The 72089-nt window shown below is 39.7% G+C and overlaps 1 long non-coding RNA gene across 1 annotated transcript; it reads left to right on the top strand.

Annotated features, from left to right (window-relative positions):
• The first annotated feature begins 20037 nt into the window (after positions 1-20037).
• LOC122458135 lies at positions 20038-47538 on the top strand. Its single transcript, XR_006278016.1, has 3 exons — positions 20038-20324; positions 23056-23142; positions 44991-47538. It is a non-coding gene; the product is annotated as an uncharacterized LOC122458135 (long non-coding RNA).
• The last annotated feature ends 24551 nt before the right edge of the window (positions 47539-72089 follow it).

Genomic DNA, 72089 nt, shown 5'->3' with positions numbered 1-72089 from the left:
CAAACTAGGGACCAAATGGCTAGGCAGGAGTTCTGCAGAAAAGGACCTAGGCGTTACAGTGGATGAGAAGCTGGATATGAGCCAACAGTGTGCCATTGTTGCCAAGAAGGCCAATGGCATTTTGGGATGTATAAGTAGGGGCATTGCCAGCAGATCGAGGGACGTGATCGTTCCTCTCTATTCGACATGGTGAGGCCTCATCTGGAGTACTGTGTCCAGTTTTGGGTCCCACACTACAAGAAGGATGTGGAAAAATTGGAAATCATCCAGCGAAGGGCAACAAAAATGATTAGGGGACTGGAACATGACTTATGAGGAGAGCCTGAGGGAACTGGGATTGTTTAGTCTGCGGAAGAGAGGAATGAGGGGGGATTTGATAGCTGCTTTCAACTACCTGAAAGGGGATTCCAAAGAGGATGGATCTAGACTGTTCTCAGTGGTAGCAGATGACAGAACGAGGAGTAATGGTCTCAAGTTGCAGTGGGGGAGGTTTAGGTTGGATATTAGGAAAAACTTTTTTACTAGGAGGATGGTGAAACACTGGAATGCGTTTCCAAGGAAGGTGGTGGAATCTCCTTCCTTAGAAATTTTTAAGGTCAGGCTTGACAAAGCCCTTGCTGGGATGATTTAATTGGGGATTGGTCCTGCTTTGAGCAGGAGGTTGGACTAGATGACCTCCTGAGGTCCCTTTCAACCCTGATATTCTATGATTCTATGAATAAGAAGCATGGGAATCTGCATTCTTGGGCTGCAAGCTTAACTTCTCCATGCCTTCCAATGCCACATTTGATAAGAAATACTTTCAATATTAACATTGAGCTCCTGTATCATGCATGAAGGTTAATAGCCAAGAATATCCTTAGAGAGAAGGTGCACTGCATTTAATAAATGAAGACCGAATGGGATATGAAAGGAAAGTAAAATTCACCCTCAATCCACTAGAGGGTAGCTCTCTTCAGATAAAGACTGATACACTTCAGACCAGTCTGAGCAACTCTCTGCTTTTTTGCCTGCACTTTACTTGGCCTGACAAAACAATATTAACATTCATTTCTCACTCACTCACTCACTCACTCACACCCATTGAGCTTCAGTTTCTAATTTAATAAGCCACAACAAAAACATCAAAATTCTGTAGTAACTCTGCGATGGCAGCATGGAAAATTAGCATCCAAGGACAATATATATCTCAAATGACATTAGCCATCGAAACCTTTTTTAAAAAATAGACAACTGGTCACTAAAGCAAAGGATTTACTATGTAATATGAATTAAGAGGTTCTAAGTTTAAATTCCCTGTACGTTATTTAGCAGTATTTGTGGAGCACAGACATTGCTGTGGAATGGATCGTTCATGAGCATTACAAGGAAAGCACATACATTATATATAATGCTTATAGAAATCTACACTGCCTTCAACATGCCAGCTGTTTCTGTTTGTGACACTGAGTTATTCATGAAATCCAGGAAGACATTTTGTAGTAAAACATGCTACTGCTCGCTTTTTAAACCACTGGTGTTTCCTGTCCATCTAGTTAAATAATTAGGGAAGCAATGTGAAATTAAACATTATGTGCCAACTCACTTTCCCCCTTCATTGAACTTGCTGGTAAGAGGAGGCAGGAACTGGAGAAAAATATGGCTTACAGGGGTTGCTTAGGTGTTGCTATCATAAGCACAGAAGGTGAAGAGAATGTTTCCTGTCTGTAATTGTGTTCACTGTTCAGTGTAGCAAACCTTTCTCCTTGTTGCAATAGAGTAAATGGGGTGTTTAATTTGGGATTCAGTGTAGTCTGGAATCAAGGTGTAGCAGTTTTATAACAGACATACAATTTTATTGGAGGCTGACGGTTTAAATTCCACCTTACATACATCCATATATATGGAACTTCAACTCGGCAGATGTACAGCATCTGTGTGTGTTTGTGTGTGTTTAGTGTGCTCTCTGATTTCTGAGTTTGAGGAGGTGGACGAATTATGCTGTAAATACATTTGTTTCCGAATATTTCTAATACAAGTGCACTTAGAAGCATTCTAAAATGCAAAACTAAAATAAAATAAAAAATTGCTCATCAGGCACTGTTTCTCAGTTCCTCCTTAGATTTTAGAGAACACATTTAAGATCTCTGTTTCTAGTTTATGACCGACAAAAGAAGCATTTATGTTTTGGCAAATATTTTCTTTGTTTAGCCTTTCCCAGCAAATGGCACCAAAACCCTAAAGAAAGGTATTTGGATCGTGTAATCGCTTCTTTTCTGTTTAGCTTCGGACAGTCTTTTTTCTGTGCAATGATTTTCTGGCAAGACCACAATTTAATGTGTATGTTTGGAAATCAAATTATTTAGAATTATGACCACATCATCAAAATAAGCCATTTTGAAATGCACTGCCAGCTCACAAAACAGATTGTATGGGGAAGAAATAGATAATGCTTGGCTTGAGTGCATAAAAGTCAGTAAAATCTAAACACTGAGAATTGTTTCATTTTGTTTTCCTCAAAATATAAATCCATCTCTGATGATGATATTTAAAACTGTTCATAGGGTGGACCCCCTTAGTGTGTGAATTCTTATTGATTTTTATCAACACCACATTCTGCGAATTAACCACCAGGTGGTGCCCTTCGTTTATGGACATCCGTCCATTCCCTCTTTCCCAAAGATACAGTGAGATTAATATTATTGGAGCAGGAATCTTGTTTCAGACAGGGGATTTAACACCCACAGATAAAAAAAAGGAAAGCTTCTGCCTACACTGGTACAATAAACCTGGCTTTAAGAGCCTTGTTACCACTAGATTTAATAGCCTACATATTTTTTCCTCTGTTTACGATCCTTGCACACCAAAGACAGAAAACAATATGGTTGTATGGGCCATAAATATGTTGCTGCAGATCTATTTTATATAGGGCAAACTGCACACTGACTCTCAACTGTTAGCATATTTCTGTTTCATTGGTGGTTGCTTGTGTGCTGTGAACCTCTGCCTTCTCAAGTATAGTATAGTAACTGTGTACCTGGGGAAAAAGAAATAATGTTTGGGCAGAGAAATGAAGATGCTAATTCTGCTGTGGGTAATCAAATGCAATTTGCATTTCAGTTACCATTTTTCTAGTTCTCCTTCTATTGCACTACTTGAAATCTAGCTAGTGATAGCCCACCGTCACAGTTTATTATGACTCCTGTTTAGCCACAAGGTATTTACACTGATGCATGTAATCAGCTGTTCATCTGTATATTTTTTAAAAAAAATTTGGCTGAATAACTTGCTTGTAAAGGAAAGACACTGACAATCTAAAAATTAACTCCTGTATTAACACATGCACATAGCTGCAGAATGAGCTAACCCACAGTATCTTGCCAATGACCTCAACCTTGATCTGGAGGGACCATTTATTCACAAGCAAAACATTTATTCTTAATGCAAGCTGGTCCTGGGGCTGCTGACTATGTAAAATTTGGAGCTCTGTGAATAACATGAATATACACACCCACAAAGTTACTATGATTATTCTTCTTACTGTTTGGGGTTGTATGTAATGTACACAATTATCTGATCATTCCTGAGGAACTGTTAATATAAAGTCAGGGTTCGCTGGCTTTGTACATTTCACAAAGAAAATGTGGATTTGGAATGTGGGGAGATGCAGGGCTCAGGAAGTACCCTGATATATACATGAAACCCAATATGTCCATTAGAAACCTTCTTTATTTTTGCCAGTGCAATTAAATATTCCATGATATTACAATGAACATGTTACATGTTCTTGTTCATTAAACTCCTAGTAACCACCATTTTGCTGTCTGCCCACAACAGCAATAAAATGGTGGTACGGAAGAGAGCTAACACATCTAGCTCAGTATAAGAGTTCCTCTGCTCACACTAACCTCAATTACAGCTAGAACCCTGCAAACATTATGTAGTTGTTGTTACTAAATAACAAGAGTTTTTAGATTAGGAAAAAGACAAGGAAATGAGAAAAATTAGATGTGCATCAGCAAAACACACTGGGTAAAAATTAACCTTGAAATTGAGAGAAACAATGTATCTATTCACTTGAAAGCAGCCCTCCTGTGAAATACTTTAATAACTACAACAAAGTGTATCCTACTTTTAGAGTATGCGGCTTTAAGATGATGCAAACCTCCAGCACAGTATGTGACTTTGTGAAGCTGCAGAAGCTAGGAAAGTATTTTAAAAAATAAAACCATATTGTAAAAATAATTATATCCAAGTCCAAGCAGAAATTAGATTCATCCCTGCAAATGATGCACCAAAAAGGAGATTTTTTAATATTCTGATTTGACAGTTTTGGAGCGTAGCGAGTCTCATTTTTACAGGGTTCTGCTTACTGGACACCCGTTTGGGGATGTAATGAAGGGTTGACCAATTACATGTGTGGAAAGGGAATTTTAGTGATTAAGAAAACTGCATGCTTCAAGAGTGAGTAAGAGAGAATGTAATTTCTCCCTTTCAAGACAGAGCTGTGGAAAATGTATGTGAATGAAACACATTGCTAGAGCCCATATGTAATATATAACACAGTCCACCAGGGGCTGAACTGAAACCAAGACTACTGTGCCTTAGGACCATTAGTTGGTCTTAAACCAGGTGTCATAAAGGCAAATACCAGTGTTTCACTTGTTAGGTTATGCCAGCCAACTCCTTACCTTGTTGAAGTTTTTGCCTTTAAAACAAAACTTAGATCATAACACTAGGCTCAAACCATCACAGAGGAACTAAGAGAAGCAGTGCACTGTATCATTTTGGTCTCTGACCTAATAATGCTTTCCAGTTAAACTTAAGTGCTCGCTGTCATTTCAATTCAAAGCTAAGGAAGGATCCTTAAGCTTAATTTTTCCCTGTAGGGTTGTTTTTTACTTTTTTATGGTTAATTTATTTGGTATTAAACAGCAAATCCAAATCCAACCAAGATCAGCTGCTAAATTATATTTCTGTGCATTCTTGACCCAATCCAAAATTATCAGGGGAAAATAAGTTCTCTTTACAATACTGAAGGCTGTTTTGTGTCTTGACATACACTAATTTTCATTGGATCATATAACGTAAACAACAACAGTTTGCTAGCCTAATAAATCCAGGATTCTGGTCAAGAAATAAATGTGGTGTTGGTAACCCTTTAGCCAGATAATAGGAAGGAGATTATGTGACTATTTTGTCCAAAAATTAGGTTTCTTGTTTTTAATTGGTGTCATATCCTGTAGAGAGCCTGTAAGATTTAAATCACAGTCCACCATATTAGACAGAGAAGGAAGCGTTATAGTAAATCTTTTCATCCAGTGGTTGTTGGTTTTTATCTGTTGCCCTAATTTCTGTTAAAATACTTCCCAAGAAAGATAACAGGAAACAGTAAACATGGCAACACCACAAAATAATTTTCTGATGCACTATTTCTGTCAGTGTTCAAAGAATAAGTTGTACAGGCTGGAAAGGAAACTGCTGTATCATTAAAACCCATGCAGGCTAAAACAGCCACCCTTTCACCCTTTTGTAAAATGACCCCCCTTTCCACCATATCTCATAAATCTTTCAAACTAGGCTAGAGCCATGTATTGATGCTGCTTCTTGCATTAATGGCTTGAAACTGTTGTGCATCACCGTGCTGCGTTCAAAGGGAATCAAGAGTATTTAAAAACAACTTCTGGTGTAGAATGCAATTATAACTGACAACCAGATGTCTGCCCTGTCTGGCACAACAAGCCTAGCAGAGATTGCAAATGGTCTTGAGACCACTGGATCTAAACAGTGCGTCTAAAGTGACTGATATACAGATAAACAACAATACCACAAATCACCAACACAAACTGAGGAGTTGCTAGTACTGATAAAGATTTTAGAAGTCAGGAAGCAGCTGACCCCTCCGCCCTCGCTCCTCTTACTTTTTACTGTGCCAAACCAAAGCATTTTAGTGAAAAAGGTCCTAGCACATAAAGTATGTTTATATATCCACTGCCAAAGTTCATCTCAGGAGGAAGGCCCCATGGGTAAGTGTTTAGATTACAAAGTCTAAATGGACTCTAGTGAGAAGTATTCGATACTCTGGTTAATTTACAAAGGTCTGGATAATTTGTGTCAATCTCTGTACTGCATTTAGGTTCCTTTCCAAATTAAGTATTATCTACTGGAAGCATTTACAGTGCTTTTACATCATAAAATTAAAAGCAAACCCTCATCCAGCTGCAATCTGATTTGATCACTAGGAAAACCTACTTGTAGGTGGTACAGGTTTGATATGAAAGTGCACTTCCAATAGGAGTCCAAACCATTGGTTAGAAATGTCCTTTTCTTTACTTAGCACCTACTTTAAATATCTTCTGTGTACAAAACACTCACAATGCGCAGAATCAATATGTGCCTACACATACATTAATACACAGAGAGCCATGAGAAGTTCCAACCAGACCACAATTTGTGGGAGGGCAGAGCAGGAGAACTTTTCTATCTTCATATTCTTTTTCTACATATTTCTGTGGATTATTCTTTGTGGGCCTGTAATAGGCAGCAGGTTTGAAACAAATATAAGGAAGTACTTCTTCACAAAACAGTCAAAGTTTGGAACTTGTTGCCATGGGATGTTGTGAAGGCCAAAAGTATAACTGGGTTCAAAAAAGAATTAAATAAGTTCATGTAAGATAGGTATTTCAATGACTGTTAGTAAGGCCCTACCAAATTCATGGTCCATTTTGGTAAATTTCATGGTCATTGCATTTTAAAAATCTTGAATTTCATATTCTTACAAATCATGAATACGTATTTAAAATTATAAACATATAAAGCCCTTAAGTCAACATTTCTCAAATTGGGGATCATGACCCAAAAGTGGTCTCAAGATTACTGGGGTGCGGTCTCGGTATTGATACCCTCATGTCTGCTCTACCTTCAGAGCTGGGCAGCCGGAGAGCAGTGGCTGCTAGCCAGAAGCCCAACCCTGATGGCAGCACCCCAGAAGTGAAGGTGGCGTGGTGTGGTATTGCCACCACCTCCTGTCGGTGGTGATGCAGAAGGGTGGCAATACCACACCATGCCACCTTCACTTCTGTGCTGATGCTGGTGGCGGTGCTGCCTTCAGAGCTGGGCTCCCAGCCAGCGGCCACTGCTCTCCAGCTGCCCAGCTCTGAAGGCAGGGCAGAAGTGAGGGTGGCAATACCACAACCTCCCTACAATAGCGAGATTTCGTGGGGGAAAACAGATTTCACAGTAAGTGATGCGTTTTTCACGGTTGTGAATTTGGTAGGGACCTAGCTATTAGCAAAGATGGTCAGGGATGCAACCCCATGCTCCAGGTGTTCCTAATCCTCCAACTGTCAGAAACTGACACTGGACGACAGGAGATGAATCACTCAAAATTGCTGTATTCTGTTAATTCCCCCTGAAGCATCTGTTTGCTGGCCACTGGCTTTTGGGCTAGATGGACCATTGGTCTGATCCAGCATGGCCATTCTTAAATTCTTAATCCAAAGCCCATTAAAGTAAATGAAAAGACACCTTCCACTGATTTCCATGGACACTAGATCAGTCCATAAATGTCTCCAATGACATTTTTGCAAGAGTGTGCTATCAAACTGACATACTTTTAAAGTACCAATATATTAGACAGTAGACGAAAATTTGAACACTCCTATTTTGAAATGGGGGATCATGAAAGGAGTGTAAAGTAAACTAAAAATAAGCTACTATGTCTTCACAAGACCCTATGAATGGGTTTTTATTTTAATCTATTTTAAAGACACTCTTCTTCTTGAGATATTGCTGTTGTCTTTTTTTAATTATTTTATTTGTAAAACATTTCTCTACTTTGAAATCTCTTATTTTTGTAGGAGATGGCTGAGTTACAAATGTGAACTCCAAAGGATCTGAGAAGATCCCTCCCTTATATCCCAGAGAGGAAATACATTGCATCACTTTACCACAAGTCTTCACTGTATTGCAAAAGTATATAATTAGAATGAAAGCTAAGGGACTCTATAATACAAAGATGTCATCAGTGATGGAAAAACTGCAATTTTGAAAGGGGCCCTGTTCCAAATATGAAGCTTGAAAGATTTAGTGTCTTGAAACATCTTTTGGGTTGGTGCAATGTCACTGTAATAAAAAGTGACAGGTTTCAGAGTAGCAGCTGTGTTAGTCTGTATTTGCAAAAAGAAAAGGAGTACTTGTGGCACCTTAGCGACTCACACATTTATTTGAACATAAGCTTTCGTGAGCTACAGCTCACTTCATTGGATGCATTCAGTGGAAAATACAGTGGGGAGATTTATATACACAGAGAACATGAAACAATGGGTGTTACCATACACACTGTAAGGAGAGTGATCAGGTAAGGTGAGCTATTACAAAAGCATATGCTCAAATAAATTTGTTAGTCTCTAAGGTGCCACAAGTACTCCTTTTCTTTTTACTGTAATAAAAAGAATGTCACCTAAATCACAGCCACATGATGTGCAAACTTGTCCTGTTGGACAAATTGCTCAAGGTGTTATTCAGAGGAGAACTGATATAGCTAGTCTAAGAACCAGCCCAAACTTTTGCTCACTCTTTGAAGCAAACTTTTTAAAATGAGTTGAAAATGAGTGGTTAAGGACCCTTCCCATGAAGGAGGACCCAAGATGGTCTCTCTTCTCTCTGCTTATTTTTCTTGACCCTCAAGTTTGGCCTCCACTCCTGAGAGCCTTCCTGCAAACCCCTAGCAAGCCCAATCAGTCTGTCCTTTGTCTTTTGGGGTTCTAGGGCAGTACCCAGTCCCTCTCAGAATCTCTCCTCTGGGCCCACACTGCTGCTAACTCATCTGCTATGGGATACAACATGAACAAAATGGATTGCTTAGCCCCCATAGCATGGAGAACTTGGATTAAGCAGCAGTGGGTAATAGTAGAAAGACTAACAAAGCCTCAACCTAAGAGAGGGGAATGAAATCATGGCCTTGAATGTTTTCTCCTCAGAAACTGCTGGGAGGGTGGGGGGAGAGAGAATTGCAAGCCATGCCTCTCTAAGAGAAGGTGACATGTACAGACCACTGGTTTCCCTCAACAAGAAAAGGAGCTGCCAGGAGGTTGGGTATGAAAGGAGAAAAGAGAAGAGAATAGCTGGAAAGTAAAGGTTTCAGCCTTCTTCTCAATGACAGAGGTAGGGTGACCAGACAGCAAGTGTGAAAAATCAGGACAGGGGGTTGGGGGTAATAGGAGCCTATATAAGAAGACCCAAAAATCGGGACTGTCTCTATAAAATCAGGACAACTGATCACCCTGGATAGAGACCTCTGGGCAGTCCCACCGAGGGAGAGAAGTGAGCCTAGTGAGGATTGCACTCGATGGCCAGCATCGAAATCTGGATAATAATTCAGCTAAGCTTTAAGTAAGCATCCAGAAGCTTCTTTGAACCAAACTAACCTATAAAGTTGTGCTGGGTTTTGCTCCTCACTACCTATTATTCCTTCATCAAGTTTAACTTTATGCTGGGACTTCTGTTTGTCACCAGAACCCTAAAAACTTCCTTTTGATCTCATGCATTTTTTATTTACCTATTAGCTTTAAAAATTATTATTATAATTACTATGCAGAATTATGCATAGGTACATTTCTTTCTGAGACCTTTTTTGTTGACATTACAGAATTTTAAATAAAATCTGTTGTCAGTATAACGTCATACTGATAATGTTATATCAATCATAACTGGCCTGTTTAGGATGGTAATCATTAAGAAAGGGATAGATAATAAGACAGAAAATATCATATTGCCTCTATATAAATCCATGGTATGCCCACATCTTGAATACAGAGTGCAGATGTGGTCACCCCATCTCAAAAAGATATATTGGAACTGGAAAATGTTCAGAAAAGGGCAACAAAAATTATTAGGGGTATAGAACAGCTTTCATATGAGGAGAGATTTATAAAATTGGGACTTTTCAGCTTGAAAAAGGGACAAATAAGGGAGGATATGATAGAAGTCTATCAAATCATGACTGGTGTGGAGAAAGTAAATAAGGAAGTTTTATTTACTCCTCATAACACAGGAACTAGGAGTCACCAAATGTAATTAATAGGCAGCAGGTTTAAAACAAACAAAAGGAAGTATTCGTTCGCACAACGCATAGTCAACCTGTGGAACTCTTTGCCAGAGGATGTTGTGAAGGCCAAGACTATAACAGGTACAAAAAAAGAACTAGATAAATTAATGGAGGATAGGTCCATCAATGGTGTATGTCTGAGGCCAAGTCTGTTGACAGGTAGTTTGGTCTGACAGAATGTGGCATGTTGTGGCCCACTCCAGCGTACAACATTCAGCCCCTAAGCAAGCTGGATAAGAGAGATGCATTCACAAAGCATGACTTCAGCTTTAAATTGCTCACATTCCCCATAAATAGACCAAAGACCACCTTTACCAATAAATGGGGACACAGGAAAGATGGGCTGTCCAGACATTTCACTAATGAACTAGGTTTAGAAATCATGGTACTCTAGCCATAACACTAGATTTGTGGCAAAAATAACTGTATTCAATTTGCTATAGTGCATCACACATTGAATCTGAGACAATGTGATGCTGTTGCAAAAAAAGCTAATATCATTTTGGGGTTTATGAACAGGAATGTCATATGTAAGACACAGGAAGTCATTGTTCTGCTCTACTTGACATTGGTGAGACCTCAGCCAGAGTAAACTCATAAACTTTAAGGTCACAGGGGACCATCAGCTTATCAAGTCTGGCCTTCTGCACATTGCAGGTCACAGAACCTCACCCATCCGCTCCTGAAAGAGACCCCTAACCTCTGGCTGAGTTACTGAAGTCCTCAAATCATGGTTTAAAGATGTCAAGGTACAGAGAATTCACCATATACACTAGTTTAAACCTACAAGTGACTCGTGCCTCATGTTACAAAGGAAGATGAAACCTCCCCAGGGTCTCTGCCAATCTGACCCAGGGGGGAAATTCCTTCTCAACCCCAAATATGGCAATCAGTTAGACCCTGAGCATGTGAGCAAGACCCACCAGGCAAATACCTGGGAAAGAATTCTCTGTAGTAACTCAGAGCCCTCCTTTTCTAGTGTCCAGTCTCCAGCCATTGGGGATTTTTGCTACAGGCAGTCGCCGATGAGCCAAACGCCACTGTAGGTAGTCCCATCATACCATCCCCTCCATAAACTTATCAAGTTCAGTCTTGAAGCCAGTTAGATTTTTTGCCCCCACTGCTCCCCTTGGAAGGTTGTTCCAGAGCTTCACTCCTCTGATGGTTAGAAACCTTCACCTAATTTTGAGCCTAAATTTGTTGATGGACAGTTTATATCCATTTGTGTCCAGTTTTGGGTGCTACACTTTAAGAAAGATGTGGACAAAAGGTTTAGATTTATGAGGAAAACTTAAAAATGGGCATGTTTAGTCTTGAGATAAGATTGAGGGGAGACCTGATAAAAGTCTTTGAATATGCTAAAGTCAGTGATAAAGAGAATGGTGATCAATTGTTCTCTATGTCCAGTGGAGACATGACAGGAAGTAGAATCAGCTTAATCTGCAGCAATGGAGATTTAGTTTAGTTATTAGGAAAAATGTTCTAACTATAAGGATAATTAAGTACTGGAACTGGCTTCCAAAGGAGGTTGTTTAAGAACAGGTTAGACCAGTGGTTCCCAAACTTGTTCCGCTGCTTGTGCAGGGAAAGCCCCTGGAGGGCCAGGCTGGTTTGTTTACCTGCCGTGTCCACAGGTTCGGCCGATCGTGGCTCCCATTGGCCGTGGTTCGCTGCTCCAGGCCAATGGGAGCTGCTGGAAGCAGCAGCCAGTACGCCCCTCAACCCGCGCCGCTTCCAGCAGCTCCCGTTGGCCTGGAGCAGCGAACCACGGCCACTGGGAGCCACGATCGGCCGAGCCTGCGGTGACACCAGGTAAACAAACCAGCCTGGCCCACCAGGGGCTTTCCCTGCACAAGTGGTGAAACAAGTTTGGGAACCACTGGGTTAGACAAACAACTGTCAGGGCTGGTCTAGTATGTTTGGTCTGGTGTTAGTGTGTGGGGATGGAGTAGATGACCTCTCGAGATCTCTTTCAGACCTACATTTTTATGATTCTGTATGGAAGCTTGGAAGCTGCTCTGTGTTGGCCTATACTTTACCAGCTGCATATTTAACACCACCTTCAGTGAGTTTTGTCTGCCTGGGGTTCAGTTGTTTGAGAAGGAAAAAGGTTCGGGGGTGGGGGGGGAATAGAACAGGGATCTGTTCGTTTCTAAACAACTGCAATTACAGCTAGCCTGGTAGTAAACATCCAGAGGAGTGAGATGCAAAGGGACCTTTGCTTCTGTATGAGATTCTTTCAGGGGGAAACCAGAGAAAGGAATAAACTCTTTACATAAAGGAAAGGGGAAATTAAAATTTAAAAAATGAAGAAAGTTAAGAATAGGTGGAAGAAAGAAAAGGAAAGACAATAAATAGAAAAAAGAAGGAGAGGCAATATGGTGTCATGGAAATAGTGATCCTGCAAAGCAGCGTTTGATTCCTTGCATCAGTCCCCCCCACTGTGACGTTATTGACTTGAACTGGGATCATATAGATCATTGTTGCAACCAAGGTCCTGTAATGGCACCAAATCTTATATAAAGGGGGTCAAATGAGGTGTCTAAGACAAGGTTATGGTTTGCTTGTTATGATTATGCTATCTGTATATGTGTATCATTTTTATAGTTGAAGCTATGAATATTGGCTCTATACTGTCTGTATTTCAAACTTATGCTATGCTTCTGGGTGACACCCCAGACAAGTTGGTGTCAGCTCTGCCTAGCCTGCTTGATGGCCCATTAAGGACCATCAGCCATACAATTGACCCATTGAGAGAAGGCAGACACGCCTTGGGACTCAGCAAGGTATGCAGGAACATGCCTATGGACAGAACTCTGAGGTTTTTCCAGGCCATGTGATGGACAGCTTGTCTTTGGAACAAAGAAAGAAAGACCACATGGCAAGAGAATATAAAAAGCTGCTGCAGCTCCTCCATCTGGTCTTCAATCCTGCTTCATACCTCTGGAGGAACTTGGCTACACTGAAGCTTTGAAGCAAGGACTGAAAGACTCATCCCAGCTGTGGATGTTCTCCAGAGACTTGATTTGAACCTGCAGTTTATTCTATCACTGCTGCAAGCCTGAACCAAGAACTTTGCCATTACTCTATGTAATTGATTCCATTTAACCAATTCTAACTCTCATCTATATTTCTTTCCTTTTATGAATAAACCTTTAAATTTTAGATTCTAAAGGATTGGCAACAGCGTGATTTGTGGGTAAGATCTGATTTGTATATTGACCTGGGTCTGGGGCTTGGTCCTTTGGGATTGAGAGAACCTTTTTTCTTTTACTGGGGTATTGGTTTTCAAAATCATTTGTCCCCATAACAAGTGGCACTGGTGGTGATACTGGGAACTGGAGTGTCTAAGGGAATTGCTTGTGTGTATTGTGGTTAGCCAGTGGAGTAAAACCAAAGTCTTCTCTGTTTGGCTGGTTTGGTTTGCCTTGGTGTGCATAGAAACCCCAGCCTTGCACTGGAACTGCCCTGCTTTAAGCAATTTGTCCTGAATTGGCACTCTCAGTTGGGTCCCGCCAGAACCAGCCTCGTTACACCCACCCTCTTTTATCTTGAGCTGATAGGTTAGTGAAAGCGAGAGCCCAGAATCAGGCGGAGACTAAACCCCAGGCAGACAAAATGCATTTGCAGGCCGATGGAAAGAATTAAAGTGAAGGTCAGAGAATTCAGAGCCAGTGATTGCAGCAAAGGCCCTAGTGATCCCAGGCGCAGTTTGGGGATTTTGCTGGCTGGGAGCTGAGCTCTAGAATTTAGGGCTGATCATGAGGTGGGATTTGATTGGCACAAAGAATAACCTTTTCTATGGCTGGAGAGACCAAACTGCCCCTCTTGGGCAGCGTGGAACAAGTTCCACAGGAGCCTTTTCTCACGGCAACATCTGCTCCGGGGGAGGCAGGTTTGCTCTGCCTGGGACAGCTCACAGGGACTAAAGGAATCTGGGCCCCCCCAGGAGTGTCCTATGGCCTGGGCAAGGTGAGTGCAGAAGTTAGTCATGGGGGCAGGTTCAGCAAAGCCCCAAGGAATCGCCCAGCTAGACAAGCCAGCTTCCCACTCCTTGGAGAAGGATTTTGATCAGTTAACATTTCAGTGGCCAAAGGTTCAAAGATCTGTTGACAAATGGTTTTTCCTGCATTACCCTCACCCAGGGAGTGGCACCTGCCCTGGTCACTAATGGTTTTTATTAAGCAGAAGATCAAAACTTTTCCCCCTAGGGGCAGTTGTATCTTCCTCTTGTCCAGCCTCCCCTTCCCCCTAGATCTGGCTTTTCACCTCCTTCCTCCCTGCCACCAAGGAATCTAAGCTGAGCCCCAGTTACGTGCTAAGCATTTATTCTGCCACCAGGAGCTCTAGTCAAACCCTTCTCCTCATTCACAGACTCTCAGCCCACGAAACCCTGGACTGCACTTCCTTCCGAGGACATGCCAAGTGAGACGTAATGACATTGACTTGGTGTGCAGCAGAATGTAGTAAGAAGAACATGGAATGGATTTTATTAACACTATTGAGCTGCTTGTGAATGATTTTGTGACTATGCAAATTGGCAATTTCTTTCTCTGAATATCACTATAATTGGCAGTGAAAGTTGCTACTTGCTAGATTTACCATTGGTCGCTTTGACACTTATTTCCGCATTAGGGAAACCAACAAATCGCTAAATCTAGTGACAAAATTGCTAAATTTGGCAACACTGGTAATGATAGCTCACTATAGAAGATGGCACCCCTTGCATCACATCGGGAGAAGGGATGGTCTAGTGGTTAGGGGACTAGCCTGGGATCTGGGTTCAATTTCCTAATCCACCATATACTTCTTGTGTGACCTTTGACAAGTCCCACCTTGTCTCTCTAATATCCTGGGGCTGACATGGCTACAACTACACTGCATACTTAGCCAAATCGCTTAATCTCTATGGGCCAGATTATTATAGGTATTTAGGTGTCTAAAGAAGCAGAGAGACTCCTAGTGGGATTTGCAAAAGCCACTCAGTGCCTAAGTGCCAATGGAATCTGGCACTCAGTGCCCCAGTTTTTCCTCTGAAAATGAGAATAATAGGACTTATCTGTCTCACAGGGCTTGTGCGTTAAAGATTGGGAGGTGCTTACATATTATGGTAATGGGGGTCATGTTAATTACCTTAAATAGCATTGTCCCTTTGTGATCGCTTTCTCTTCAGCCAATGGACACTTTGCCTTAATAATACAGTGAATTCCTGCACTGATCCTTTCCTTTGTTCTCCCAGGAGCTGTCATAAATGAAAGGACTTCACAACAGGTCTGATATTGCCCTTCATCTGTATTTATTAGCCATGTGCATTGACTTTTCACACAGGACTCTGTGAGCATGGGGGTTAGTGTGTGTGGGGGGGGGACGGTGGGGGGGATAAAGTATTATGGCAGTCCTGAATTCCTACCTGATCAGCTGTCTGAACAACACCATTTGGTAGAACTTCTCAATATAAGGTAGAATAAAGTTCTCCAATTACCCTTATTTTGCTAAAAGAAAAGGAGTACTTGTGGCCCCTTAGCGACTAACAAATTTATTAGAGCATAAGCTTTCGTGAGTTACAGCTCACTTCATCGGATGCATTTGCATCCGATGAAGTGAGCTGTAACTCACAAAAACTTATGCTCTAATAAATTTGTTAATCGCTAAGGTGCCACAAGTACTCCTTTTCTTTTTGCGAATACAGACTAACACGGCTGCTACTCTGAAACCTTATTTTGCTGTAATTGTTTTCATTTTCTATGGCAAAGGATTGCCTCTCTGGACCCCTCTAATAATACTGAGTAGTATGCTTCCAAGGTGGTCTTATTAGATCTGTTCCTCCCTTTATCTACTACTACTGTTACCATAAAAAAAAGTAGCCTCCACAAGGTAGCAAGAAAAGACCGTAAATGAACAATACCTTTTTGTTGAAAACAAGTAATGGGCTATGTATAGTACCAATATAGGAAAGAAAAATGGGACCAGGCTTTGAAGTAATTAACAAGAGAAACTGATATGAGAACTACCACTTGTCTTAAGTATATACAGAAATACGCAACTCAAGCTATGTTGAATTATAATTGATAACCATGTGCCTAAGCACAGAAATAAATCCCAACTCCTCTTTTGAGAATTAGAGATGCTCTCCCTTTCTGCCCTCTGCATTCAAACCCATAGCCTGAGCTGCTGTCAACTATCTCAGAGGGATAACTGAGTCTTCAAACTAGGTTCACCCATCGGATGAGCCTGGGGTTTGCTTCCATCCTCCCCTCCAAACTGGGGGTACAGAAGAAAATCCAAGGAACTAGGGAAGTACTATGTTAGATAGATGCTCCACTGATTAAACAGTCTATAGCTAGTTTTCCACTCCGTTTTTCTTATCTCACTTTCCTCTTAGGAAAACCTTTATATGATACATCCTGTAAGGGTTCTTTAGCAACTGGCATGCAGCTAGCACAATGTTCATTGGCATATGCGCATTAAATTACACAGCTAGAACTTTCACTACTTTGTTATAACATTTTTAGTGCATATTATTATCATTTGCATGAATTTTTGCCCTAGTGTATCTGTCTCCAGCATATCTATGTACTTGGTGTTGTGGGTTTATCATCGTTCCCACATTCTGCATTTTCAAAGAGCCAGTTGTGATTTAGCCACACAATTCACATTTCAATCAATAGGAGTTTTGTGGCTAAATCCCAAGCAATTCTTGTAAACTGTGTTATCTTCTTTAATCAGAGGTTTGTGGATTGATTTTCTTTGTTTATGGTTTTTGCAGTTGTTTAAAAAAGAAGCAGACATGGTGTAATGTGTGTGTGTGTGTGTATAAACATGTATACACACACACTCAATTATTATTTAGTCCATTACATCAGTCCATAGCATAATACAGTACAGAATAATGTAGGCTGATATTATGACACCTTGATAATGCTAAAGAAATGCATATTAACAATTGTAACTAATAATTGCAAGTCAATGGCAAACCTCTCCACATCTTCAGTGGTACCAAAAATTGGCCCATTACAGTTATTAATATGTATCACTCTATGACCACCATAATGTCAATTGTCCCCATGATGTACTATGGGCGTAGAGTTTGCAGTTTTATCCTGAGTTCAGTGGGACCAGGATTTCCTGCTCTATTAAAAAAACAACAACTGTAGAGTCAAAAATGTGGGAATATATTCACATATAGTGGCCAAGAATATACACCAGCCTAACACTTGCAAAATGTAAAGGAACAAATATTGTCTTCTGCAGCACGTTCTCCACTCACTCAGTGCAGGGCACTACCACTGACATCATTGGGGGTTTCATGTGCAGAATATCCTGCTGAACTGACCTTACCAGCATTGACACTGATAGTGGTGGTGAAAGACCATTCATTAGACTGGTATTTGTCCTAGCAGTGTACAAAGCTTTCTGGAGGTTCAACGGTCATGCTGCTGTCTGGGAGTTTTTCTGCTGAAGCTACCCCTTTCCAGCTATAGCAATGAAATCAGCACTTCAGAGTCCTGCTCACCCATTTTACCCTCACCTGAGCACCACTCCAGCCACACAGTCACTGTATTGCTTACCCTCAATTTCTTCACTTTCTCTGGCAGTAGGACTCCACACTTGCTTCCTCAGTCCTCTTTGGGGGTTTCAGAAGAAAATCCAAGGCACTAAGGAAGTGTTAAATTAGTTAGATGCTTCATTGGTTAAACAATTTGTAGCTAGTTTTCATATTTACACTCAATGAGTCTCTCTCTCTCTCTCAATGAGTGAAAACTCTTCTCTTGCGAGATTAACTATTTCCAGTCCATCATGCCTTTCTGCACATCATTTCATTCTACAGATTTCCAATTTGATGGTTATTAAAGGTTTAAAAAGTTGAATTTGACCTTGGACCTGTAAACAAATGATTTACAGTTGATGATATTGTTCTGGGATAACTGAACTTCTGTCTTCAAGCAAATCTATATTAAAGGATTTGCTTTACTTACACTGGGCCAGATTCTGATGCTCTTCCTAACACTGAGTAGTACCGTAACTCCTTCAGAAGCCCCATTAATTTCAAAGGCACTGCCCCAGGAGTTAGGTGCCACTCAATATGAACAAAGGTATCAGAAAGTGTCCCACTGTTACTGGGGCAGGAAAGTCCTTTGTTCTTAAGATTGTTCTGATTTGGAAGATAAACAGTTTGATCAATTTCCCACTCCTTATGTCTTTTGCAGAGTACACGTAAATTCTTACAATATGCTTTAAACCCAAATTAACTACTGCATTCTTCTTTTAAAACATCCCTTTTGGCAGAATCATGGGCACCCTTGCAGTATCACACAAGTGTATGTGTTAGAGGCAAAACATGCACTGTACATTTGAATATGGAAATATATTTTAGTTCTAGGTTTCAAGGGGCTATTTTAAACTACAGTGAATAAAACAATTATTTTTAAAATGATGGACAGCACCTTGCTGGTGTCCCTCTGAAGCTAAAACTTTAGAACTGTGTGCATTAGCGAGACAAAGCTGGCATTTAAAAAGTGTATCTTGTATCATCAGTCTCTTTTATCTTTTTTGGCATGCTCTTTAGGAAACAGCAGAGAAAGAAAAATATGAAATTGAACACAGCAAATTTAATTATAAAACAAAACCACCCACCTTGCTTTCAGGGTCAGGAAGTATAATCGCCTCCTTTTGACGCAAGAATGAGTTTAACGACATATGTTAAATGAACAATTATTTAAAATAAAAGGAAATGACCTTAAAAACAGCTGCAGTATCCCAGGCTATAGCACAGAGAGCACTGCAGAAAAACAAACCATTGTGGAACTCAGGCATATACACAATCAGAGTTCCCCAGTAACTGTACCCTTTCAAAAACAAAAACCAATTGCTTCAGAGAATACTGCAATACACCTTGTTCTGTATTTGATCTCACCAATATAGTCTCTCTCCTTTTGCTGCTGGAGCAGATCAAAAGTCACTGGCAGCTGCCAAACGGTGCTATAAAAGTCTATTTTTCAATAAACGGTGTTTTACTGAAGGTTGCAAGCACTTCAGCATTAAATGCACACCTAAGAAGAATAAAAAGAAAATAGCATATTGCAACAGACTAAATTCATTTTTATTGAAACAGCCAGCAGTCACATGACCAAGCATCTAGCCTTTAGGATAGCAACAGAACTAGCTTGAAATGGTAAAGGAATTAACCAATCTGCCTCCTCCTTCCACCAAGCTTTTTAGCCTGTCGACGGGTTGCATGCCCATATCCTTCACAGCGCATCTGTAGAGCTATTAAACTGGATAATCCCTCTGGCCTTTGATACATTTCTGGACATGATTATTTCATTACTCGCAGTATATCAATAGGATCATAATAAAAAGGACTTCTGACAACCTGCCAAGAGTTTTGTGGCCTTGTAAACACAAAAGTGCTCCAATAAAATTTTATTAAGTGTTAAAAAGTCATAAAAAGTGAAATAACATAAACTACAAAATTTACTGTCCTCAGCAAATGCTGAAAATATCGTCCATAGTAAAATTAAATTAGCATGTAATAGCCAGAGAAGCAGTGTGGAGTGGGTTTAAAGGAGGATCCAGGACAAAAAATTGCACTGGAACTGGGTCCTGGGGATTGAGTTTATGGAGATCCTGTTTTTTTATTGGCGGGAAGGTAGAGAGGAATGAATATGCAGATTGTGGACAGGAGCGTTCTAAGGTCATTTGTGTCCTGTAGGTTGTCGATACTTCTTTTTTTGCGGGGGTGGGGAGGGAGGGGGTTATCTCGAAGGCTGTAACAGGGGATGGGAGGAGGGAAGCGAGTCATGGGTGCGGCTGTTGCCCACTAGGGAGCGCTGTGAGACTAGGAATCTCTATGCCGTACCTAGGGAGGGAATGGGGGGCCCTAAGAGGAATAACCCGACCGCTCAGTAGGAACGTTCACCCCCCACTGTAGAAATTATAGTTACATTTTTGGCGTTTTCTTACAAATAACAAAGAAAATGGAGCGAAGAAAACAATGCTGCGGAGTTGAGCTGCCCCAGGCTTTCTCCCGGGGAAGGGAGAGAAGGGGCTGGCTCCTTTGGCCGCCTTGTCCATGCCTTTCTCCTGCGACTGTCCGTCCTGCAGCCCCGGGGGGACGAGATGTCCCCGACCCCTGTTTCCGATGGGGGGAGGCATCAGCCTTGGGCGCTGCGCTTTCCACTTGCTGTCCTGACACTGCAGCGTCAATGCCCCCAGGGGCCAGGCCGCGTGGACCCATGTAAGTTGACTCTTTTGCTTGCATTTGATGCCCTCTCGGCAGTGCCCTGCCACACACTAGGGGCAGGGGTGGCTCGGCTGGTGTTTGTAAGAGCGGACGGGGGGCTCACGGAAATAACCCAGCCGCTCAGGGAAATCCACCCACTGCCCCTCTCCCACACGCGGCAGGTGCAACGCGAGCCACCACCTCCCCACGCCCCGGCCCAGGGAGCGGCCCCGCGGGCGGTGCTGCCAGCAGGCGCAGGGCTGCAGCGGCTGGGGCTTGAGGGCCCTCCCAGACCTGCCAGAGCTTAAGGCCCCTGAGGCTGGGCGGAGCTGCGGGATGCGCGGCGCTGCAGGCCTAAGGCTGCCTGAACCCGGCCGGCTGCGGCTGCCCCCAGGCCTCCGAATGGCCCCGCAGCATCAGTTCCGGCCCCGGCCCCACGTCGCTCACAAAGGACCCTTCGGAAACCCGCAAACAACGTCTCCCGCCCACCCGAGCCCTGTGCCATGGCACCAGCAACCCCTGCCCTGGGCCACGTGGGAAAAGGTCTGCGGAGCCCCTCCGAACGGACCTTGCCGTTCAGGGGTCCCCGAAACCGCCTCGGGGGGGCCTTCTGAGTGCAGATTGCAGATGCCCCGCTGCCCCGGAGAAGCGGGGAAACAATCTGTTGCATATTGGTTGATTCAGGAGACAACACTACTCTGCTGAGCGGGATTGAAGCAAACAGGAAGTAACTGGGCAGGCAGTGCCAGGGTGTCAAGCCATCACTCTCAGGATTTCCGTCGCTTTTTTGGCTGCACTGCGATTTACCTGAATGTTGCCAGCAGGGAAGGAAACATGTTCCAGTCACATGTAGACACCCCCCAGCGTGCTGGCAAAGCTGCCCAAAAGAGAGGGAATTTTATACTGATTCATGGACAGGACGTTTTTTAAAAGTTTCGTTTTCTTTCACATGAAAAGGATAGTTGGCTTTCAGCTGGAAAGGCTGAAGGCCAAGCAGAGCAAGATACCGTATAAGCCTGTTTTGTCTTTGTGCTGAATACATGCTGAACGTGTGTTGAATGCATGCTGTAAAGCTAAACCAGAAGTGCAGCTATACATAGCTGTTTTGTGGAAATATTTGTAGGCAAACCAAAAAAAAAAAAAAGTTTTAAGATACATATTCTACACACACAGGTAACCAAGGCCTTTGCTCTTATTAAGCAAACTCCACATAAAGTTCTTTTTAGGAGTGATTTGAGCAATTGTGTAAGCAATTAGTATTTTAGCAACAGAGGATAGAGTTTTAAATAAAAACAAACAGATGTGTATGCTATTATTTTGAGCCATAGGAAACAGGAGCTAATGAATGAGCTGTAGGCACAGTCTTACAATACTGCTTGCTTTACACTGAATGCTATAAACTGTTAGGTTCCAAAATATGTATTTTAGCTTGTATGTGATATTGGCTAGAACCATGTGCATATGTAGAACCTACAAGCATAAAATATTCACTACTATGTTTGAAGGCTATGGCAGTAGTTTAAAAAATCCTTATTTTTGTCCCTTTTGGAATTAGAAATATGAGGATATTATTGTGTGATCAATATTTAGTTATATTAACAAATTACAGAAAATGCATTTTTATGCAATGTATTTGATCAATAACAAAAGTCTTCACACTTGATCTGACATTTTATTTTTGAAATATCTAATATTAATCTAATATTAATACCTAATTGGCAACACTCACAGAATATTATACAGAACACGTTTTGGGAGATAATTCTGCGTTTTTTAAAAGGAAGGTTAAGAAAATTCCCACATCATATAGTCTCTTAATTTAAGAAATCTTTGATCAGATATATCTTCTGCATAAAATGCATATTTTAAATATGAAATCAAAACATTAGTTATTTTTATATACTACTTAGGGGCATTTTTAAAATTCTGTCACAAAATATTTAAGGACTATAAAAATATTTGCAGTGCAGCAGAAAAATAGTATAGTCAAGGCTTTGAATTTAATATATGACTAAAAAGTTACTGAAGCATTATAGAATGTATATATATGTGAATAATGTGTACGTATACAGTATGTGTGTAACTCCGAGAGAGTTTTTAAATGAAATGAAGAGGTGTTAGAATTTGTATTACTGGAAGAATCAGCATGATCATTAAAATGTTGGAGCATTTACCTTATTGCTCTGATTTTTTGAACACCCTTAAAAAAACTGCTTTGGATTTTGACATGAAGATGTATACATAATTGTTCCTTTTAAATATATATTTTAAAACATCTCATTATATCAACTAACATAATAGTTGTGGTTATTTTGCTTTGCATTCTTTCTAAGGACCTGATTCTGCCCAAATATATATGCAATTAAAACCTCAGTCATGCAAGTAATCCCATTTACTTCAGTGGGACTGCTGATCTGATGGGTTACTGGATCAGGGTTTAAATTATTTGAAAAACACTTTCTTTAGACTCGGCATTGTATTTATACTGGGAATTTTGAACATGTAGCTTTGTGGGTGCAAAGGATTTTCCAAACTGGCTTCATGGGATGTAACATTGGAAAACTACCAAAGATATGCAAATGGAATCTTAAAACAGGAATTGTACATTTAAATGAACCTAATAAAAACACAAATGACCCAGGGCCTGATCTTGAGAGGTGATGAGTATCTGCAACTCCTATTTAAAATTCTTTCAGTTCAATCCTGTTAGTTTTAAAACACGAATAATTTTTTATTTGTTTTATAGCATGCCAAAGTGTGCAAGGCACTTCACATGAGACTTCGTCCCTGCCTGAGACAGTTTACAATCTGAATTTCAGACATGACACAAGAAGTGAGGAAGACAAACATAATAAGAGGAGTGGACAATGGTCACAATAGGCAGTTATGGATCAAATCCTACGCTCAGAAACTAAGAGTTGCTTCTTTTGCTGGGTTTCTTTAGATACTTAAAGAATTTTAAACAACACACTACCCTAAACTGTCCCAGCTCTCTGATTTAGGGTTGCCAGGTGCACAGTTTTCAACCAACCACCTGGTCGTAAAGGGACTCTCTCCCCAGCCCTCCCCAGGTGAAAATGAGAGAGTGAGTGAGGGTGGGGGAGTGTGAGCGATAGAGGGAGGGGGGATGGAGTGAGCAGGGTGGGGCCTTGGAGAATGGGCGGGGCAAGGGTTTTTGGTTTTGTTCAGTCAGAAAGTTGGCAACCCTACTTACACATACCTAAATCTTTCTGAATTAACCATTGGCTTCAAATCTTTTCAAAACGCTGTATTACAGAAACAGATAATGGGTGAAATATTGGCCCCACTGAAATCAATGGCAAAACTCCATTGACTTCAGTGGGGCTGGGATTTCACTCATTCTGTACTAATACTTTACATCAAACATATGAAAGAAATTTTAAATTGTCTTTAAAAGAACTGAAATTAGCTGTTTTAAAAATTATTCTAATTGGTTGCTAACTATTTTTCTTCTGGTAATAACACAGGTAACATATAAGTGTAAGTTCATGTATGTGACCTGTTCTTATAACATTTTAATTTCCTGTAACTAGCTAGTAACTATAAACTAACACTTTAGCTCAAAATCTACTACAGTTCGTTTATATAATATATGTAAAGTTTGTAGATAAGAATAAAAGGTCTGATCTAAACTAAATCAATGGGAGTAGGGACATTCAAGATGCTCATTCCATCCACAATTCATTCCCATCTTCAAATGTGCAATACATTAATGTAAGAGATGGGTTAAGCAGGAAGAGGCAGTATTAAATTTGAATTTCTTGCTTTTGTGTAATTGAATCATGCCTTTAGTGTTATTTAAATGTTTTTTTCTAATTTTAATTTCCCTTGATTTATAGCAGCAATATAATAATAATACTTATATAGTACTTTTCACCTGATATAAACAAATCAGAAAAAAAACAGTATTGCTTTAAAAAAATGTCAGTTCCCCTACAGCTACCCATTATAGACACTTCTTCACTGACATTTTTTCTGATCCATCAGACTGGGATGGAACAATCCTTTGTATGTATTACATTTTCAACATTTGGATGGAATTTTGAGCCATATACATCCTGTCCACAGAATGCATTCTCCTTAAATCCAGTCTGAACAAATGTTTCACACCACAGTGTTTGTGTAAATTTTAAACTGTAAAGCTACATTTTCTTCTCTGGGATTCTGCAATGTGTTCACACTGGGCTAAATCCATTTTTTTGATATTCATGTGCTAATCACATTCAAGGCAACAAGATTTGAACGGGTAGCTACACGGGCAGAACTGAGAACAGTATGTGTGCAATACATTAGGGACAGCAATCCATGTTGGAAAGGGTTATAAAAATTAGCTGCTGAATGCTCTATAAAAAAATAGCTTTTTGAACTGAGTGAACTTGTCTGTAACTCATCAAATTGATTTGAGCCCTTCTCTTTCTCTGCATGAAGGGAAAATGGCTTGCAATCATTCATTTACTTTTTTAAAGTATTTAAACTGCCCCCAAATAAATTCTTTTTTATTCACAGTTCTTCTGTAATAAAAAACAACTAAACAGGTTTACATTAAATTTGGGATGGCCTGGGGGATCAGGGGGAGGGGAATTTCATTCAGGCATAGCACTTGTATATCAAACTTCAGCTTGATGTGATTTTAAATGGCTAAGCTATATACCCCTCAAAAATGTGTGTTTATAATTAATCAAAAAGAAAAGGAGTACTTGTGGCACCTTAGAGACTAACAAATTTATTAGAGCATAAGCTTTCGTGAGCTACAGCTCACTTCATCGGATGCATTGGTGTTTTTTTTCCACCAAATGCATCCGATGAAGTGAGCTGTAGCTCACGAAAGCTTATGCTCTAATAAATTTGTTAGTCTCTAAGGTGCCACAAGTACTCCTTTTCTTTTTGCGAATACAGACTAACACGGCTGCTACTCTGAAACCTATAATTAATCAGTGGACCTCTCCTTAACTACAATAGCCTTCTTAGTAGCATTTTAATATATACCAGGTACAGTCCATTAAGCTGGAACAAATATAATCCTGAAAAGACAAGCTTTACATTTTCCTGATCGTGGGTAATTTTCCACATTTCTAAGCTACCATTTTGAAAGCATTTTCTTATTTCCTGAGTTTGAAGTACAACATAGTATCTTTGTTGCCTGATTGCTTAGCTTTCCAAAGTTCCTTGAAGTTTGTGGCCCATAAGTCTTGGAGCCTTCAATATAGCCTTAGCTACCGGATAGTTTCTGAGATAACATTTTATGAAATTATCTGCAGCTGTGTGCTTCTCATGTGCAAGTTACTGCTTGCAGATGTCAAACTCATAGCGCTGTTAGTACTGTATGTCTCGGTCACAGAGCCTAAAATGAAGGCCGGGAGCCAGATACTCACCTGGGTGCAACTGCAAAGAAGAAAGTGGCTTTCATAATGAAAAACTATATATCAAAATTCCTGGCTTCTCAAGGCAGTAGTAGGAGTGTGCCTTAAGAGCCTGATTCTGCTCACACTGAAGTCAATGCGGATTTTACCAGTGACTTTAACATAAGCAAGACAACGGGTCCTAAGCATTTTATCTAGATTCCAAAGCATAACCAGAGTCCAATGTATTCTAACACTTTAGCCAAGATTTTCTGCATAGTCTAGCCATTGCTGCAAAACTGTGTGGCAGAATTAAAGTTTAGATTAAACAGTTACGGGCATGTTGACGTCAATGGAGCTGCACCAATTTACACTAGCAAATAATTTGACCGTATATTTCTAGCCCTTAGAGTTGCAAAAACAGCCTTCCACATATGAACCCAATGCAAACTAATAAGTCTGCAGAATAGCTCTGAGAAATGTGAATTGCACCTATTAATTTCAATGATGTGTTAATTTAGACACCTAATAATGACAAGTTAAAGAAATGGTTACATTGTTAATTATTAAACTGCTAATATTTCAGCAGAAGCATTCAGCTAACATGCATTGGATGCAGCAGCCGATATACATAGGGGCTCCAGTTCAGGTAGCAGTAGCATTTATACAGTGCATGCAAGGGATTGGCTCCTTGACTGAGAATCTGATTACCCAACTCACTCCAGGACAAGAACAAGTGACAATCTAGCTCCCCTGTTATCTTATTCCTGTAACCTTTGCCCTTCCTCCTTATTGTTTATTACCTTTGCATTGTGACCTGTGCTGAACTAGAAAATATTTGCCATACCCCTTTAACCAAGATGGGTTAAGGTATCAGCAAAAGATACATAGATGGACTTTGTTCCTTATTCTCTCCTGGCTTACATCAACATCAGAACAGATCACCATAAGAAGACTTATACTAGTATAGAAACAGGACAGTTCACAGGAAAGTACTACATGGAATGTGTGGGCATGTCCGCCATACTTTGAATTTGATCAGTTTTGGCTTCTTTGCCTTATAACTGGTGCTATGCCTGAGCCACGCAATTCCGATTCAGATGTGGCTCCCAGATCCCCCTTTGGTCCAAATCTTCTCTAATGACACCTTTTACATCAGTGGTTCCTCACTCTTCCAGACTGCTGTACCCCTTTCAAGAATCTGACTTGTCTTGTGTACCCCAAGTTTTCACCTCACTTAACAACTACTTGCTTACAAAATCAGACATAAAATTCCAAGAGTGTCCCAGCACACTATTACTGAAAAATTGCTTACTTTCTCATTTTCACCATATAATTATAAAATAAAAGATTGGAATATAAATATTGTACTTATATTTCAGTGTGATATTTGAGTCTGTTTTTCACTTGTGAGCCATGTCTGAAGCCCAAGCCCCAGGCAGTGGGGCTGAAGCATGTAACTTAGCTTCACGGGGCTCCCTATGGCATGTGGCCCTGGGCAGTTGCCCTGCTTGCCACCCTTAATGCCAGCCCTACACTTACAATCGCCCTAAACCCATCTCATGATCCCCCCGGGGAGCTGCAAACCCCAGGTTGAGAAACACTGATCTAGATGAGTTGAGCATCCCCAGTAATATATCTCTGTGTACCCCCAAAGGGTACATGTACCCCTGGTTGAGAACCACTGTTTTAAATTATGTCAGTGTAGATTCTTGACTGAGAATCTGATCACACAACTGACTTTATTTTTGCTTAACTTTAATATTGGCACAATAAGTGGAAGGAGCATCAGAACTGAGGAAAAGAAATAGGGATTTCCCCCTACTACAGTCAAACAAAACAAGCCTCCTGTGTGAGGGTATACACCATCCCAAGAAGCTAGGTAGAGGAGCACATCAGGTTCATAGGATTTTTCGCCCTCCCTTCGGTCTGGGCTGTAATGTTTCCCCTTCTCATATTGTCAGCCCTACAGCCTGGCGAACAAAGAGTCTCAGAAGAGACTCTGTATCAAACTGCAAGTAGGATGTCAAAAAGAATCCAATTCTCATAATTTATGAGAGCATCACTTTCAAAAGGCTTCCAGTGCCTCTATCAGCCTGAGGTCATGCTCAAACTCAGGTTCCTAAATGGTACTGGCCAAGCCACTGACCAGACCAGTTTCACCATTTGGTCTCTTTATACGTTCACATTATTGCCCATTAAATTGTCTTGATCACCTCAATGCTCACATATCTGAATTATAAGCAAACTTGATTGGATTTTTAAAGCAACGTGAATCAGTGCCCCTTTGATTATATACTTTCACCCAATTTATTGTGTGAATAAGACGCCATCCAATCTTTGCTCACTCTTGTTTAGTGCATGCATGATGTGAAAGCCAAAGCCACAGGAGTAGGATGAACAGCTGAAATATCTCTAATGACAGCACTTTGAAATTGTATAGCTGCTATTTCTTTTCTATGGTTTCCAAACAACAACAACAAAAAAAGTAATGTCTGTTTTAAGAGCATCAGTCGGGCTCTTTTCATTGAATAATAGTTGTCTGTGTAATTTCTTTTTTTTCTTCTGATAATTTAAAATGAAGAGGAAGAAAGCAAGGAATTTTCATGAAGGTTATAAAATGTGTTTTAGTCACCTGGGAGATCAAATCAGCTATATGATATTTACCAGGTCCACATGTATGTAGGCATTTTAAAAGATACAGTGTCACCCAGTTAAATATGTATATTCATGGTCATATTACATGTAATTTGGTAGATTGTAGGTTCAGCAGTAACAATGACATTTTGCACTTGCATCTCAGATTCTACAAGTGCATTACAAATTTTAATTTATTCTCAGAACACCCTACTAGGCAAGTATTAACCCCATGTAAGAGATAGGGGGTTTAGTGAGGCACAGAGAAGTTCAGGGTTAGGTTGTACCTGTTCAGCCCAAAAGAAGCTCTCTTGGCATGGTGGGGGAGTGAATACTGCTGTACCCCATGAAGCAGTTCAGTTTACTTGCCTGGCTAGCTCTTCCAGCTGGTGTGAGAGAGGGGTGGAGCCAGGGCTCTGCCTACTACTTCACCTTTGAGCCTATAAGGGCTGGGGAGAATTTAGCTCCACTGTCAGTGGTTTGCGCAAATAATGGCCGAGCTGATAAAATACCCCAAGTTCCAATTCCCAGCCCCCTGCTTTAAACCCTATTCACAATAGTCCCTCCTAAAGTAATAAAAATGAATGGTGCTATTGAGATGACCATCGCCATTAACACATGCCATGGCCACTTGAATCTGAGCTCTGCTCATGGTAATGTGGATTGCCACAAGACCCTGTGATGATCACAGATTTAACCCAAGTCTCTACCATATTTTAATATATACATTTTATTGTACAGTTTGTTAGATGTGTGAATTATTCCAAGACAATATGTCCTAATGACTAATGGCCAGATTCTGCTACCCTTACGTTGAGTAAGTAGTACTTTACTCTGCAAGTACTCCTATTGATTTCAATAGGCGTAATCCTAGATTAGGTTGAGCAAGGTGTGAGTAAGAGTAGCAGAGTCTTAAACCCCAGCCCTGCACTCCACTAGCTCCTGTGTGCTGCTGCCCCATTGAATTAACTGCGGTGCTACATAAGCATAGGTTCTGTGTGGGTGGATCTGATTGTAGGATTGGAGGCAATATCAATACACATTTACTTATTTTAGCTGAAATATTCAGATAGCCATTAACACTGAAAACATGTTGAGGCTGTATAATTGCTGTTTCTGAATTCCCATTTTCTAGATGTACAATACTATTTATACTTGTTATCATTCAGTGTCAGTTAGAAAACTGGAAAACATGGGAATTCTTGTAAGAAAAGTTAATAGCATGGTATACATGAAAACTGCATTTTGGACCCAAAAGTCTCATCTATTGTAAAGTATTCTTTTCCCCACTCCCAAATAATCGAAAAAGAAAGCTACCTAAAAGCACAGTTCACATTAAAAAAAGCCATAATTTTAAAATGCAAAATGGTTTAATATTTTAGTAATAATATAACCAGCCAGAAAACTTTTTCTATTTCAATTTTGTGCTTTTATGTAACTTTACTATTCCACATCAGTTTAATGTCAAAGTCTATTAAAAACATATATTCCCATTTGAGATTAGAACCAAACATACTGTGATCCAGAATTAATTTTTATGGCTAAGGTATAATCCCCTGAAATAAAGTCTGACAATGGAAATGTTGACACACCTTTAAATGTAGCATGATGATTGTCATCACTATCATGTTGAAACCAAAACACAAATAAACTTAAGATAATTTCTACATAGTTTAAGTAGCAGTGGAACTGCCATAACTTTTATGTATGACTACATTACAATCTTTAGATAAATTGCTTGATGGAAATTAGCAGTGTAGGGCCAATTCATTTTTGTCTATCTTAAAAAGGGCTCAGAAAAACATCATTCCTCATCAAATGATCACTGAAAAGACAGCTTACTGTAATACATGGAGATAAAGAATGGGCTCAGGAGAAGAATGTGCTGTCTTATCAGGATGGACTTAATTGTCCCTAACAGCCAATGTAAAGCTGCATAAAGATTATATTAATTGATTTAATTGTTAATTAAGCTGATTTTAACTTTGTTAGACCAAAAAATGCTGAAAAATATACAAACACCCATTTTATGAGGCAGTCATCATGCTGAGGAAGCCTACAGTGTCTATTGTGCATGTTTCTGTAGTGTATATGGTTTGCTGCAGTAGGTCTACCACCACTGATCATATTTCATGACAAATTCTCCACTTTACCGCATAGGGGTTTTTCACTGTAGAGCCACATAAACTAGTTGAATTTCATGATGAATTCTCTGGTCTCCACATTCCACCACCAGCAGTATGGCGGAGACCTGTCAATCCCTTATACCTTCCTCCCATGCCTTTTCCACGTCCTATTTCATCTAATACAAGAAAGGCTGTTCCGCTATAGAGTCCCCACACAGATTTTGTAAATAGAGTACTGTACAAAAAACCTACTATTGACATGTACTCTGTGTATATATCACTAACAAGGAGGGAAGCAGAGAAAGCTGCACTGGTGGAAGTGTCCTTGTTGCTTGGGTGGTGGTCTAGAGACAGGGTTTGGAGACAGCTTTAACTGTTCTCTGGCTACTGATGTTAGTTAGTAGTGTGATGATTGGGCAAGGTCCTGCTTCCACTGCTGATTTCTCTCTCCCCTCCCCCATAAATTCCTATAAATGATGGTATTCATTTCCCAGCTTGTGATGTTATCTGTTTTATGTAAATGTTCTCTGTATGTGTAAGAGTTAGATGCTACCGTACCGTGACCTGCAGATTCTTGTAACATTTCTGAATATCGGAAATTGACTTCAGTGGGGCTGCAGAAGGATAGCCAATGGGTGAAATTTGATCCTTTTTGTGATTGGTAGCAATTGTGATAGCAATTATTTCAGCAGGTGACATACACATACTGGACCTTACACCTAAATCAAACACACAGGACTTGATTTTGCTACTGTGTTATTCCAGTTTTACAAGGAGGTAGATCCATTAATGTCAACGGAGTTACACCAGTGTCAAAATGGATTAGTGCAGTAGTGGATCCGGGCCATCATTGCTACAAACAAAACAACTTTTTTTTTCTAACAGAAAATCTTAGAAGTTCAGGAAGAGGGATGTAGTTCAACAATAGAAGGGAGTATCTCCTTGTCCGCTCTCAAAAATTGTTCGGTCATTCAGGATAGACTCCCATGTTCCGTACAAACATCTGGTCCAAGCTTTCAGCGCATAACATCATTCATCACTATTTGACATGCTACCACTGCTGCCCTCATTCCATCAACACGCCACAGAACATCTTTCCTTCTCTCAACACCTTACATTTCATCTGGTCATAGGCATCATTCAGGTAGTCTAACAACAAAATGCCACCATTCATGGGTTCTAACAACATAATCACTAATTATACAGCAAGTTCTCATTTAGAATATCGAAGTGAGCTGTAGCTCACGAAAGCTTATGTTCTAATAAATTTGTTAGTCTCTAAGGTGCCACAAGTACTCCTTTTCTTTTTGCGAATACAGACTAACACAGCTGCTACTCTGAAACCTGTCATATCCCCCGTTGTCACTTGTGGGGGTGAGTGAGTAAATTCTGAGACTGGGGTATGATCTGCTCCAATGACATGATCTGCTCCAAAACAAAAGTATTCCTAATTAGTAAACAACACATTCAACTCATATAATACTTTTCATTCAAGGATCTCAAAAGTGCTTTACAAACATTAATCCTGCCAACACAACTATTAGGTGAGTATTATTACTGAATTTACAGATTGGTAAACTGAGATATGCAAAAGGTAAGTGACTTCTCTGGGGGCGTGTCTGCACAAACACTTAGTTTGTGGCAAGCTGGGGGGTAAGTCTACCCCCACATCAGCCAGCCTTGCACTAAGTGTCTCTGATCTAACCCACTTTGAAATTGGAGTAGTTTAAGGAGTACTCTGGACATTTTTCTACACATCAGCAGGGTCCAAATGGTGTGTAGCAGATTAGATTTACATCCTGCTTGCCACAAACTAAGTGTTTGTGGAGACAAAGCCTGAAGGTCATGTGCAAATCAGTAGCAGAACCCTGGAGTCCTGACTTTTTATTAGACCATAATGCCTTCCAAAAATGCTGAAATGTTTGTTTACCATAATTCTCATAGTTCTCAGCCCCTCTACTCAGCTTCAAATATAAAAATATTAAAAGTCTTCTTTTGATAATCAGTAATAAATATGTGGAAGTCAGAATAAATAATTATTCTGGAGACTAATGAAAAGGAAAAATATTGATTATTTATTGATCTTGAAGGAAACTGCTTGGGAGACATTACATTTCTGGGGGATCTGGTCTTGTTTGTGTAGTGCAATCTGAGGACACAGGGATTCTTGTAATTTGTCTGTACAAATACCATTATGTTCATTTCATTGTTACGATGCAGTTGATGCTAATTCTCCTTGCACAGAACACCATTTTTCTGCTAATAGAGTTGAATTACAGATGTGACCACTTCATGCTGAAACACTGAAAGTCTAGTGGGTCAGTCTACTTCAAGTGTCTTATAGTTGTCTGGGACTGGACCACACAGATTCAAGTTGTGCTAGTGTGTCCTTAGAGGAAAGCATTTCCTTCTCTACAAAATGAATGCTTGCCCAGTTAGACCTTGCTGTAGTCAGCACATTTGGGGAGTATGTGTAGCCTATCCAATTGATAAGTTCTGCTCAGCAGAGCTGGTCTGAGCTCTAATTTTCAATGTTTTGTCACTACACAGTGTGTAATGTTATCCTGCCATCTGATATGCATGATGGATCTCAAAAGGGACAGGTGAAGTTTGTCTTTGGCTTGACAGCAGTAGTACATCTGGATCCACAGTCAGAGAAAATAGCTAAGATCACTCTGCTTGATAGACTTTGAATTGGGCAGGTAACCTGATAGTATGGAGATCCCACACATACTGTTTAAGTCTTCTAAAAGAGAAGCCAACCTCTCTGATGCAAATGTACAGGTTCTAACCCATGGAAGCAGTTCTCAGTGGTTAGAGGGTGAAATCGGCTATGAAATCCAGCTCAGTAGGGCTGATGCAGATGGATGTTATGGGACATTGTTTATCTGGTACGGATTGGTACTTTCACTTCTATTTTCAATAGAAGTTCTCCTGCTGAAAATCTGCCTAGTGTCATTTGAAGATGTTTTGGAGTATATGCTTCAATTGCACAGTCATCTCATCAAATGAGGGCTTGTTGTGAATGAGATTGGAAAGGAAAGATAGTCAAGCCGGGAATTTGGGATACTTTGGTTCAATTCCCTGCTTGGCCATAGACTTCCTGTGTGAAGTCAGTTCCCCATCTGTAAAATGGGGATGATAGCATTTCCCTACCTCACAGGGGCACTGGGAAGATCAATATATTAAAGACGGTGAGGTGGTCAGATGCTATGGTGCCAGCACCACATAAGTATCTTAAATAAAGAGTTCTTTATTGATATAAGAACAGGAGTACTTGTGGCACCTTAGAGACTAACAAATTTATTTGAGCATAAGCTTTCATGGGCTACAGCCCACTTCATCAGATGTGTGCAGTGGAAAATACAGTAGTATGATTTTATATACTCAGAGAATATGAAACAATGGGTGTTACCATGCACACTATAACGAGAGTGATCAGTTAAGGTGAACTATTACCAGCAGGAGAGGAAAAAAAAACAAAAACAAAAAACAAAAAAACCTTTTGTAGTGATGTGTCATTACACAAAGTAAAACTATTTTCCCATGTTTATTTTTCTCCCCTACTGTTCCTCACATGTTCTTGTCAAAGGCTGGAAATGGCCCATCTTGATTATCACTACAAAAGGTGTTTTTTTTTCTCTCCTGCTGGTAATAGCTCACCTTAACTGATCACTCTTGTTATAGTGTGCATGGTAACACCCATTGTTTCATGTTCTCTGTGTATATAAAATCGTCCTACTGTATTTTCCACTACATGCATCATGTAGTGTAGCTCACGAAAGCTTATGCTCAAATAAATGTGTTAGTCTCTAAGGTGCCACAAGTACTCCTGTTCTTTTTGGGGATACAAACTAACTACTCTGAAACCTGTTTATTGATATAGTTTGTGATGTGCAATTTGATCAGACTCAAGAGATTGGCAGGTTTGCAAAACCTGATGCATGTCTACAATATATTAACCTCCTTTACTACATCTTGATCCTAACCTGTTCTCCTCCTATACCTCCCTCCTTAGTTAAAGTCATCTTCTCCCAGTGCCTCTCAAAGCCTGGCTTCAAACCCTCTGTCCAGTCTAGCACCTCCAGCAGTCTGAGATTTCTCCCCCTGCATGTTCCACTGCTAATTAAGATTCACATTTTCCAAAACTGAACATCCTACCTTTCCTCCTAAATCTTTTCCAACACCTCTCATCTGTTTCCACTGACAGCTCAACTCTCTGATCCATCTCTTAGGCTCACAATTCTGGAGTCATTTTCAGTTATTTTCTCTCCTTTGCCAATATCTGCTCTGCCGACATCCACTCTATTGCTAGGTCCTGTTGCCTCTCTCTCTCTCCTTTAATACATCTGCTCTCATCATCTCCTTTTGTTGAATGCCTTTCACGAGCCAAGCTGTAAAACTGACTCCGTTCTTTGTGATCTTTTTCCTCACACAGCTCTGTATGCATATACCCACTTACTGCCCTGGTCTTCCATGCGTCTTCCCTCTCATGGTCCCTCCTTAAAATGCACTGCTTCCAAAAGGCCGGTGTTGATTTTTCATGCACAGAGAGTGAAATATATATCTTTTCAGTTAGATCATTTATACTAATGTAAACAACAAGGGAGATAGCTGTATTATTTTGTATGATTATATGTGCCTCAGTTTACCTTCTTGATATTTTTCATGGAGTAAAATCAAAGAGGCTGCTAGTGGGGAGTAAGCAGGAAACAAACCAATGACAGACAGAAGCTATTTCCAGAGAGAATATCAGGGGCCCTGGAGAGAAACAGTGATTGAGCTAGTATTTGAAAATCCCCACCTGCCTGTCACCAGCAGGGTGACTGGTCTGTGTTTCCCAGACAAGAGTCTATGATCAAATGAACACTAAGCAGTTAAAACTTCTGGCTCAGAGGAAAAAGAAGAAAGGCAGAAATGGTCACCTGCTTCCTGCGCAGATAGACTGGATTAGGCAAAGGATACAGCAGGGCTGTGGAACTAAGGCAGAGGCTCTGGAGGATGTGCCTAAAATAACTGGGCTTGCTTAAGCTTTGAGAGTTGAGGAGCAGCAAGCAAGCCCTGGCTGTGCAGGCCTGTTGTGGGTTTCGTCCTTTCCCCCCTCCTGGTTGTGTACCGTTGGGCACATGAACAGTATGTGTGTTTGGAAGGAGCTGGTCTAAGTCATCTTAAACAGTGTCAGGTCACAGGCATCCAAAGGGGAGTGTTGTAACAAGGTGGCCTTCCCCTTTAAGGGCCAGCAGGCCTGAGACCAGTCAGCCCTGCCTTGTTATACCTGTGCTGGGTGTTGGACTTAAGAGGAGGAAAAGCCAGCAGTGGAGGGCTGATTGGGAAGGAGAGCAGACAGACTGCTCCTAGCCCTACCTGGGTGAAAGAAGCCTGGGTGAGAGTCAGGAGCCGTCTGAGGACTGTGGTTGGTCAGTGTCCTTTGTAGGAGGATGAGCACAGGACCAGCTGGATGGGTTGGCTAGAGTTCAGATATCTGTTGAAGCAGGCTGTTGCAGCTGAGGCTCCCCTGTAAGGAAGGGGGCTGGATGCTGAGCTTGGCTGAAGCATCCTTTGTTTGGTTGTCCTTTGTCCAAATGACTCTATTACCCTGGAAAGGGTAGAACTCTAAAGTGGCTTGGCTGGAGGGCCAAATCATATCTGTGGCTAGATTAGGCCAAAAATCATGGTGGGAAAGCTGTGGCAGCCCTTGCTGCATGGGAGTGCTTCAGGCCAGGGAGTCTTGTAATAAGTGTCTTGCAGGAATTGCAGTTGGGCCTCTCGTGATAACATGGTGGAAGCAGGAGGGCTGCTAGCCTGGAACTCTAATCGTGGCAGAGCCCTGGGATTCCACCCAGAGAGAGGTGAAGGTAGCAAAACCTATCACCTGAGGGTGCACTCATGAAGGACTGCAAGTGAGTGTACGGCACCGCTTGCATTGTAACCATGGCAGGACAGGGGAATAAGGGGTTTTGTAACATGTTGATCCAGTCTAAAGTGGGGTGAACTATGGTGTTCCACTGGAAAGAGAGTAAGTCAAGGCCTGTCACTTGGAAAGAACATCCCTGGGAGAGACCAGAGGTACAGCTCATCCCTTAGCCATTCCACTACATAGTAAGGAAAACATGTAAGAAAGAACAAATATATATCATCGCCATGAAAGGGAAATTTCAGAATTACAATGGCATCTCTTTTCAATGAAACAGCTATGTACATCACAGCCTATAAAGCCTACCAGAGAAAAGGCCTATCTATATCCTCTGTTGCTGGTGGAGATGAATTAATTAACAGAAGATTGAACATCAAACACTAAACAACACTTTGGTAAAAAAAAAAGAATTGCGGCACTAACAAATTAGCTCTTAACTTCCCAATCCAATCACATTGCTTTGTTCCCTTCCACACACCCACCCTTTTTTTGTCCATTTTCTGTTTAAATATCAGCTCTTCATGGCAGGGATCTTGTCATACCTGTTCGAAAAGCACCTGGTATGCTGTTAGAGCTATACAAGCAGTGGTGCTGGGGGTACTGCCATACCCCCATGGCTTGAAGTAGTAAAAACAAACACTAAATATGTGGCTTCCATCATCAGCACCCCCACTATAAAAATGGTTCCAGCACCTCTGCATACAAATAGTGATTAATCAGAGTAATAATAATAATAAGCTATATGCCACTTACTCAGCCCCACCCCACTGTAAACTGCTCTAGCTAGTGCTATTATTCACTCACTTTCACAAATACCAAACTTTAGGGGGAAAATATTTGGTAAAGATCTATGTTCCTTTCTGTATGTATTACATTGTATCTGACATGCACCAATAATTATATCACTGTGACCCATCTAAGCTGTTGCTGCACCTTGACACAGTCATTGAGACACATGTGCTTTGAAATGTAGATGCTTCCAAGACATTTCATGCTTGTCAGGTTGGCAACAGATTTGTGCTGGTGATGAGATTAGTCTGAGTCACAAAGCATTAGAAGCTCAGGGGCTATTTCTGTTTACCTTGCCAATACATTTGTGACCAGCTGTTCTATACAAGGAGATGATGATAAAGCAAATACACAAATTGAAACTGTCCATAATAATCATGGCACCAATCCACCATGTGATTGGTCCCATTCAAAGCCTAAATCTTCTCTCTCTTTAGCAAAGCTTTTGATATGGTCTCCCACAGTATTCTTCCCAGCAATTTAAAGAAGTATGGGCTGAATGAATGGACTATAAGGTGAATAGAAAGTTGGCTAGATTGTCGGGCGCAATGGGTACCCATGTCTAGTTGGCAGCTGGTATCAAGTGGAGTGCTCCAAAGGTTGGTCCTCGGCCGGTTTTGTTCAATATCTTCATTAATGATCTGGAGGATGGTGTGGATTGCACCCTCAGCAAGTTTGCAGATGACACTAAACTGGGAGGAGAGGTAGATACGCTGGACGGTAGCGATAGGATACAGAGGACCCTAGACAAATTAGAGGATTGGACCAAAAGAAATCTGATGAGGTTCAACAAGGACAAGTGCGGAGTCCTGCACGTAGGATGGAAGAATCCCATGCACCGCTACAGACTAGGGACCGAATGGCTAGGCAGCAGTTCTGCAGAAAAGGACCTAGGGGTTACAGTGGACGAGAAGCTGGATATGAGTCAACAGTGTGCCGTTGGTTGCCAAGAAGGCCAATGGCATTTTGGGATGTGTAAGTAGGGGCATTGCCAGCAGATCGAGGGACGTGATCATTTCCCTCTATTCGACATTGGTGAGGCCTCATCTGAAGTACTGTGTCCAGTTTTGGGCCCCACACTACAAGAAGGATGAGGAAAAATTGGAAAACGTCCAGCGGAGGGCAACAAAAATGATTAGGGGACTGGAACACATGACTTATGAGGAGAGGCTGAGGGAACTGGGATTGTTTAGTCTGCGGAAGAGAAGAATGAGGGGGGATTTGATAGCTGCTTTCAACTACCTGAAAGGGGGTTCCAAAGAAGATGGATCTAGACTGTTCTCTAGATGACAGAACAAGGAGTACTGGTATCAAGTTGCAGTGGGGGAGGTTTAGGTTGGATATTAGGAAAAACTTTTTCACTAGGAGGGTGGTGAAACACTGGAATACATTACCTAGGGAGATGGTGGAATCTCCTTCCTTAGAAGTTTTTAAGGTCAGGCTTGACAAAGCCCTGGCTGGGATGATTTAGTTGGGGATTGGTCCTGCTTTGAGCAGGGGGTTGGACTAGATGACCTCCTGAGGTCCCTTCCAATCCTGATATTCTATGATTCTACACTAAGTTTACTGTAGCAGTGTGAGACCTACTCAAATTTCCTCAGGCTGAGTAGAAGTATTTCTCTGGATATTGCAACCATATCTCCTCAGTGATAGGGTGTCTACCCCACACAAGACATGAAGGGATTAAAGTGGAAGATGGGCCAATTAATTCCCTAGGCTGCAGGGAGCCAGGAGGAGGAGCCAGTGAGCAGGGATTAATTAGACACAAGGTTCAGCTGGACAGGTACAGGAGGGGCCTGTATAAAGTCCAGGAGCTGAGAGCAGAATGGGGGCTACAGAGGAAGCAGTCTTTTGTTGGGAAAAGGGAGGTGTTTGGGGTAGAGATAGGTAGCCCACAGTCCCTCCCTGAGAGGAGAAGTTTGGGCTGGCAAACCCAGAGAAGTGGGAAGAGCCAGAAAGGTAGGAAAGGTTCAGGGTTAAAGCACCAAAGTAGGCTAATGCAAGCCTTGGCTGCTGATTGGAGGGCCCCTGAACTGAAATCAGAGTAGAGGGTGGGCCTAGATATCTCTACCAGCCACTGGAGATGTGGTATAGATCAGGCAAAGGATAGTGGACTGCCTGGGATGACTTGTTCTGGAAAGACTTTCACACACCCACACACACCCCAGGCAGGGGAACCATGTAGTGACCTGGCTGAAGGGCTGAGTCACGAAGAGGAGGCTGTGGTTCATGGAGTGGGGCACAGCATGAGAGAAGATGATGAGTGGAGAGACTGCCAGAGGGGGGGCCCTGGACCAGGGAGGAGCTGATTTCCCCAGAGCTGCTAGGAAGAGACACCCTAGCGGTGAGTGAATGCCATCACTTTCTCCAGTAATGCCCATGTGGCTTCAAACTAGATGTTGGCTGGTAGCTCATGCAGCACTTTGCTTTCCTTGTTATCACTCCTCCATGTGTTCACTCTTTAATATCTCTGTGTGCCTGTTTTTCTAGGTTTTAATTTCATCTTCCTGTGCTTAATGTCTTCTGGTCTTCAAGCATGGAAGGGGGCACTCAATCCATAGTAGCACCTAGTTATAATCTCCTACCTCAGCACCCTTTGAAATTCCAAAGCTTGATTATCAAACTGTTTTCTGTATGTTTTTCTGTGTAGTGTTATCATCATGATCATCACTGTCAATATTTATGAAGTGCTCCTCACTATAATTTCTAGGTACACATCGCAAGATTTAGATCTCATAGTACACAGAAGAGAGTGCATATGCCTGTAGCAAATGTAGGTGAACCTTGAAGGGAAACCTAGTCAGTAGTCAGACTACAAACCCTGCAGTTATTACAACAGCTGGATAAAGAGGTGTGGCTTTGCCTCACCATAAATATGGCCAGTTTTTGAATCAAACATTTCTGGAAGGTGTGAATTCCAGAAGTAAGGGCCCATTGTGTAGAACATCCACTAGTGCTGCTTCTTATGAGCTTTGTCTTTGGGTCTGACAGCTGAAGTATTTCTGCTGAATATAAATGGCATAATGGGTCATGGAGGAAGAGAGATATTCTCTGAGATAAGTGGATAGGACTTCATGCATACAGAACAACGCCTTGAATCTCCCCTGGAGATTAAGTGTGAGTTAGTACAATATCAAAGCAGAGATGTAATGTGCTGCCAACAATCTGTCCTACTTAGGACACAGGCAGACACTTTCAATTGAAGCCTTCAGGTGGCTTTGAAGTTGAGTTTTGGATAGATCTCATTACTTAAACCTTGAGATATGTAGAGGCATACATGGCTATAGTGAGGTCCATTGAGAGAAAGGGCAGAATATCTTGGCTGGTCATTGATGATAAAAGGCTGTTCTGGATAATGCTGCCCTCTGGAAGTCCAGGATCAGAGAGGAGTCTAGTCAGACCCAAGAATGAAAAAGGAGAGCAATTCTATAGTTATCTTGGAAATGTTCCTTCTCATGTTTTGTTCTTGTTAGTCAGAGAAAGCATGCTCTGTGTGACTTGGTGTGCTAAAAAAGCAACTCACTGCAAAATGTGCCTCAGATTTCTATGCACAAGCCAGAGCCTCCAGCCCTACTTGGTATGCTTCCGTGCAAATATCATTCTAGAGGAAAGATCTGGGGGAAAAAAAAATCTGCAATCTCCAAAAATTACGGGGCATGGCCTAAGAAAATGTAAGAGGAGCTGCAGAATGCTGTACGAAGTATGCTACTGTGGGAGAGTAACTTAGATTAGTAAAAATAAAAAAGGATAGCCAAGGAAGGTTGTGTTGAGTCCCATTAACTTTCTGTCATGGCAAAAAAAAATGTTTATGTATATCTCTCAGCAGAGAGGTGACATCTTCTGATGGTGGGTGGCCTGCATCTCAGTCTGTAAGAGAATCTGAAAGGGTTGCTGCACATTTCTGTATGTCAGGCCTCTCTACTACATATGTTGCCATATGCCAAGTAGTGCCGTTTTCTGCATTTTCATAATACAGCATTTACAGTTTTTAATCTCTTTAGTTTTTAATCATGACGACTGTCACTTTCAATCACCATTTTTTCTCTCATTTTTGTATGACATAACACATATGAATTTCCTTTGTAACTTTCTGAGGACCTTAGCCCTTCCTGTCCCTTTTTAGTAGAAAGGGGTAAATATGGCCCCAAACACTCCCTGTGAAATGGTAAGTGACAGTTTCATTTTTGGCAGGAGACTTTCAGCTTGTGACAGCTCCATTGCTAATTGTACAAGCACCTTTCAATAGATTCAAAGTCTGTTGTTTCAGAGTACCAGCCGTGTTATTCTGTATCCACAAAAAGAAAAGGAGTACTTGTGGCACCTTAAAGACTAACAAATTTATTTGAGCATAAGTTTTCGTGAGCTACAGCTCACTTCATTGGATGCATTCCAAAGTCTGTTGTGTGAGCAAAGGGGTTTCCATGGGCTTGCAGAGAAGTGGGATCAGGCAGAAGAGCTGTCGCTTCCCCCTTTCCATATATCTTGAGCAATTTGCACAAAGATTTCATTTTTCCCCCCCTCTCCCACCTACACAGTGGAAGAGACCCTTTGGCCCTTGATCATGGATATATTATTAAACGGATGTACGTTGTTCCCTGGAAACCAGGCACTGTTTTTTGTCTGTCTTATAACGAGTAAAGGAAAGTTGTGCCCCAGTGAGGCTATGAAAAGGTTCAAGAAATTTTAGGCTCACCCTAACCTTTTGCATATTAATGCTTTTTGCTCCTTACAAGAGGCCTCATATTACGTGAAACAGTCTCGTAAATAAACCAATACAAAAACAAACACACAAAAACCATGCTATTAGAGACGGGCTTTGCCCACTCCTCATTCCCCCAAGGCCTTAAGACTTCCCAAACTTTGTCTCATCCAGATCTGAACTTTGTGGGTTAGCCTACGCCTACCCGTTATTGGTCTGAACCAATTAAACATTTAAATTTAATGACGGAGTTTATTTTTGTGACATTTCAGCTTTTAGTGACATTAAAATGGATCAACTCAAAATTTAGCATCTGAATGAAAAAAAATTCATGAGTTTGAAGGTAAATATTAAATTCTTCCCAAACTGCCATATCAGGGAAATGGTGACAGACTGGTATTTTCAAAAGAGCTCAGTATCAATAGGAACATAGTTGGAGCCATACTGAGCACTCTCGAAAAATCTATCCATATTGAACATTATTATGTAGAAAATGAAGAAGCTCCCACCTTTCAGCTACATCCTAGGCTTGCTGTGTCTCTGGTAGGAGGGTGAAGACTTCCCTGTTCTGAGCCTCAACCTCAGTGATGTATTTCCTAATCAAGTCAGCAGCTCTCAGGATCAGAACCTCTGAGGATCCTCACTGGCTGATTCTCAGAGCTCCATGGACAGATGTCCAAGTAGGTGCTTTGGTCAGAGGACAAATCGCCTCAGGAGAAGCTTCCCCCAAAAATGAATTTTTAAGGGAAATATGGAAGAAATAAAATTAGCTCCAGAATAAAGATATGGAAAAAGTCAACATTTCAATACCTTGGCAGCACTGACCACCCTATGTCCCACAAAAAAATCAAGTTGCAGACATAATGAGCTGTGTTCTTTCAAAAGCTTAGCCAGCACTATTACACACAGTTGAGGCTTATCATCTCTAGGTTGTAGGATTTTTGATCTATGATGTAGCATAAATACAGTTACAGATACTTTACTTACCTGTATTTATCACTCTGAAAAGATCATATCTATTAATCACAGATAAGAGCATTGCCTATTCTGCCCCTTACAATTAGAGTGCTCTGCCAGCAGAACTGAAGTAAATGCCAAGATCAAGAAAATGTAAGATCGCTATACAGTCTCATTTCAGAAAACCTTGCATATGCTGTAACCAGAGTCTTGTATGGATTCTTTTTGAGTTTGCTGCCGTTAAAAGTGAATCCGAACATCCCTGAATTGTGGCTCAAGTTTGGCTCAAGATCCAAACATTGGGGATTGGGCCTGTCTCTAGTAGTCTTCCAAAAGTATTACAGTAGGTATGCGTGTTTGTCCTTGGGACTCCAGCAGAGATGAGCTACGGGGCTGTACTGGAGAGAACTTTTAAAAAACATATGTATAAAAGCCAATGTTTTCAGATTTAGGCATCTAAGATTAAGCATCTGAATAAGTAACCCCATTTTCAAAGATGATGAGTGCCCACAACTCCTGTTTATCTCTAAGCAAATTCCAAGCACGCCAAAATCTTGGAGAGTTCAAAATCTGGATCCAATTTTGCAGCTTGAGCTCATTTTTAATTAAGAGTCTGTACAAAGAAGTTTGTAAAATATTTAGTTTGAAAAAGGCTGATTATTTTTTACTACTAAATTTAAGGGCTGTTCATATACAAGAGGTCAGACTTGGTGCTCTAATGGTCTCTTTTGGCCCTAAACTATGAATTAAACTCTAGGTATCTACAAAGGGTCTACAACATGAAAGCACACAATGTAACTGTTAGTGCACAATAGCAGTGTCCACACTTAGTGCATGGCAGACTAGTGCGCTGTACAGTCACATCCTGGCTTGCCACACACTAAGTTTCCTTGTAGACAAGCCCTAGCTTGTGTGTGTGTATGTATATGTATAATACACCTGAGAACTAACAAGATGTCTATCTTACCATTCAATTGCATTGCTTTTGTTGTTTCTCTTCTCCCCTTTATTTGAATACTGTATGCTCTTAAGGGCTGGGGTCTAGTATTCACACACGTGTGTAAAACATCTAGCACACTATGGAGAAATGTAAGCAGTTTGGTGCAGGGAACATCTTTTTATTCTGTTTGTATAGCACCTAGCACAATGGGGTCCTGATCTATGATGGGGGCTCGTAAATGCAATAAAATAATAGCACATTGATGCTATACAGATAAATTAGTAATAAGTAGTAGATCGGCCAGGTACCTGAGCACTAAGAGGGTTTGTTGTAAGAACACCTGAGCCAGACAGCACAATTTGAGAGAAGGTGTTTAATTTTTCTGTGTTTGAAGAGAAACAAAGTTTACATTAGGTAGCTGTATTTTTCCTATATTTATTTTTAAATCAGCTGGGTTTTGACAGAAAACATTCTCATTTTTCTGTCCCTATACATAGTCTTAATTAATAAAGGTTCCTATGCAGCGAGGTTTATAGTTCTAGTGCTAACAGCAAAGTCCAAGTTTGTAGCATGAGGCAGATCTGTATATTACAGCAGTATGATAGGAACCAACAATAAGATTAGTCACTTTTATTTGAATAAGGTACCTACTGAATTTCTGTCAATATCACTAAGAGTTCTTCAGGAAAGCATTACCCTTAGATGCACTGGTCTACCCATTTTAAGAGTTAAAAGCCCAATAACAGGCTCCTGATCCCACTGAAGCCAATAAATGAAATATATTTCTGGCCTAAATCCACTATTAAGTTACAATAGGAATGCATTTAGTTTATTGACTCTCAGTGTGAACACTGCATGATTGGGGATCTCTGGGTTATGGGGGACTTGTGAGCTAAAGGAAGGGTGGGTGACAGGGCAGCCACTTCATACATGTGAAATTCTAACTGGAGTTAGTGCTGCTCAGAAAGGGGAAATGTACGAGCATAGATGGAGAGGCAATGGCAGCATGGATTCTCAGTGAGTCAATCTACTGTTAGGGAAGGAAGGCAATGGGAAAATGGAGCAGCAGTGAGCACCTGAACCCCCTAGAACTGTGGGGTTTTTCCCACTGGTTTTAGGGCATTCACATCACTTGCCCCTCTCTGGATCTGCACATACCTCCTTTAGCAAAGGGATGATGTGTTGAGACTTCTGCATGGTTTACAACTGCTTGCAGTTTTCTGAGGTTCTATTCTGACTCTGAAACATTTTCATTACAGGAGGAGAAAATTACTGTTTTCGGAAGGGGAGTTGCCCCTTATCCAATGAAAAGGAAATCTTTGAGGACAAAATGTTCAGAGCTACTGGAAGGAATTCTTAAATCCATCTGACCAAAGAAGTGCATGGTTTCTGATATTCTTATGCTTTGTCAACTGGATTTTTCACAACTGATGAAATTGCATTTTCTTTCTGATGTGTCTGAAAATGGATCCACAACCTACACCTGATGATCACTCTTGTTAAATCTTCATGAGCATGATCATTTAAACCAGATAAGAATGGCTATACTGAGTGAGCACAATGGTACATCTAGCCAATCTGTCTTCTGGCAATGGCCAATACCAGATACTTTAGAGGGAATGAACAGAACAGGGCAGTTTAGTGAATGATTCATCCCCTGTAATACAGTCCCAGCTTCTGGAAGTCAGAGGTTTGGGACACCCAGAGCACAGGGTCCTTAACCATCTTGGTCTATTGATGGACGTATTCTCCATGAAATCTAATTTTTTTTAACCCAGTTATACTTTGGCCTTTACAACGTTCCCAGGTTGACTGTGCGTTGTGTGAAGAAGTACTTCCATATTTATGTTTTAAACCTGCTGCCTGTTCATTTTATTGGGTGGCCCCTGGTTTGTATGTTTTATGAATGAGTAAATATCACTTCCTTATTCACTTTCTTCACATCATTCATGATTTTATAGACCTCTTTCACAACATATACACCCCACCCCCAGTTGTCAATCTCTCCTGATATGGAAGCCATTCCATTCTCCTAATCATTTTTGTTGCCCTTCTCTGTACTTTCCAGTTCTAATATCACTTTACAAATCTGGCAACCAGAACTGCAGGCACTATTCAAGGTGTTGGCATACCATAGCTTTATATAGTGGCATATTTTCTGTCTTATTATCGATCCCTTTCCTAATGGGTCCTAACATTGTGCTAGCTTTTTTGACTGCTGCTGTACACTGAGCAGACATTTTCAGAGAAACATAGGACTAAGCATGAATGTATAACCACCAGATTTGTTTTAACAAGGTAACCAATTACATTCTGGCTAGGACCTTGTAGACCAGACCTCACTCACATTTGAAGTCAATAAGAATTTTGCCATTTGACTGCACTGGGAGCAGGCACTATAAGGAACTATCCCACAACAGCAGAATCATTGCATTATTTTACTTATGGAAACATTAACTGTACATTTTACCATTGCTAAATTGTATTATTTTAGATATAGTATAGTTGATCAAATAATATATCATCCCATCAGCAACAGATCATGGCTGAGAGTGAAGGCTCATAGTGCTCCTTAAGCTTAAGTGATTCCTAATAATTAGAGAAGATTCATAAGTTATATATGATGTTACAACTCATTTTCATTTTGGGTGACATAATAGGTGGTATTTCAAATTATCAAGCCTTTTTCTCTCCCTGCAAAACTTCTCTTTATAACACATTTAGAACAAAATACAAGATGGATATTAATTGAGATTCTAAATAGCACTTACAAACATTGGACCCTTTAAAAGTGCTCAGTAAATCAGTTTGATTTAGAAACATTTACTTTGGAATAAATGACACATATGGTCAATTGGTTTCCAAACAATCCAGCGCCTTGGAAAGAGAGAGAGCGAGCACATTAGATCTGAGAAATGCATTCGGGATTTTCAAGATTAGTAAACAGTCACTTGAAAAAACAAATACATGACAATTTGGGGGCGGTTGCAGAATGTGGGTTGAAGTCTACTGATAGTTTCTGGGACTTGATGCTTAGGAGATCGGTAATAGGATACAGTGCATTTCAGCTCCAGGTCATTGGGTTGAATCCATGCCATCTCAATAGAGACAGAAACTCATTACAATGATGTCTGTTCAGTGGCCTATGGGAAATGAATTGTCAATGCCAATGCAGTTCCTAAATGATGGGAGTTTACAAGACAATTGCCCCCCTTGTTAGCAGTCTCAGTAGAGAAGCCAAGGACTAAATATGGTTGTGGCAAACCAAGGCTTAAGCATGTTCCTTGGGCAGAGTGAGGAAGCTTATTCTGCTACTGTCTGAACCACAAAGCAAAGATTTAGGACCCCTGTGCTGTCACTAAAATCAGTTTAAATAAACATTCTCCAGATACATCAGTTTTATTATTGGAAATAAGATATTAAAATGGCATGTACAATTGTAGCATTTCTAACATTGCAGTATGGTGGTTAATGTTATTTTGTACTGAACTCGGAATGTTTTAGAAATCTGTACTAATTCTACATGAGTCTGGAGATCAATTCAACCAAGTTTGTGATATTTTTGTCTCAGCTTTTACTTTCAGTGAGAGAGCTGTTTTCCTCTACTCTGTCATTGCAGTTGTGTAAAATCTGTAATTCTACTGCCTCTAATTACATACAGCCCAGAGAAATGTCCACTTTCAGATTGAGGCATGCAGATGGGAATGTAGGATAAGATTTTTAGAATTTTCAAGTGAGACGGAAGGAAGGCTTAAGTTCTGGATAGAATTCATCCAAAAATGTAGGTTGTGTAGTCTTCTGTATTCCCAGCACACACACAAAAAGCTAAACATGTAAATTAAAGCTACACAAGGGAAACCCTACAGTATCTAATACCCTGGAATCTGCAGCTCACTCAGATCACCCCACTCACATATTCCTACCCCTAATAAAACAGGAAATATTATACAAAGGAAAAAATATTAGCCAGACTCCAGGAATGATCCAAACGTGCAGCAATATAATCTTAGCATTCAGCACTAAATGTAAGTATTAAGATGATTATCTTATTTACATGGTGTCCTGGGTCTCTGAAATCTATGTATAAACTGCAGAATAGTGGTCCAAATTCTTCCCTCATTTGCACCTGGCACTGTCTCAGTTATGTGGTTGCATCCAGTACTAGTGAGGGCAAGTTTTGACTCAGGTTCTGGAAGCCTAGATATCAACGTGATAGGTATATTGGAAATACCTTAGCAAGACAGATCTGATGTAGTCTATTGGGCAACCATGACACTGACCATGTTTAATGTAGTTAAGTATTGCCTAGGATGATGTCTCTGAAAATCAGGCAGATCATTATTTTCAGGGCTTGTTCTGGTATCCTTGTCAGTTTTTCATAAATTATTTTGTCCCAGTTGTTGTAAATCCCTGCATAATCTAGCTATCCGAAGGAGCTGCTGAACAGCCAGGGAAATTAACACCACCTTGGCTGAAGGTATATGCATGATGGATCAGCTCCAATCAGGGTCTGTAACATGTAACATGCCCTCTTCTCCTCCTCAGCATGTCTTCCATTAAAAATCCCCACTCCCCTTAATATAAATCTTTCCTTCTGTTCCCCAAACTCTCTTATGCACACCTCCCACACAACCTCCCCAAACCATCGCCTTTGGAGCACTCCCTCCTGCTGCTATAGTTGTCCTGGTTTTTCACTGTAAAAATCAAGTCACCCTGCTAATGCAGCTGTAGTTCTAATAACTGTTACTGGAGAGAGGAAGGAACGATGGGGCAGAAGAGGGGATGATCCACAATCCTGAAGTCTTGACCTCAGTGGGAGTTTTGCCCAAGTATGGACTACAGGCCTGTGCCGAGAGTAGACTGTCTGTGTGACATTGCTTTTTCATAAAAATGATTTGTAAACATTACATCACTGTTCATAGCAGATGGAAGAACGTATTGTAAATATGTAAAATAATGCATTAGTACATTAACATAAGTAACGCTAAAATTGCAAAGCTTTGTAGAAAATGGAAAATCACTAATGGAATAATGTGCAGTTTGTTGATTCTTGGAGCAGACACCAATCATAAATATTGTGCAACTGCTAAGAGCACTAGCTAACAATAAGATTTTTGAAACTTTCCTTTAAGGGCAGGATTAATTTATCTTTGAGATGTAGCGCTTGATTCCAGCAGTAACTGACACTACTTCCCATTTGCATTTAAGGAACAACACAGGAACTTCTAGATTTCATATTTTATTATATCTTTGAGTTTAAGTCAGTCTCATGATGGCAAAGGGTTGCCAGATTATCCATAGTAAATAGTCTGTTTACCCACAAAACAGGACCATAATACATATTAAAAGAGTCAAGAACCCTTCTCAATCCAGCATGACAGGACCATCTCTAGAGATGAGCATAGAACAGTCTCTGTGCATGTTCAGTTCATGGGTTCTTTATGGAGGCTGCCAATAAGGGTGCCAATTAATGGCGATTTTAATTCTTTTAAAATTGATATGGGCACATGACCCCAATAAACTGGACTGAAACTCAATTCATTTCATGCAGGCCACTGACCACGATGACATACAGAAAATGATGGTAACTTTCAGGCTCTTCCAATGTGGGCTGGACTTGAACATACTAAAGGTAAAAGCACAGTGCCTCTCACAGGTACTCGTAGGGTGGTATATCTCTGAATTGTCCAAATGTTGGCTTGTACATAAAGGCCCTGATTCAGCAAAGAATTTAATGGCAGAATACTTATGTGTTCAGTTGTGCCTCTTGGCCCCAGTTCAGCAAGGTAGTTCAGCCTGCTTCTGTCTTGAAGTCAGTGGTATTATGCACATTTGTAAAGTTAGTCCCCTTATTGAACCAAGGCCAGAAGACACAATTGTCCACAAGTGTTCTTCCATTAAGTAAAAAGAAAACGAGTATTTGTGGCACCTTAGAGACTAACAAATTTATTTGAGCATTTATTTGAGCTACAGCTCACTTCGTCGGATGCATCAAAGCTTATGCTCAAATAAATTTGTTAGTCTCTAAGATGCCACAAGTACTTGTTTTCTTTTTGTGAATACAGACTAACACGGCTGCTACTCTGAAACTTCCGTTAAGTAGAGATCTTATAGGATATCAGATGCAAAGGGTGCTGCTACAGCTCCAATGAATGAATCTTTTCCTTACATTAAGCACATACATTTTACTTTCATTGAATCTAGAAGAGCCAGAATGCACCCTGTCGCCTTTTGAACTTGGTTCAGACTTTCTTATTAACAAATGAAAATGCTTTGAAGTCAAGTTACATAGATGACTTGCAAAATGAAAGGCTTTGGCTGCTGATGCTGTTGTTGCCGGATAAAACAAATAGGGCCTGAAGGAATGGAAATCTCTAATTCCTCCACACATTGAATTTGTTTAAGGTTCACTTGGCATGAAATATTTTTTCCCCTTTGGAAATTAGTTCTTAAACTAGAAGCAAATTCTGATATTAAAAAAAAATTGGCCCGTAAAAACAACCCCACAAATTAACAGGAATGAACACTTTCACACAGGAAAAAATGATTCATTAACTGCTCTTTCCCTGTTGGAGAAGAATGCATTTTTTGGCTCGTCCTCGGAGAGTCTAAGAACACTTATACTACAAGCAACGTTTAGAAAAACTTTATTACACAGAGAAAATTCCAGGCTTCAATTTTTCTTCTTGAGAGAGTTCAGTGGTTGCTTTATTTTGTGTGTGTGTGTTTTTATACACAAAATTAGGTTCTAGCAAAGGGAAAGTGCATTTATGCAAAAGCAATTCATCAACCACTTCTGTGCTCAGAATTCACCGAGGTAATTTAGATACTTTAATGGCAAGGTAGTTTAGGTAGGTATGCAATAAATGTTTTCCCCCAACCCCAACAAACAGCTAGAGTAATGGAAAATGTGTGCTCTAAATGAACTTTTTCAGTAAAGTAATTCTTGTTTTAATTATTTAGCAGTTACCAAATATGAAATAAAACCACATAGAAAACTTCCTTAGAATAGTGTTTCATACTGTGCGAATACTCTTATATTTGATAGTTTTTATATTGGCTGTAATTAAAAGGCTAACATAATGCAATATGCTGCAATAATCTGTTTCTCATAACATTAAATGTGGAGCAAGCTCCTAGCCCTATGAGAAGACCCTTTGGATCCATTATTTGCAATATTTTCAGGGGGCCTTGACCTTAATGATGTCAGACATATATTACATCTGCACTATAATTTACGATTGACATCATGGATTAAATTTGTTGTTTCAGCTAATGCAACAGAGCAAGCAAAGGCAGATTGTGAAACAAAGCCCAACTACTGAAATACGACAGTTGTCAAATATAAATTTACAAAAGATATTCAGACTGAGCACAGAAGACAAAAATAAATGAACAGAAAAGCCATTTCTGACAGACTGCAAGGGGCTAGAGACTTAAACTTGAACACTGTAAATCCAAATGTCACAAAATGCTGCTACAGAGTGTGAGACGTCTGTTTCTCAGAAATATAAATGGTGATAGGAAACCAAACTTTCAAGATGCTGTGCATTTTTGAAAAGTATATCACTACTGCCTGATAACAAACGTGGTGATCTTTTTTCCGTTAGCTTTAAAAGCATAGAAAGTCATACTTTAAATCCAACCACCAAGAAATTAACAATATTTCAGGCAGCTGGATGAGAAAATTAGCAAATATCTGTTCTGTGGAGTTTTCTGTTTAATAGAAAAATAAATTATATTGTATGGTTACTCAAAATTTAGTAAAAAGAAAAGGAGTACTTGTGGCACCTTAGAGACTAACAAATTTATTAGAGCATAAGCTTTCGTGAGCTACAGCTCACTTCATCGGATGCATTTGTGAGCTGTAGCTCACGAAAGCTTATGCTCTAATAAATTTGTTAGTCTCTAAGGTGCCACAAGTACTCCTTTTCTTTTTGCGAATACAGACTAACACGGCTGCTACTCTGAAACCTGTCAAAATTTAGTGTGTGACCTGTGTCCGGTTAACAGTTGTGGGGTCTTTTTATGCACAGAACTCAAGAAAAATTAGTGTTTTCTTATCTATTTTACAACCATTGGGATAACAGGAGCTATATAAATGTAAAATATTTTTACCATTGCATATATGTTATGTTATCACATAACTGTCAATGTTTCCTTTTGAAATGGATTTATTGCAGTTCCAAGGATGATATAGTATCTTACTGTCTATTGACAGGACTCAATAAAATATGACATCCAAGTATTCTGGGTGTGCAGAAATGCTTATGCATGTCTGCTGCTGTATCCTTTAAAATATTCTGCAACTACTTTGTTTATTCTAGATACTAAAATCATGACAGGAATAACTGAGGCTGTAAACACAGGAAGAGAACACTAGCCAAACCATGTAGCTCATAGCTTTCCAGTTCTCAGTTGAAATCAGCTACAAGAATGTGCTTTCTCCTTTTAGAAAAAAGAAAAGGAGTACTTCTGGCACCTTAGAGACTATGCTCAAATAAATTTGTTAGTCTCTAAGGTGCCACAAGTACTCCTTTTCTTTTTGCGAATACAGACTAACACGGCTGCTACTCTGAAACCTTTCTCCTTTTGTTACAGTTTTGGGAATAAATCTAACATGAGGAAATTAAAACACTGGCTCCATGACCTAAATAAATTGTCAGCATAGATTTAAGAGGAACATATTGTAGAGTAGTCACAAGATCATCAATGAAGTAACTGTGATCTCTACCAAAATATAGAGCGGCAGTCTTTTGGGAACTGTGGAGAGGAATGGTACCTATTTGTGAGATATGTAGGATAACTAAAAAGTGACCTGCATATTTCAGAATCTCTCTGTGTTTTAAATCCAGTTCTGATCTTGCTGATGTGATGACTCCCTTTGGCAATAAAAGGAGAAGTTCTGAAATAATGTATAGAAAGAGTTCTTAATCTCTGTGGGCCTGAGTTTTAATTTTTTCTGTACGTAAAACTCCCATTGACTCCACATAAGTACAGATTGCAATAACACATGATGAAATGCAAAGTTAAAATGGACACTCTTTAGCTCTTCCCACTGTGTCAAAGACCTTGCAAGAGATGATCAATGTAGGCCTGCTCCAGAGAAGTTCTGTGCACCATTGATTGTGATGGTGGGAGCAACTTTTATGTGGTGTGCTTTAATACCTAAGGACAGCAACATGAGTTTAAGATTAATTCCAAATGAAGTGTCAGGAGTTTTGGGATCCAGCATTAAATGTTAATTGTAGCATTTTATGGAGCTAAATGATTTATATCAGCTGAGAATGTGCTAGTCTTTAAAACCTATTATACAAGACAAAATTAGATAGGGATATTTAAATTGGCAATGTTGTATTCATATTTATGGCTTCATTCAGCCTATATATTGATTTCCTTTAATCTTTCCCTATAAGGTAAATCTTTTACATTGACACACCTGGATAGTGGATTTGCTCAGCCAATATACCCTGCTATTTCATATGACAATTATTTTGTAAGTAATTTAAATGATCACTACAGAAGGGTTATTATGATCCATTAACATCTTTAACAATTACATCTTGCTTAGGTAAATGTTATTTGGTAGTGTAAATACCAAAACAGTGGGGGCTGATGAGGAAAAAACAGTATATTGTCTTTTCAGAGGTGAGCAAAGGTTATCCCCATTTGCATATCTGCTGTAAATGTAAAATAAATGAGTTCTATCTTTAATTTACCTTTTCTACCGCAGTGGAAATCCTAAGTATTAGAAAAGGATTGTGTTGAGGATGCATTCACTAGACAAAAAGTGCTTCTTATTATTAATGGCTGGAGGAGCCCACTGTGTAATCCAAAGACCACAGCTGCAGTGATATGCGGCCAGTGACAAAGCCAGAGATCTTTCCTTCTCAGTGCTACAAGCCTACCAGCTAAGAGCAAGGAGCTTCCAGTGCTGTATATCTGCGAGATAAATAGCAAAATATATGAATATATGTGGTGCTTACAGTCTTGTAAAGTATTGTTATATCCCCCACATACAATCATTCTAAATATGACTCGGGTGCATTTTTCACAATTTCAGCGTTATCCTGGCTGTTTGTAAATAGAAATAGTTTCTCAGCAGAGATTTAAAACCCTCTAACTGTGCTGCTTTCTGCGGACTGATTTGGAAACCGGTATTTCCGCAACTGATGGTGTCAGCAGAGCAGCTTTCATAAGATTCATAACCCCCTTTTACCGTGGCAAGCAGCAGGGAACTTATCAATGATAGAAATCATCTAATGAATATACAAGAATCATTTTTATTTGTGTTACTCAGCTATGTCTCTTTCCAGCTAACTAGGAAGAGATTTCTAGGGAAAGACAACTCTTACAATAATGTTTGATTAATACAAAATGATGTGTTCTTGTGCTTATCAAGACCTTCATCACCACTGGGATGGCTGTGGTTAATGTCCAGATTTACATGAAAAATTAAAAGAAGTGAAGCTTTGAATGGGCAAGACCAGCCCTTTCATCAGATCAATGGCAGAAACATGTCCACACCCATACAGGAAGTCAATGCAGCTCTGTGACCTTTTCATGAACTTTCTAGGAGATGGAAAGATCATTCAGGGAGGCAAAGGTCAGTGTTCATGCTGGTCACAAACAAAAATCAGATTTAGTCAGGCATTGAAAGATAGTTACTAGGTCCTCAGCTTACTTGAACAAAATACTATTTGCATATTTTTGCACCACTACAAAACAAACTGGTTTAGTATTTACAGCATTAGTGTAGCACAGCTCTGGTATAGTCAATTTGCTTATTAGAAAGTATTCTAATTTATCACATGTAATGTATTCACTAAAGAAAAAAAATTGTTTCAATAATGTGATGGAGATGACACCCTATGATAAAAGTCTGGAAATTTAAAGTAAACACAAACACACTCCTTTGCTTGTCCTATGGAGGCAAAGATATTGCAAGAGACAGAGATCAATATATGGAGTTATGTGCTACAATACTTATGAAGAAAAAGCACGACTTAAGCATAAGGTGACAGTAAAAAGAGAACTGCTACTCTAGTATTTGGAATCAACCTTAATGGATCATAAACACAATGGAGTCTTTGTTTAAATAATAACAAAAAAATCTAAAATGAAATATACAAGAAATTATCTTGATTTTGGAAGGTCATAAATGAAAACCAACATAGTGATCTCAGTTTTCTGTAGCCAACAATGGACATTTGTCCACATAACACCACCACACACGATACATGGTAATCTCTTCTTGAGCCTCATCCAGGAATGGACAAGTAGGTGATATAAATCGGCCCTCAAGTCCACTCAGTACAGATGTCTGGGGATGCTTGTATAGTATCACCACTTACCAGGGCATGTAGATAATTTTCATTAAAGACAAAATGAAAAGCAATAAACCACTTCTTTAGGGTGAATAAAGGCTCGCTCAGTCATGTTGGTTTCTTTAAATTTATACCTCCCAACACTTCCCTTGCTTTTCATTCCCCAACATTAGAAATATCAGGTCATCACTTCTCTCTTTGATCTGGATGGCATTGGCAAGATAGATAGAGTACCTGAATAGTCATGTCTTGAGAGGCTGTAGCCTGAATGCCAGATCTCTCTCCATCTCAGTTGGGGGAGACAACTCCGAAGGAATAAGACTTAACAGCCTTTCTCTCACCTGAAAAAGCAGAAAGCATTATATATGTTTAAAGTTTCATGTGGCTATCTCTAAATATTGGAAGAGAATAGTAAAGGGCAAAAACACATTTTTGCTTTGGTTTTAATTCAAAGTTTATTGTGATGTCTAGAACAGAAAAGACACTTAGGGTGAAGTCAATGGGAGTTTTGCTATTGACTTTAATAAGGCCAAGATTTCACACTTGGACAGTAAGGTTTAGATCCTAAAAATAGACTGCACCCCAGCTGGATGTATTTGCAGAATCTAGCTTAAAGAATCACATAATTAGAAATAGGATAGATTTATGTATTTGACTATTCTGTCTGCCAAAGCCTAATAGCCTAATGGAGCTGGTAGGCAGAGCTGAGCAAACAATGTTTTGTTTTTCCTATGAAAACTTAGAGATTTTAGAAACTTTCCCCTTCTGCATTGGGATGAACCAGACCTTTCAAAGTTTAAAAAAAAAACAACAACAAGAGAGAGCACAAGACCACAAAATAGCAATGACCTGGTGGTTAGGGTAGGCATGTGGAATACCTAAGTTCAAGCCCCAGGCTACTGGGGCTTACTCTTACCCTATGGTTATTTAATTATTTATACAAAGGGAAACAACTTCAACAGGAGAGATTGAGATGGGCTCACCTCAGAATAGCCAATAATCGGGCTCTCACCTGGGGTGTGGGAGACCTGAGTTCATTGAGGGCAGGGACTGGGACGTCCCAGCTGAATGCCCTGGCCACAAGACCATTGGCTCTTCTCCACTTGTTCTCTCCCTGACCAGAAAGTCCATCCTGGACCCAAGACATTTTTCCTATAGAAAGTTTTGGTTTCAACAAATCTTTGTTGTCCGATGAAACAGTTTTGTCAAAAAATTCCTGACCAGCTCTACTGCCAGGACGTGTTTAAGGTAAATATTAGTGATGACTAAACTTCAAAAGAGATCTGAAATCCGTAAGATATTGAGTTCTTTCAACAGCTTGAGAAGTGCACCACTAGCTTATTATTGCACATCCTGAAGTGTCATTGCTTTTGCAGGATGGCTCATTAATATTACATTTAATTAAAAAATTACAGAGGTTATGAAATATATCAGGGGTGGGGAACCTTTTTTTCTATCATGGGCCATTGACCCACAGAAAAAAAATCAATCCAGGGCCCCATACGGTAAAAAGCAACTTAATTTAGGGGTTTTTTTAAGAGAGAGAACTATACAACGTTGAGCTCACCTGCTTTTTTTTAGTGGTTTGGCTGAGGTTGCTTCTCCTTGGCACAGGCACTGAAGAATGAACGTTTAGACAAAGGAACATGCTGCATAGTCAGGAGGAAATGACAACTGCATCATATGCACAAGATTCTGGGCTATGGGCCGGATGAAATTAAGCAACGGGCCATAGGTTCCCCAACCGTGAAATATATCCTTCTACTATGAAAGTAGTTCTTAGTAAAATAAGAGGGAAAAAGTAATAAATGCATTTTTCCTTATTTGATTATATTAGTTTCTTAATTTTTTCTAACCCTCACTCTCTTTTTCTAATGTTCTCTGGACTGGTTGGACCACGTACCCCTATCTCGTAGCCTTGCAAACCCAACTGACTTTTCAACAGTTATTTTTTGCTCGGTAACCAATTTTAACTCACTTCCCTTTGTATAAATTAAATCTGGACTTTGTTTCAGCTTTTGCGCCACAAAATGAAAGAAAATGTCTTTGAAAGGGCTACACACTGCAGCTTCTGGCTGTTGGGAGGGATACTTTCTGTTTAATCACCAAGAACTGAAGTGTATTAAAACAGTTGGGGCCTTTTTCTCAGTTACACTAAGGATGCTTTCTGCTGTTCTGGCACTTAGTGAGGATGGAAACAGTCCCCTGACCTCCCTGACTGGTGCAGAACTGGTATAAAGGCCATTCACCAGCTATTCTCCTAGATTTGTAGTAAATGGGGTAGATAGAGCTGAATTCTAGGTGTGGCCAGAGCACATGGGTGCTATGGGAAACAGAGTTTAAGTCAGAGCAGCCCTGAGGCTGTTCTAACTTTCACCAAGGCCCAATAATTTCACAGGACTCCAAAGTACAGAGAGCACAAAGAAGGCTTAAAGTCACTGTTACCCCAACCCACTTGTTGCTACCTTAAGTGCAGAAATGGAGTAACTGAGAATCAGCCCCTCTCATTTTTACTGTAAATATTTTAATTCTACTTTTTAACACCTCAAAATTACAGTGTGTGGATTTTACAGCACTTCTCCTGCTAAAAAATAATTACCCTTTTCAAAAAGTTATGATGTAGTTTATGGGTTTTCATGGCACTTTGGTTCTTGAGCCAATAGATGCTGTACTTTCTATTCCATCAGTAACTAGGGAAGATGTCCAATAGCAGCTATTAAAGTTAAATCAGCAGGACTGGATAACTTCTTGGATAATCCAAGAGTATTAAAAGAATTGGCCAAGGAACTTTCTGATCCATTAATGTTGACTTTTAACAAAGCCTGGAAATCTGGAGCAGTTCCTGAGCACTGAAAAAAAAGTTAATGTAATGTGAATATTTAAAAAGGGAAAATGGGATAACTCCCACCAATATAGGCCAGTTTGCCTGACATTGCTCATAGTCAAAAATCATGGATGAATGGTAGCATAACTAATGCCTACCAACATGGCTTAATGGAAAAATGGGTCTAGTTAAACAAACTTGATTTTGTTTGATAAAGATAACTGTGCTGATATACTATATTCATGGCAAGGCATCAGACTTAGTACTACATGACATTCTGTTACAAAAATTAACACTATACAAAATCAATGTAGCCCATTTTAAGGGATTAAAAACTGGTTAATTCATAGATAAAATTAAATAAATTGGAAATAGTCATTCTCTGTTGGTGTTTCTAGTGGGAGTCCCACAGGAATCTGTTCTTGTCCCAAAGCTATTAAATAGCTTTATCAATTATATGGAAGAAAATATAAAATCATTTCTGGTAAAATTTGCAGATGACATAAAAATTAGCGAACTTGCAAAAAAGTGATCAGGACAGCTCAATTATACAGACTAACCTGGATCACTTGGTAAGGTGGGCTCATTTGAGCAAACATGTCTTTTCTCACATAAAAATGCAAGGATGTATCACTAGAAACAAAGAACGTTGGTCACTCTTACATGATGGGGGATGGTATCCTGGACAGTTGTGACTCTGAAGTCATGGCAGCTAACCAGCTGAATGTGAGTGCCCACTGTTACGTTAGCTAAGGGTGCTTTGATGCATAGGAAGAGGAATAACCAATAGGAATAGAGTGGCATCTGTATGTGGCATTAGTGGGACCATTATGGGACTACGGTGGCCAGTGTTGATATCCACACTTCAAACAATATGTTTAAAAATTGGAAAGGACTCAGAAAAGAGTTACAAGAAAGATTCAGGGTCTGGAAAACTGGCCGTATAGTGATAGATTTAAGAAACTCAATCTGTTTAGTGTCTCCAGGAGATTATGGTCTACAAGTTTGTACATGGGAAAGAGATTTCTGATACTAGACAACTATTTAATCTAGCAAAAAAAAGAGCATAGTGAGCTCCAGTGGCTGGAAGCTGAAGCAGGGGTGCTGGAACAATTTGTATAGTGGTGTCACAGTTACAGTAAAATTGCCCCATGGGAATGTCCCAGTCACAGTAAAATTGCCCCCCATGGGGTCCCCTGGGTAAGCACCACCACTGTATATTGCTAATGCCTATATGTATATATGCATGGGAAAGGATTTTGGGAGGGGTTGAAAGTGTGAGTGTGGAATGAAAGATTCCTTTGCAGATTGTGAGAGGCCGAAGGGGGAGGAAGGAGAAAGGAACGGTTTAACTCGACGATCCAGCTAGGTCCAAAGATAAGAAGCTGACTCCAGCCGCCCAAGGCCAATGCACACAAGCAGACTCTCTGATGCCAAGAAAGACGGTAGCCTAGATTCCAACCCCGACCAGCCATGAGAAAAGAGAAGTAAGATGAACATGACTGCAGGGGATTGCAAAAACTAGTGAGACAGTGAAGGCCAGTGAGGGGGAAGAACAACAGTTTTGCGTCCCTGAAGCTGGTGTGTTTTGGGAAGGCTGAGGAAGCCACAGAAAGCTGTTTTGGACTGGTACAAAGAGCATGGGGGACAGAGGTCCCTGAATGCAAAACCCCCAGAAGAACCCAGGGCTTAAAAATCCTCTCAAGAGCTAAAGCAAATCGGAGATCAACAGCGGATCCTAGATAGCCAGTGCACAGGACAGAACTCTCATCTACCCTTCCCCCTCTTCTTCTTACATTACACCCAGGCTTGGCCAGCCTCGGGTTGTACGTGTGTGAGTATTAAAGTGGGTTAGGACTGGGGGACTAATGCTTTCTTTCTTCCTCCGAGTGACATGGGAGTGTTCCCGACACTCGCCACTGTTATTTTATTAATAAAGCTTTAAAATTTAGTCACTTGGTGTGCTGCTTCATCTCCTCCCCTAACGATCCTGTGGCCTCAGCCTGATCACCTGACGCCTCAGGCAGATTGGTAACATAAATCTGAAACAGTGGCAGTGAAACAGTGAGAACCATTGAACCAAACTGTAAGCCCTTTATATTATGGAAACCACTTCAAGCCTGGGGGTGTAGCAGCACCCCTAGTTCCAGCATCTATGAGGTGAAGCATGTTTTAACAGTGAGGGTGGTTAGTCTTGGGAACAACTTACCTAGGAACACGGTGGATGCTCCATCACTTGAAATCTTTAAATCAAGCCTGAATATTTTTCTAAAAGATGTGCTGTAGCTCAAATGGAAGTTATGGGCCTGCTGATGGAATTACCAGGGGTGGGGGCTCTATGGCCTGTGTTACACAGGTGGTCATACTCAATTACCATAATGGTCTCTTCTGGCCTTAAAATCGATTGAGCTAAAGAAGGGAAATCAGCTGTAAGGAGATGTAGTAGAGGATAGGTAAATAGAGAGGGGGAAAGCTGGTTACACATTGTTCTGCCTTTGCAGCTAAAGACCTGTGTGGGTATTTAAAAAAAAATCACTTGTGAAACAGTGGTTGGGGTGGATAAAGGAGGATAAATTTTTTTGAAAACAATATTTTCCTACTATTATTTTTTCTCCTCATCCATTACACCTAATGTGCATAGGGCCAAACTTTTCACATGAGCGATGAAGTTCCAGCTTGGTGTCATTGTGAGGTGGTACATGGCTATGGGATCACCAAAAAGGCCCAAGCCGCCAACCAGAATGCACCTTCAGACAATCAGTGTCCTGGCCATACTCTGGTAACTACTGGGCACTCACAGTAGCTACTTATGAAGTACAAAACCTTAAGTAAGTTTGACAAATACCAACTGTGTCCTGTAAAATTTTGGACCCTAAAGCACAAACAGCTGCTGGATGAAGACATCTGTTCCAGGATTGCTGGGCTCTTTGTGATCAGAGGAGGGATCAGAACTGAAGAGCATAGAGAGCTGGTTTCAGTGATTATGCTGAGTTATTCTGTTCCTGTTTCCTTCAGGGATTCAGTAGCCTTGTCCATAACCCTTTCATAGCCTTCGCATATGTAATGAATACAGCCTGGGTGGGATACTTTGTGGGGACGGTATGGGAGTGTGTGTGCATAGCTGTTTGTACGTATTTGTATATCTGTGCATGTGTGCATGGACCATAACCCTCAACTGCAATCAAACAGACTTGCAGATTCATACTGTGAGCTCTTTGAGTCTGGGATTGTGTCTGTACAGCCCCTAGCACAATAGGGCCTCTAGGCACTAATGTAATACAAATAATTGTAATGACTTGAAATGACTGACGCAAGGTTCCTATCATTGGGCCCCTAAATTCAGTTGCCAGCTGACCCTTTCTGATTAAGTCTGCACTTGGCCTCCACCATTTAAATTTTTCAAATATCAGTTTTCTCTCTCCGCGCAAGAAGCCTGTTCAAAAACAGTTTCCAAATTTCAACCCTTGCAAGGGATTTTTAAAGGAAGACATTTTCTCTGTGCTCCCCTTTGGTGTTAGGCTGGCAAGTGCTTATGGCTCAGGGAGCCAGATCCTCATCAGTGATGGCAGCCAGAAGAGGTCACTCTGGGTCATCCCCCAAATTTCAGTTTCCATATTGAAACTTCCAATAGGCTTTGGATCTGGTCTTCAGGGATTACATCCCCTCCCCCCCCACACACATAATAACTTTTAAAAAATCAAGAGAACTCTAAAAACCTGAGAAAAATAACTACCAAATCTATCTTCTGATACCTTAAAGAAGTTTATAGTGGACATGGGAAGAGAGACCAACATGAAAGGTCAACTCATTAAAAAAATGGGGAGGCACTGTGGTTTTTGCATGTTTTAAAATTTTATATTTTTCTCTTTTATGTTAGTTGCTCGTACAGAACCTAATTCAAGAACTGGAATAAACCAGTGTCTGTTTATGAGCTGCTGATATAAATAAATGTAACAGACACATCGGTACAAAGGGGGTATATTGTAATTTTCACAGTTCCATTGACTTTATGTAGTTACGACAATTTAAACCAGCTGAGGATCTGCCCCTTTGTTTTTAAGTCAGAAAAGTCAAGAGCTTGCTACTGGCAAACGAAACTTATAAAAGGAATACCTTATGATGCAATCTATCCTTAAAGTTCAAGCTCCTTCACATCTGCATTCTCTAAGTGATCTGACAGAGTCCTCACAAATATATAATAATCATTATTTTCGTATGACAGTGGTGGGATGGAAAAAAATATTAGCAACATGTTGCCTACCAGATTCTGGACTAAGTCATCACACAGTTGACTTCCTGTTAGACATATTTTCAAAACTGCACTGCTCACATGACATTCTTACTAAGCAGCTGCCCCTGATAAGGGCTACTCTACTTAATTTACATTGAAGTATCTTTGAGATAGGATTAACCAGATGATAGGTGGGTTTTTTCGGTTGGGTTTTTGATTGGTTGGTTTGTTTGTTGTTTCCCTACAGAAAAGTTTGTGAATTGCAGATACCTGTTAGATATTTGTTTACCCTGTGAAGAGACTGTCCATATCACACCCCAAATACACTAATTTTCAGACTGTTAGAAATAACGAACATTTCTCACACACATGGGGAAATCTGTAACTGCTAAAATCAGCGACAGTAAAAAAGCAGTGTAATTAGCCAGTTTAAGTACTTGACAATGCATCTGATTTACAAACTACTATTCTCATCTCTCTCTGCATCATCTTTCTTCCAAGTCCAAGTATGCACTGTTTTAAAATTGATTTTGAAACATGTTGATTTTGAAACATGTTTTCATTAAACAGAACCAGTTTTGTTGCAGTGTTCCAGGAAGAGAAGAAAACATATTTATATTTGTTGACAACAATATCTCTATCTTTTAGACCACTAGATTATTTCAGTAGCTTCTTACAAGAGATAGGTCTGCTAAGGCAGGAACCACAAGATGACATCTTTGCCCGTTAGTTTTCTGTATCACTTGTTATGCACAATGCAAAGGTAATGACTATGAAAATGCAAACTACTATACAAGTCTAAATAGTTCTAACAAGACAGTATTTTGTACATCTGAATAGTCCAGAAAATTAATGGATAACATTTTCAGCTACTATGATAACACATGGGCTATGGCAAGGAAGTTAGAGGTTTAGATTTATTACTTCTTGCTCAACTCCAGTTGTTGATTAAATGAAAGACCATTTTACAGAATATGTTTAAATACATTGCTTTTCTTATGTTCAAGTTTTTTTCTTTATTCAAATGAAACACCTCACTGGTGTAAGATTAAGAAGGTAGATAAAATCAAGGTCAACATTTTATTAACTTTTGTTTTAACCCATTCCCTGCTTAAGTGCATCTGGTCTGAGATCCCCTGTCTGCATTCCCTAGATGTTTAGTGGCAATATTTTAGAGCGTTTAGGTTTTATGGATTCTACAAGAACAATATAACATGATACTGACAATAATAAACAGATACCAACTGTTTTAGTTTGGAAACAATTGCAGCCATATAACCCTTGGTGGCCTCTTTTATATGAACTTTTATTTTTCTTCATACAATGACTAACATGGGAACTATCACCCGTCCAATAGCACAGCTTGTATTTGCTCAGGAAATGGTTAAGTTACAGCAGGTCACCCCTGTTACTTCATGGAAATGCTTTGATTTGTCTTCCATACAAAAACAGTTAGAGTCGTTTGTTTTACTAACAACTCCCATCAGAGCAGAACCTCAATACTTATCTTTTTTTTTTAATTAACTTCACACATGACTTTGTCAAGAGGGCTATTTCCTTCTCAAGAAGAGTGCAAATTTCATAAAATCTGGACATAAAGTACTTAAAAGAACAGACTTTAGAAAATGTTATTTACTTGGTTTTTGCTGTCCAAACTACAAGTTCACCAACAGAGTTTTCAAGAGATATAAATATAATATTATTCTAATCAACTTAAGCATGTAACACAAGAGCACTGGAGAAAAAAGCAGCCTTGTTTCCATATTGCAATCAGAATGCTTATAGTTACGAATGTCACCTCAGCGATATATTGACATTAGTTGCATTTAAAAATTTCTTCCATGTTGAAAGATTCTACCAGTTTGAAAAATATTCCCTATACTTAAAAATAGGGAATAATATCTGTCAAAGTGGAGGAAATGTTTTTAAGTGCAACCACCTTAATATAAGATATTGGAAGTCAGATTTTAATTAAGAAACTTACCATCAGTAAGACTTATCATGGTTGCCTTTTTTTTAGCCACTGTTTCAAAATGGGCCACATGAATGTGAAACATTTTACTGATGGATGGTAAGCTCTTCACATCTATGTCTCTGTTGTTTAGTGTTTCTACGTTGCCACCACATTTTCCACTGTAGTTCAATGGTGAGAAAGCTACTGCAGTCTCAATGTGCAAAAAGGTTGAAAATGCTTCCTGGACTTGAAATAGAGGAAAGGAAAAGCCATCCCTTTGTTACAATTTCAAAGCACTCCAAACTCACTGCAAACAGTAAAGCTAAGAACACCAGGCAGTATCAAGTCATTAACCTTTTAGGATCCAATCAAAGCAGTGCGGTGTAACACTTTATTAATGAATGCTTTAATGTGGTATATAAAAGTTAACAAACATGGAAACTGGCAATGATTCATCAAATTTAATATTCCATCAAACTTTTCATTTTAAAGATTGATGCTTTTTTAAAATAACCAAATGAAATAGAATTTCAGCAAGGTGCCTTTAATTAAATTTGTCCTAATATTACTAGAACTTCTCAAAATTTTAGAAAATCAAAGTCAGAAAAATAAATAAAAATGAAACAGTTGTATGACCTTCTAAATAACATTGGAACATATTTTATGGAATCTCTTTAGAAAAGTGAAGGAAGTTGTCCTTGCAAATACATTTGCAGTTTAGGTCACACATTGTCTGCAGTCATTGCTAGGAGGCAAAAGCCCCTGTTGTAAAACAGCTGGGCTTCTTGGCTTGGGGCAAAGGCAAATTCCACAGGCAAAAACCTAATGAGACACTTCTAAAATTCACAACACTCTTTCACTCTATGACTATTCCCCCCCACCCTTTGTATCATCCCCTCTCCCCCAAACAAATGAACATTTGTACTGCCTGGTCACTAGATAAGTTGTCTTTCTACATAAATACAGTCTATGGGGCAAATTCCATACTCTTGGAAACAGGAACAACCTCATGGAAGTCAAGGAGTTGTGCTATGGTTAAATCTGGCTCTAAAAGTACTTTTAACCACTGACTAAAGCTAACTTCCTCTGTCCTAGCAGATATCCAGAAATATGGGCTATAGATGCCTCAAATACAAACACTTGGGACTATAACATCAGAAAACATATATTCATATATGGCCCCCATCACCGTATGTACGATAGACAGACATTTCAAAACTTTTCATAGGAAAAGGTGTGTTTTAATTGAAATATAATATGTCAAGGAGAAATGCCATGAAGAAATAAAGTACCAAATGTGTGTGTCCTGTAAAATAAATGAAGAATTCTCATAAAAATGAAAGGCTATTAAGTGCCACTGAAGAGCGGTAATTTACTATGATGATACCACTGTATATCATTTACTTGCATTGTCTTGATAACATAAATTGTCATTCTAACCCAAACACATTGCTAGCCAAACAGCATGTTCTGTCACACAATTTTTCACTTAAATAAAAATGGTAGGATTCATCTATTTTTAAAAAAGATATGATAGACAAGAGATTTTAACCGAGTTGGGTAATGGAAGACTGCTGTGTTGCTCTTGAGATATGTCTATAACTCACTTATGCATTCTGGTATCTGTACAGTATGTTAACTCATGAATCACAGAATAGCTATCATAAAAAAACAATGTCTACTTGACAAAGTATTAAACTCAGCTGAGATTTGCAGTAAAGATGCATGACTACATTTTTTAAAATTATAAGCACTATTATGTCAGATGTTTTGGGTTGTTTGTAATAATACTGTAGACTTGCATAGCCCATATACTGTCCAGAGTGCTATACAAGCATTAATTAATTCTTCCTTACAATACTCAGTGAAGTATTATCCTCATTTTACAGATCGTAAAACTGAGGCAAAGAAGTTAAGCAACTTGACCACAGGAAAAGTCAGTTTCAAAGCAGGAGGTTAGAACTAGCTCTCTGATCAAACCTCTTCTCTCTGTTGTCCCTTGCCCCAGCATCTAATCTAATCAAAGAGCAAACCAATGGGATCTCTCCCTTTCCCAGTTACCAAGCACACACACAGAGCTAGGTAATTTAGAGTCATGAGGCTTCTTTCAACTATCCTTGAATTTAGGGCTGATGTTTTCCCCATTTACTCCTTTCACACACTAACCACAGAGTCAGCCTGGAAAGACAGGCAGCCTTTTCAAACTTGAATGGCCTTCTGTAATCCAGGCTGAGAGAAACATTCTGACGATTTTTCCAGCCTGAGCTGCTTTGCTGGCCTGAGATTTTCAGAAGCCCCGAGTGAAATAAGATATATGGGGATCTTGACAAATTTTGGTAAACTGCAAACCATATTTAGATTGTGAGGAGGTTAGAGGTGTCCACGAAAAGGATCTTAGAAGGCTTTTGTCATAGCTGAGAGTGGAGCAAGGGGGAAAGAATTAACTGAAATGCTTATCAGTAATAGGAAAGAGAGGAGTTCAGTAGCTGGATGGGATTGGATCTGGTTGTTTTCCATGGAGGAGAAAGGAAGTTCATCTCTCAAGGTTTATGGGGTAGATGGTCATGGCAGGCAAGCAGGTGAAGGTTTGCATAAGTGTTTGTTGGGTGCGGGTGTAGACAGAGCAGGAGCCCAGCAAAAATAATTTGTGACTTCACACAAAATCAGTCCTCCCAGTCTGGTCTGAGAAAGACAATTCTTGGGGTCCTTCACTGAGTATCCCAAGTGGCAGCACCTACAAAGTCATCCTGATTGTGCTAAATGTATTATTCAAAGGACATTAAACATACTGGGACTGATTTTCAGAAACGCTGAGCACCCACAGCTCCAGGTAAAATCAGTGGGAGCTCAGGGGGTTCAGCACCTTTACAAACCAGGTCCCTAAAATCATTTTATATTTCATATTCTACAAGGTGTATGCATCTAATATACACCATTGCAATTTGCATTGGATTAAATACTTAAATCAAAAAGGATTGGAGTAAAATATCATTTTCAAGTGTCATTTTAATCATAAACTAAAGTTCAAAAATAACAGCAAGTAGGCACAATTGTTACCTGGTCAACATTGTCAAGGTTTCCTAGCAAAACTAATTAGTATGTTACTATCTATCTACATATCTCTGAAATAAATGTTATTTGTATCTCCTTCTCCAATGACAGAATAGCAATTGTTCAGTAAAACACTGTACCTCTTCTTATGCAGGTTGGTTAGAAGAGTAGATTAATTCATATTTTCCCCAGTTTGATAGTAAGTGAACAGCAGTAGCAAGATTAATCTGCAGTAACCTGTCAATGAACTCTACAGCTAATATGATGTAGTTATGATTTTACCATCAATCAGAACTGAACAGGCTCTGGACAACCCTTACAGCACTGCCTCAAAAAAAAAATCTAATTGTACAAAAGCTTCATTGGTTTCCAACATTTCTTTTTTATCTGTCACAGACTTTTGGCCTACTACACAACATTTTATTATTGCCCTTATTGCATTAGCTTGTCGGACAAAAAAGAAAAGGCTAGATCTAAGCGTTCCCCTGCATTCCATCATTTGTTTGCATGTGGGATCCTATGTGACAGTTCCATATTGTTCTAGATGTAGATAAATATTATTAGGACATATGGTCTTGTATGAACTTTTGAACCATCGATTGCCAACATATCAAAAAGCTAGCAGTATTTACAATTCTGTATTTGCTAATAATAGGAATACACAGTGAAAATGGAAGAATCAAGTCACACTGGGGTGTTATATTTTAGATTAAAAGAAACCCTACATGCTTTCCTTGGTTAATTTCATTCATGGGACAGTAAAATGGTTAAAAACGGAATATTAAAAAATAAAGGTGAAGTTCAGCAATAATTAGGGATTATTTGTATTTAAGATGCTAGCAGCTATTTTATCTAGATATTTTAGTGTGCCCATATTTTCCAGTTTGTAATTTGTATAGCTTTTAGATACGTATAGATCAGTATACGTATGCATATATGTGTATGTCTCTCTCTCTCTCTCAGACACACACACATTCTCAGTATATTTTTTTTCAGACATGGGTTAGAAGAGATGGGGATTTAAACATAGCTAGCACACTGTATCCATATTACTACCATATTGTTTCTATTGACAGTTTTAATTGACTTTAATATTTTAAACATATAAAAACACTAAGGAAGATGAACTATTAACTTTATATTTAAGATGCAAAAGATTAAAATGGCTAAACAGATAATCAGGCTTTTCAGAACTGAAATTGCTAAGCAGCATGTTGGATAAATGTTTCTGTTTAAAATGTGCACATTGAGAGCTAACAGCTGGCTGTAAAGTATATAGTTATGTTTGTGATTTAATGTATCACAAACTTTATATTTGATTTCATTTAGCTTTACTGAGAAACAGAATATTTTTGCTAGCATGATTTATTTTTACAGTGGTGGAAAATCATAAAGCAATGAATCAGGTGTGCATAATAGTGCATTATGCAGTCTTCAGAATGAGCATCTGCTTTTAATAAAACAAAAAATTATAAACAGTTTCAAATGATTTCATCCACTTCTAACCTCATGCAAAGGCTATGCATATGCACAGCCCACACTGTATGTTCTCCAGTGTATTGTAATACTCATCATTCATTAATCCAGCAGTCTGTACAAAATTTAGAGAGACCTTTCAAAAAAAAAGATCTCTAACATCCAAGAAATCTTTTTTGGCTGTATGTGTAGCAAATGGACAGATGAGTTTTAACCCTCAATGAATCATAATGTAAAGTAGTTGTAATCTAATAAAAATAGCCATACAAAATAAGGAAATGGCTGTTGCATCCTGTTAAAAACAGGCAGGAATGCAGCTTTGGAACTACTGAGGTAGCCAATATAGAAAGACAAAAACAGGATGTCAAATTTTTACTGCAATTGGAAGCAACTGACTTTTTTCTAAGCACATCATCACCACTTCAGATATTTTGTTAAACTGCCTCTAGGGGGTTCTGTGTGACTGCAGAACCCCAAAATGCTTTGCTGTAAGCCCACACTGCATCTGAGATGGACAGAATGACAAAGAGTAAGAAATATTTTTAAAATAATTGAAAATGTAAACTTTCCTCAACGCTGCTGCAATTTTGACCATCACTCTAGCCTAAGTTTCCTTTAAAATTGACCACAGCAAAGTGAAGTTCTCAAATTGACCTCAAAACTTCAACCCACTGAGATTCAAAATAACATCAGACAAAAATATATCATTGTTATGGTAATTAGATGGGATTTCAATGTATAATTAGATTGGCACAATTTTTAAATACCTATATTCAAAACTTTAAAGTTATTATATTCAAATGAGATGAACACATTTGCCGACCATTTAAGCAATGCTAAAATATTTTCACTCTACGGTTCACGTGTATTTAATGACTATCTACATTATGATTTTATTTTTGTGGGCCTGTATAATGCCCTTTATTTCTCTGCAAAATGTCTTTCTAGAGGAGATTGCAAATGAATGAGATCTTTAACTTAACTTTTCCTCTAGTATTTTGACAAGCAAAAATAAAACCTGTTTTAAAATGGTACCCTGTGGTTTTCAAGAAATAATGTTGAGTTAAATATAAAAGGACAAGAAAAAAACAATGTAAAAGTTAGAGCTGCAGAATGTGTGGAAGCTGATAACCACAAACAGAGAAACATAATTATAAGCTCAGTTGATCAGAGAACAATAAAACCACATACTTCAAAAAGAGTTCAGAGATTAATAACAAAATCATTTAGAAAAAAAACCCTCAAGTAATTCTGGGGTGAACATGAATCATAACAGGATTAACAACATTTGGGGATTTTTTTAAAGCTACTAACAAGAATATTGTACTAGATTCTTCAGTCATAACAATGTTTAGTTTGCAATTTCATATCTATTTACTACAGAGAAGGTCAGTGGATGGATATTTAAAAAACAGCTTAAATTAATGTGTTTTGCTGTGATGCCTCCAGCAAAGCCAATGCTTTGCAACAGAGGATTCAGTCACCTCTGCCATGGCTGCCATAGGAAAGCCACTCTTTAAGGCAGCCATAATGGTGGCTTTTTAATGGAATTGAGACATGAAAGCAATCCAGATAAAGAGGATTTTTTTTAATGTAAGTCATGAACATCAAGAGACATATTCCCATTTCAGAGAAGTGAATTTTCAGGTAAACGGGGGTTCAGATTATCAGAGTTTTACTATATATTATAATACACTTTTTGCTGCTTAGTCATTCATAGTCCTCAATTTACCTGCATATCCTTCTTCAGCAAAGCACTCAAGCACGTGTTTAACATTAGGCAACTTAAGTTAAGCATATACTTATAGACAATTATATGAACCTTTCATATGGTCTTTTTTTGGAAAGGTGATATACCATGTAATGGAATGACCAGTTTTACGCAGGTCTGTACTGCTGATAGAAAAGGAGTACTTGTGGCACCTTAGAGACTAACAAATTTATTTGAGCATAAGCTTTCATGAGCTACAGCTCACTTAATCGGTATACAAGTGAGCCTATGCCTCTCAGCCTTTTTGGTATCTCCAATTTTTCTTTTCTTTTTCTAAATATACAGTTTTAGTCTAAGTTCTGGATCCAAAGTCATCTTTGGAATTTGACCAACATAGCATTGTTTTACCAAGTTTGCAGACAGATCAAATCAATAGCATCATGAGAGGTGGTAGTTGCCTAGGTATGTCTCCACAGCATGTTGACTCTGAACCCTAATTATGAAAATGTGTATGTCACTCCACAGCATGTTGACTCTGAACTCTAATTATGAAAATGTGTATGTCACCACCTGATACCTCCCTGTTGACTGTATTATTAGAAATATCTTGTCAATGTACTTATCCAGTCTGGTCATATTGTCTATTCATTTGAAAGGACTTTCCCCAAGAATAAGGCTGAAATGTTTAAATGTGGGATAGAGGACTAAGCATTAGGTTTGAAACACTGAGACTCTCTGGAACTATAGGTTCAAATACGGGTAGAGTAACTCCAATTAAAGTACCATTCAGTTTACTGTGGGTGATCCTTAAAGTTCCCACAGCTGAATGGGGGCCTATGAAGAGGCTTTAGCCTGGTTATACAACAGAGTCAGGTCCAGTGCACAATACAAACATTAAATGTGTTCTAACTGGTTCAGGGGATTCAGTTATCCTTGCAGTATGGATGGGCCCCTAGATGAACTCTTAAAAAACCAAGCTCCTGTCTTCTCTGCCTGCATTTCAAGTACTGGAGTCTACTTAGCCCTTTGACAATGCACTACACAAGAGAATGAGAGTGTAAGAAATCTTCCCCAGCCTTGTGCTCCTGTTCACAGTCAAGCAAAATCTAGGTCCTTGCATTCTCAGCGTGCAAGGACTAGGAGACTGTAGAATCAACCACTTCCAAGAGGAGGCAAGAAAGGTCAGAGAAGGGCTGATAACAGGGGTGAGGAGAGCATGCTGCAGCCTGTAAGAGGTCGTAAGAGGTTGTAGTGGTAGTGACCTCTGACTTACAATGCCTCCAACTTCAGCCACTTGGCACTATACTCCTTTAACAGATGGGAAACTGAGAAAGAGAGGACAAAGTGATTTGCCAAAGCCATAAAGGATGTCACCCAAGACTATAACCCAACTCCCAAGCCTGTGCCTTAACAAGAACGACACTCCTCCACTTGTGTTTTTCTGGTATTATAAATAAATAACAAGGAGAACAGTAATAGTAAAGTCTTTTCATGACATGTTTGGACAACACAAAGGGCTGCAAAATGCAGAGTTCTGTTGGATAGTGCTCAGTGCATGAGAGTTCTTTATATTTAAAGAAGGCGGAAGACAAGCACCTATAAATTCAGCAACTACATCTGTCTATATTTCTTTTCTTATTACAATATCACTGTGTTACTACTTTGGATAAAACATTAAGAAGCAAATGAGGAATCTGAGTACAAACCCACTCATCTCAAACGAGACCTTCAAGCGAGAGATCACAAATGAGACCTGAAAGAGAGAAGACAATTTATTTATTGGG

Source organism: Dermochelys coriacea, chromosome 11, assembly GCF_009764565.3.
Source record: "Dermochelys coriacea isolate rDerCor1 chromosome 11, rDerCor1.pri.v4, whole genome shotgun sequence".
NCBI lineage: Eukaryota > Metazoa > Chordata > Testudines > Dermochelyidae > Dermochelys > Dermochelys coriacea.
The sequence above is the reverse complement of the archived record's forward strand: the minus strand, read 5'-3'. Positions and strand labels throughout refer to the sequence as shown.